Consider the following 67,057-nt stretch of genomic DNA (forward strand, 5'->3'; position numbering starts at 1 on the left):
GGCACCGCCGCCTCCCAGCCGTCGCCAGGCAACCAGGCAGAGGGGCCCCGCCGGGCGAGTGGGGAGAGGGGCTGGGCCGGGACAGCGGGGTCCTGGGAAAGGAAGGGCCGGGGTCCTGGATTCCTCGGTCTTAGGACGTTTGCAGCAGTAACAAGGGAACAGCCCTCTGTTCCCCCCTTTGAGGAGGGGTTTTGAGGCTGGGGGAGTCAAGGCAGGGGTCCCAACTGTCCCCCAGTTATCGGCGTGCCCTCTTCCTGATCCGCAGGCCAGGGGAGCCCCGGACCCCGCCTCCCCCAGGGCGCGGAAACTGGCGAGGCCCCAGGGGTCCCCATTTATAGCTCGGTTTCCACTGAGCGCAGTCCCTCCAGGACCTGAGCTGAGCAAGTTTCTTCCACTCTTTCCTTTCCCTCCTCCTCACCCTCATGCCTGCCCCTCAACCCAGGCAGGGCGCAGGTGTCCAACCTAGCCGGGACCCCCTCCTCGAACCCAGGTGTTCCGGCTCCCAGACCCCAACTGAGCTGGGGGTGCCCACCCGCCGGGGGACCCCGCCCTGCATCCCCCATTCATCCGCGTCCAGCCGCGGGAGTTTCTCAATGGGAAGTGGGCGGAGCTCCCGGGAGGCGGACCAGGGCGGGGCGAGCTGGATCAGGCCCTCTTGGGGTCTCCCAGAGACCCAGGGCGCGGAACTGGCAGGCATTTCAGAGCGTCAGAGGCTGCGGATGAGCTCACTTGGAGGACTCCAGGCCAGAGACAGGGGTTCTCTAGGCTGGGGCGAAGAGTCGAGCGCGAAGGGGGCTCCGGGCCAGGGTGACAGGAGGAGTGCTTCCGAGGAAGAAGTTGACGGGGAGGCCCGTGCGACGGCAAATCTCGTGAACCTTGGGGGACACACGCTCAGGATGCGGGTCCCCGCCCTCCTCGTTCTGCTCTTCTGCTTCAGAGGGAGCGCAGGTACCGCACGCGGGGAGCGGATGAATATGGGGTGCGTGTGGGGGGATTGCTTGCGGGCTGCCCTTTCACGAGGGAGAAGAGAGTTGGGGGCTGGGACCCCTGGGTCCTGAATGAAGGGGCTCTTGAAGGTGCTAAGCTCAGCCCTGCTGCCCCCAACTTTCCTAGGCCCGTCGCCCCATTTCCTGCAACAGCCAGAGGACCTGGTGGTGCTGCTGGGGGAGGAAGCCCGGCTGCGGTGTGCTCTGGGTGCCTACTGGGGGCTAGTTCAGTGGACTAAGAGTGGGCTGGCCCTAGGGGGCCAAAGGGACCTGCCAGGTAAGACTGTTCTCTCCACGCTGGGATGGGCCGGCTAGGGGTAGAGTTGCTGGGCTCGGCTGTACCTACAGTTTCTATTTTGACATTTTAAGTTTGGGAAATTGATGGGCTTGGGTAAACATTTAGGAGTCCTGATTTTTGAGCTGCTTCTTTGGGGGTGACCCATAGAGTTTTGGAATTATTATGTTATTGCGAAATAGTAAATAGGCCAGGTGCGGTGGCTCACGCCTGTAATCCCAACGTTTTGGAGGCTGAGGCCAGAGGATAGCTTGAAACTAGGAGTTTGAGACCAGCCTGGGCAACATAACAAGACCTTATCTCTAGAAAAAAAAAATATATTTTAAACAAATTAGCCAGGCGTGGTGATGTGCATCTGTAGTCCCAGTTACTCAGTAGGCTGAGGTGGTATGATTGCTTGAGCCCAGGAGTTCAAGGCTGCAGTGAGCCATGATCAAGCCACTGCACTCCAGGCAATGGTGAGACCCTGTCTCAAAAAAAAAAAAAAAGGAAAAGAAAGAAAGAGAACATAAATGCAAAAAAGTACAGTAAACATAAACGGAAGGTTTACCAAATAATATAGACACTCACACAGCCAATACCCAAGTCCACTGCTAGCTCCCCAGAAGCCCCCGTATTCCTTTTCCTATCATAGCCCCCCTCCCCCTCACTCCAGAAGTAGTATCTAACCTAACTTTTATGGCAATCATTTTCTTGCTTTCCTTTCTGAATTTATTACCCCCAAGTTTGCAGCGACTCTGGGTTGGGAGGGAGTGAGAGTCTCTATGGGCCCAGTACACACTCTTTAATAGTGTCTTACCACCAAATGTGTGGACCAGTCAGAACCACGGTGTGCTGCCTCCTCCCTGACTCCAGGGTGGTCCCGGTACTGGATATCAGGGAATGCAGCCAATGGCCAGCATGACCTCCACATTAGGCCTGTGGAGCTAGAGGATGAAGCATCGTATGAATGTCAGGCTACACAAGCAGGCCTCCGCTCGAGACCAGCCCAACTGCACGTGCTGGGTAAGGACCTTGCCCACTTGTCCCCTGGGAGCCCAAGGGGGCAGCCAGTACTAGCTGTGAGTAGCAGAGTCCAGGGAGCCCAGGGGAGTGGTCAATTGGAGCTGAGAGGATCAGGATCCATCTCTGACCCCAAATCCACCTTGCAGTCCCCCCAGAAGCCCCCCAGGTGCTGGGCGGCCCCTCTGTGTCTCTCATTGCTGGAGTTCCTGTGAACCTGACATGTCGGAGCCGTGGGGATGCCCGCCCTACCCCTGAATTGCTGTGGTTCCGAGATGGGGTCCGGTTGGATGGAACCACCTTCCATCAGGTCAGGTCCAAATTCCTGTGCTAGCATTTGCCCATTCAGGGAAACTTGGGGTACACTCTGACCACAGGCTCATCCCAAGGAGAAGAAGACATGGGAGGGCAGGGGTTCAAGGGTTTGGACTCTTGAAATATGATGCAGGGTAAAGATTCTAGGGCCAGACTACCTGGGTTCAAATCATGTCTCAGCCACTTGCTAGTTGATTGATCTTAAGTAAGTTAGTTAACCTCTCTGTGCCTCAGTTGCCTTATCTATACAATTGGAATAATCATAGCATGCATGTCATAGGGTATTGTGAGGATTAAATAAATAAATATTTATAAATGCCCAGAAGAGTGCCCAACACATAGTGAACCCTATATAAGTAAGACAAGCTTGTCCAACCTGTGGCCTGTGGGCTGCATGCAGCCCAGAATGGCTTTGAATGTGGCCCACCACAAATTCATATACTTTCTTAAAACATTATGAGACCTTTTTGGAACTGTTTTAGCTCATCAGCTATCATTAGTGTTAGTATGTGTGGCCTAAGACAATTCTTCTTCCAATATGGCCCAGGGAAGCCAAAAGATTGGGCACCCCTGATGTAAGGGGTAGATGGCATTATTATTCTTATCCATCCCTCCAGATCCTGCTGAAGGAAGGGACCCCTGGATCAGTGGAGAGCACCTTAACGCTGACCCCTTCCAGCCATGACGATGGAGCCACCTTGGTCTGCAGGGCCCGGAGTCAGGCCCTGCCTGCGGGAAGGGACACAACTATCACACTGAGCCTGCAGTGTGAGTGCAGCTGGCCCTGGGAAAGAGGGGTGTGGGGCCCTGACTCCTGGGTATGAGGAAGGAGGGGACTGTGGCCCCTGGGGAATGAGGAAACTGGGACCTGGATTCCTGGATCTAAGAGAGCAGAAGAGGGCCGGGTATGGTAGCTCATGCCTGTACTCCCAGAACTTTGGGAAGCCGAGGCGGGTGGATCATCTGAGTTCAGGAGTTCAAGACCAGTCTGGCTAACATGTCGAAATCCGTCTCTACTAAAAATACAAAAATTTGCCGGGCATGGTAGCACATGTTTGTAATCCCAGCCACCTGGGAGGCTGAGGCAGAAGAATCACTTGTAATTGGGAGGCAGAGGTTGCAGTGAGCTGAGATGGTGCCACTCGGCAACAGAGTGAGACTTTAAGCAGGAGAGGACAGATGGCTGGGGTCCCTGGGGAAAGAGGAAGCTGCGCCTTGACTCTCACATCTGGGAGAGTAGGAGAGGATAGAAGTAACTGGGGGAATTGGGAACCGAACGCCCAGACTCCTGACTCAAAGGGAGAAGGGGATTAGGGGCCCAGACTCCTGGGGTGGAGGAACCAGGGACTGGACCCCTAGGCCAGTGACAGAGGTGTTCCTGGTCCTTGCCCACCTGACCATTGTCCCACCCTCACAGACCCCCCAGAGGTGACTCTGTCTGCTTCACCACACACTGTGCAGGAGGGAGAGAAGGTCACTTTCCTGTGCCAGGCCACAGCCCAGCCTCCTGTCACAGGCTACAGGTGAGGACGAAGACCACCTCTCCCTAGCCCCAAGAGTGAGCTTGGGAAGGGCTGGGACCTGAGTAGGTGTGCCGGAGAGCAGGGACAACGCTAAGAGCGCCACCATTTCCTCAGGTGGGCAAAAGGGGGCTCCCCGGTGCTCGGGGCCCGCGGGCCAAGGTTGGAGGTCGTGGCAGACGCCTCGTTCCTGACTGAGCCTGTGTCCTGCGAGGTCAGCAACGCCGTGGGTAGCGCCAACCGCAGCACTGCGCTGGATGTGCTGTGTGAGCTGGGGCGGGGCTGTGGGTGTGGTCAAAGGTGGGCGAGGCTTTCAGGGTTGCTGAGGGGCGGGGCTTGGAGGGGGCGGGGCCGGGAGAGTAGGCGTGGGGTATTAGGAGGAGGAGAGAGTGGACTTGGGGCATATTCTTGCGCCCTAGAGGGTGTGGTGTTTCTATGGGGCTGATCCCGCGTCAGGGACTGCATTCCTCCCCGGCCTTGTGACCCCTCATCTCCTTCGTCCAGTCGGCCGATTCTGCAGGCAAAGCCGGAGCCCGTGTCCGTGGACGTGGGGGAAGACGCCTCCTTCAGCTGTGCCTGGCGCGGGAACCCGCTTCCACGCGTAACCTGGACCCGCCGCGGTGGCGCGCAGGTGCAGCCCTAAATCTGAGGCGGTGGCTGGCGGGGGACCAGGCTTCCTTGCAAATCCGGCTTCTGACGCCCCTTCCCTGTCCCAGGTGCTGGGCTCTGGAGCCACACTGCGCCTTCCGTCGGTGGGGCCGGAGGACGCAGGCGACTATGTGTGCAGGGCTGAGCCTGGGCTCTCGGGCCAAGGGGGCGGCACTGCGGAGGCTCGGCTGACTGTGAACGGTGAGAAGGCGGGGCTTCATAGGGGACCTAGCCCGTTCTAGGATAGGGAGTGGACAGAGGGGGCAAGGGCTAATGCAGTGGGAGTGGCCTGGAAGGAGCTTGACACCCAGCGGGTCCTGGAGACCGACCTATTGAAGGCGAGGCTTTTAGGGGAATCGGAGTTTAGAGGCAGCATGGCCTGATTGATTAAGGTTAGCGGAGAGTGCGCTGGCCAGACCTGGCTTTGTTACAGCCTTTGGGGAGAGCAAGGCCTCTCCTCTGAGTGACCCACCGTCTCCATCCCAGCTCCCCCAGTAGTGACCGCCCTGCACTCTGAGCCTGCCTTCCTGAGGGGCCCTGCTCGCCTCCAGTGTCTGGTTTTCGCCTCTCCCGCCCCAGATGCCGTGGTAAGGAAATGTCACTCTTCCCGTGACCCATCCAGCCGTGATCCCTGACCTCCCACCTGGCCCCCCGAAACTACTGTGACCATCTCTGACTTCCCAGACATCCCTCCTGCTTCTTCCTCCCCTCCTCAGTCTCCTCGGTGTCCTCCCTCTTTTATGCCCCCAGGTCTGGTCTTGGGATGAGGGCTTTCTGGAGGCGGGATCGCGGGGCCGGTTCCTGGTGGAGACATTCCCTGCCCCGGAGAGCCGCGGGGGACAGGGTCCGGGCATGATCTCTGTGCTACACATTTCGGGGACTCAGGAATCTGACTTTAGCAGGAGCTTTAACTGCAGTGCCCGGAACCGGCTGGGTGAGGGAGGTGCCCGGGCCAGCCTGGGCCGTAGAGGTGAGACCCCCGCCCGAAAACCCCAAATCTGGAGAGTCTAAACCCCACAAACTCAGGGATCCCCCAGCCGATGGTTGCAAAACCTCAGACCCTCAAATGCAGAGACCTCCAAACCTTGGGAGTCTCAAAACTGTGGCTCATTGATTCCCAAGACCCCCCCAACCACAAATGCCTTCACATTCTGAATCCTAACCGAGAGACTCCTCACACCTAGGGACCCCAAAAAGAGAAACTCCAACGATTGCAAAGCAAATTGCAAAGTAAAAGACCCCTCAAACTCCAAGACTTCCTAAAGCCAGGGAGTTTAAACTCACTCTCAAACTTGGGGAACCCCAAATTCAAGGCCCTTTGGATCTCCAAATGTGCCACCTTTTGAACCCAGGGATCCCAAACTCAATCCCTGAGCCCTTGCTTCCTGGTTCCCCCTCAGCCTTCTCAGGATGTCCCCTCTGCTCCCTGCAGACCTGCTGCCCACTGTGCGGATAGTGGCCGGAGTGGCCGCTGCCACCACGACTCTCCTTATGGTCATCACTGGGGTGGCCCTCTGCTGCTGGCGCCACGGCAAGGGTTAGTGCCTGAGCCCCGCCCCAGCTCCTCAGGCCCCAGCCCCACACACACCCTGCCTGCCCAGTGACCTGACCTGGCCTTGGGCCTTGGCTCCAGTCCCATTTCCAGCTCTGCTCAGGGCTTAGCTCGCCTTCAGGTTCTGGTTCCCTCCTTAAGCCCTAACCAGACCTTCCCAGGGTCACATTCCTAGGTGGGAAGGATTCTTATTGGTTTCCAACATCCCCACCCGATCCACCTCATTAGTTCCCAGTCCTCTCTCTTCCCGCTTATTGGTCTGCACACATTGTGACCCCGCCCATCGCTTAACTCCACCCGTCGCTGTTTGTCAGCCTCAGCGTCTTTCTCCGAGCAAAAGAACCTGATGCGAATCCCCGGCAGCAGCGACGGCTGCAGTTCGCGAGGCCCTGAAGAAGAGGAGATAGGCAGCCGCGAGGACCGGGTAGGATGCCAGGGTCTCCAGACGCGACTGTGCCTTCAGACCCAAATAATAGCCCAGTCCCAAGAGGGCCCCCAAATTCAAACAGGACTCTAAGGCTGGGCATGGTACCTGACGTTGGTAATACCACTTTGGGAGGTGGAGACACAAGGATCACTTAAGGCCAGGAATTTGAAGCCAGCCTGGGCAGCATAGCAGGACCCCATCTCTACAAAAATACAAAATAAAATAAAAAATGAACCAGGTATGGTGGCATACACCTCTAGTCCCAGCTACTCAGGACACTGAGGTGGGAGGATCCCTTGAGCACAGGAGGTAGAGGCTGCAGTGAGCTATGACTGCACCACACACTCCAGCCTGGGCTACGGAGCAAGACCCTGTCTCCATTTTTTTTTTTTTTTTAAGTAGGAGGGTTCTAGTCTTTTTTCTTTTTTTTTTTTTCTTTTTTTTTTTTTAACAGAATCTCACTCTGTCACCCAGACTGGAGTACAGTGGCACAATCTCGACTCACTGCAACCTCTGCCTCCCTGATTCAAGTGATTCTCCTGCCTCAGCCTCCTGAGTAGCTGGGATTACAGGCACCTGCCACCATACCTGACTGATTTTGTATTTTTAGTAGAGACTGGGTTTCACCATGTTGGCCAGGCTGGTCTCGAACTCCTTACCTCAGGTGATCCACCCGCCTCGACCTCCCAAAGTGCTGGGATTACAGACATGAGCCTCCACGCCCGGCCTGAGGGCTCTAGTCTTAACAGTGACCCCGCACCCAAATGTCACCCAAGTCCATGCCCTTGACCCGATTATTCCCTAGGCCCACTATATCCCCACAGCCCTTTTTTTTTTTTTTTTTGAAACAGAGTCTTGCTCTGTCACCCAGGCTGGAGTGCAGTGGTGCAAACTCAAGCTCCACTGCAAGCTCTGCCTCCCGGTTTTACGCCATTCTCCTACTTCAGCCTCCGGAGTATCTGGGACTACAGGCACCCACCATCACGCCTAGCTAAATTTTTTTTTTTGCATTTTTTAGTAGAGACAGGGTTTCACCATGTTAGCCAGGATAGTCTCGGTCTCCTGACCTCGTGATCCACCCGCCTTGGCCTCCCAAAGTGCTAGGATTACAGGTGTGAGCCACTGCACCTGGCCTTTTATTTATTTATTTAGAGACAAAGTCTTGCTCTGTCGTCCAAACTGGAATACAGTGGTATGATCCTGACTCACTGCACCCTCCACCTCCCAGTTCAAGTGGTGCTCGTTCCTTAGCCTCTTGAGTAGCTGGAATTACAGGCATCTGCCACCATGCCTGGCTATTTTTTGCATTTTTAGCAGAGACAGGGTTCCAGCATGTTAGCCAAGTTGGTCTCAAACTTCTGGCCTCAAGTGATCCTCCCGCTGCTGGCTTCTCACAGCCCTTTTATTGTCCTGAGTGCAGTCCTCAGCGTTTAGGTGCTCTTACTCTCTCCTGCCTGGCCCCCACTGGCTGGCTGAAGGTCCTTGGGGTCTGGCATTGGGGCGGGGAGATCCTCTGACTATTCCTTCTCACTAAGTTCCCTACCCCAGGGCCCCATTGTGCACACTGACCACAGTGATCTGGTTCTGGAGGAGGAAGGGACTCTGGAGACCAAGGTGAGTGTTGGGAGGGGTGGGGCTCCCTTCACTCTTGGGAGAGGCAGGGCTCCCTTCACTGTGTTTCCATCTCTCTCCACGCCCGTCCCCTCCTTTTTCCTTCTGTTGTCCTCAGAACTGGGACTCAGCTCCTCACCCTACTCCTCCTGCCCCCTGGACCATCTCACCTAGCTCCCAGCCTCAGTTTGCCTATCTGCAGACTCTGCCCACACATCTGTCCCAGCCCCAGCCTCCATCTGGAGCCCCAGATGGGGCTCACTGTGCCTGTGCTCTCCTCATCATGGTCAAGCCCCCTTTCAGCCACCAGGTCCTACACTGGCCCCATATCTCCCCAAACCTGTCCTTCCTCTGGGGTCCTACCTCAGGACAGCCACATTGACTCCAGGCCATCCCCAGGGCCAGAGCACTTCTCTCTCTCCTCTGTACCTAGCACATGCCATTCTCTCTTTCTCTCTCTTTTTTTTTTTTTTTTTTTTTGAGACGGAGTCTCACTCTGTTGCCTGGGCTGGAGTGCAGTGGTGCAATCTCGGCTCACTGCAACCTCTGCCTCCTGGGTTCAAGCCATTCTCCTGCCACAGGCTCCCAAATAGCTGGCTAATTTTTCTTGTATTTTTAGTAGAGATGGGGTTTCACTATGTTGGCCAGGCTGGTCTTGAACTCTTGACCTCAAGTGATCTGCCCACCTTGGCCAAAGTGCTGGGATTACAGGCATGAGCCACTGTACCCAGCCAACATGCCATTCTCTTGGCCTGAAACACTCCTACCTTCCTTCCCATGTCTACCTAATTCCCTCCTTTAGTCCTTCAGTCTCAGCTCAGACATTTCTTGTTCCAGGAAGCCCATGCTTCTATTGGGGGAATACCCCCCAGTATTTCAACATAGATTCTTTCTATTTTCTATAAGTGTCAACTGGCTGAGAAATAAAAAGAGACCGTATAAAGAGAGGAATTTTACAGATGGGCCACCAGGGATGACATCACATATTGGTAGGACTGTGATGTCCACCTGAGTCTCAGACCAGCAAGTTTTTATTAAGAGTTTCAAAAGGGGAGGGGATGTGAGAACAGGGAGTAGGTACAAAGATCACTTGCTTCAAAAGGCAAAAAGCAGAACTACTATTAATGGTCTAACAAAGATTACATGCCTCTGAGGGAACAGGACAAAGGGCAAAAGCAGAACCACTGATAAGGGTCTATGTTCAGCGGTGCACATATTGTCTTGATAAACATCTTAAATAGCCGGGCGCGGTGGCTCAAGCCTGTAATCCCAGCACTTTGGGAGGCCGAGACGGGCGGATCACGAGGTCAGGAGATCGAGACCATCCTGGCTAACACGGTGAAACCCCGTCTCTACTAAAAATACAAAAACTAGCTGGGCGAGGTGGCGGGCGCCTGTAGTCCCAGCTACTCGGGAGGCTGAGGCAGGAGAATGGCGGGAACCCGGGAGGCGGAGCTTGCAGTGAGCTGAGATCCGGCCACTGCACTCCAGTCCGGGAGACAGAGCGAGACTCCGCCTCAAAAAAAAAAAAAAAAAAAAAAAAAAAAAAAGTTAAAAAAACATCTTAAATAACAGAGAACATTGTTCAAGAGCAGAGAACTGGTCTGACCACAAATTTACCAGGGCAGAGATTTTCCCCACCTTAGTAAGCCTGAGGGTACTGCAAGAGACCAGGGCGTATTTCAGTCCTTATCTCAATTGCATAAGACAGACATTCCCAGAGCAGCCATTTATAGACCTCCCCCCAGGAATACATTCCTTTCCCAGGGTATTAATATTAATATTCCTTGCTACGAAAAGAATTTAGCAATATCTCTCCTACTTGCACGTCCGTTTATAGGCTCTCTGCAAAAAGAAAAATGAGGCTGTTTTTGCCCAACCCCACAGGCAGTCAGACCTTATGGTTGTCTTCCCTTGTTCCCTAAAAATCGCTGTTATTCTGTTCTTTTTCAAGGTGCACTGATTTCATATTGTTCAAATACACATGTTTTACAATCAATTTGTATAGTTAACACAATTATCACAGTGGTCCTGAGGTGACATACATCCTCAGTTTATGAAGATAACAGGATTAAGAGATTAAAGACAGACATAAAAAATTATAAAAGTATATTTGAGAACTGATAAATGTCCATATTAAAGTGAAATCTTCACAATTTATGTTCCTCTGCTGTGGCTCCAGCTGGTCCCTCTGTTCAGGGTCCCTGACTTCCCGCAACATGCTTCCATCATGACAGCCTGATCATTCTGCCTGTGTTCCACCCATCACAACCATGACCACTCTGATCTGGGCTTCCTTATCCCACTCACTATGCTGAGGGCTCTGCCATCACAGCCCCTGTCACTGCCTATGACTTTCCCAGGCACAGCCCTGACCCCTCTGGGTACTGTCTCATGATTTGTCATTTTTCCCTTGTTGTGGGATTCTGTGAGGACAGGGTTCAGTTCTATCTTAGTGACATGCCTTGAGCAGCAACACAGGGCGTGACACTGAATCAAAGCCTAGAGGCTGTTGGGCAGGTGAGTGCCTCTCTCCTGTTCCCTCTGTATCTTCCACACTGACACCCCTCAGCAGGACTATATCCCTCTGTCTCCACCTTTATCTGCCTATGTCCTATCCCTTTGCCTCTTGTCACTGTTCTTCTGTCTCACTTTCTCTCTCTCCCAGTCCATGTGTGTCTCTGTTTCTCTGCCCATTCCTGTCTCCTTTTGTTTCTCTCAAGGTCTGGTCTATTTCAGTGTGTCTCTCCATCAGTGACCCTCATCCCCCCTGCATGCTCACAGACCTTACTGAGTCCCATTTGTCCCCTCAGGACCCAACCAACGGTTACTACAAGGTCCGAGGAGTCAGTGTGAGCCTGAGCCTTGGCGAAGCCCCTGGAGGAGGCCTCTTCCTGCCACCACCCTCCCCCATTGGGCCCCCAGGGACCCCCACCTTCTATGACTTCAACCCACACCTGGGCATGGTACCCCCCTGCAGACTTTACAGAACCCGGGCAGGCTACCTCACCACACCCCACCCTCGAGCTTTCACCAGCTACATTAAACCCACATCCTTTGGGCCCCCAGATCTGGCCCCCAGGACTCCTCCTTTCCCATATGCTGTCTTCCCCACACCTAGCCACCCACGTCTCCAGACTCATGTGTGACATCTCTCCAATGGAAGAGTCCTGGGATCTCCAACTTTCCATAATGGATTGTCCTGATTTCTGAGGAGCCAGGACAAGTTGGCGACCTTACTCCTCCAAAATTGAACACTAGGGGAGGGAAAGATCATTACATTTGTCAGGAGTATTTGTATACAGTCAGCTCAGTCAAAGGGGATGCCCCAAGTGGGAGCAACATGGCCACCCAATAGGCCCACCTATGCCCCGGTGTAAAAGAGATTCAAGATGGCAGGTAGGCCCTTTGAGGAGAGATGGGGACAGGGCAGCAGGTGCTGGGAGTTTGGGACTGGGATGGAAGTTGTTTCTAGCCACTGAAAGAAGATATTTCAAGATGACCATCTGCACTGAGAAGAAAGGTAGCACAGGATAGATGAAGATGAAGAGCATACCAGGCCCCACCGTGGCTCTCCCTGAGGGGAACTTTGCTCCGCCAATGGAAATGCAGCCAAGATGGCCGTGTACTCCCTAGGAAGATAGCCACCATCTTGATTTCACTTTCCCTAAAGACTCAGAAAGACTTGGACCCAAGGAGTGGGGATATGGTGAGAATTAGCACTGTCGGGGCAAAGGGGAATCTTGGGATAAAAATATTTATGTTTAATAATAATAAAAAAAGTCAAAGAGGCAAGTGTGTCTTAGGGAGTCTACTGGCATTATTACCCTCCATCAAGGAAGGGGTCGATTAGACCTGTCCCAAGGTCCCTCCTCTACCCTAGCCTATGAGGTGGCTGTAGAAGTAAAACTGTGAGCCACCTCTCAGCCTCTTGCTACCTGCAAAGCACTCTAGACTCTTTATTTTTTTTTTCTTGAGACAAGGTCTGGCTCTATGGCCCAGGCTGGAGTGCAGTGGCACCATCTCAGCCCACTGCTACATCTGCATCCTGGGCTCAAGCCATCCTTCCACCTCAGCCTCCCAAGTATCTGGGACTACAGGTGCACACCACCACACCCAGCTAATTTTTGTATTTGTTTGTAGAGACAGGATTTCATCCTGTTAGCCAGGCTGGTCTCAAACTCCTGACCTCAAATGATCCGCCTACCTAGGCTTCCCAAAGTGCTGATATTACAGGCGTGAGCCACTGTGCCCAGTCATGGACTCTTTTTATTTATTTATTTTGAGATAGAGTCTCGCTCTGTCGCCCAGGCTGGAGTGCAGTGGCCAGATCTCGGCTCACTGCAAGCTCCACCTCCAGGGTTCACGCCATTCTCCTGCCTCAGCCTCCCGAGTAGCTGGGACTACAGGCGCCCACCACCTTGCCCGGCTAGTTTTTTGTATTTTTTAGTAGAGACGGGGTTTCACCGGGTTAGCCAGGATGGTCTCGATCTCCTGACCTCGTGATCCGCCCGACTCGGCCTCCCAAAGTGCTGGGATTACAGGCTTGAGCCACCGCGCCTGGCCGGACTCTCTTTTAATATACATCTTCATACACACACGTGCACACACACACACACGAGTTGCAAACAGAAAAGACACACACATTGGCATGTATGCACAGACACACGCATAGATGTCCACACAGTTGCACACATGTGACAGGGCTGCCCCAGGGGTCCTGGGAAAGACAGAATTCTACACTCTCATTAGAGGAGACGAACGAGTGAGCCCTGAAGTGGGACAGAGAAGGGGAGACTATGGACATGAAAATGGCAATCCCCTGGTCCTTACAGCAAGGGTGGAGATCCAGACCCCAATCCTGGGGCGCTGCATCCACAGTGGGCATGGTGCTGGTGCCTGCTTGGGTGATCCTTAAAGAAAGGTCCTGGGGGCTTTGGTTCATGGATCCTTGAGCTAGGAGTTAAAGATCCAGGCCCCTGGGACCCTTGGGAAACAGAGCAGGAAGACTGAACTCCTGGGTCTGAGGGAGAATGGGCTGGGGGCTTGGTCTCTGGTCCTGAGAGAGAAGGTGCCCAGACTTCTGGATCTGAAAGAGGAGGGGACTGGGTCTCAACTGCTGCCACCTTGACGGGACATTTTGGAGGCCTGTATTCCTGAGCCCTCAACAGAGGAATTTACCAGGCGACGGGGATCTCTGATGCTTGCATCCTTGGAGGACAAAACTGTGAGTGTCTAGATCTAAAGAGGGTGAGAGTCCTGTGAGAGGACTCAAAATCCACAACGGGCTGAGCCCAGCCGGACTCCTGGCTGGGCCGTTCATGGGGCGGGACGTCTGGAATCTCCAGGGGCGGGGGCCTGGCGCAGGCTCCAGCCCGGGGTTCCCGAGCTGCTCTACTCTGCGCGGAGCCGCCACGCTATTGTCCTGGCCAGGAAGGCGGGGCCGGCGCGGGGCGTGGCTGGCGGCGCCGGCGCAGCCCGGGGGCGGCGGGAGGAGGAGGTGGCGGCGGTGGCGCTGGGAGCTCCTGTCACCGCTGGGGCCGGGCCGGGCGGGAGTGCAGGGGACGTGAGGGCGCAAGGGCCGGGACATGGGGCCAGCCAGCCCCGCTGCTCGCGGTCTAAGTCGCCGCCCGGGCCAGCCGCTGCTGCCGCTGCTGCTGCCACTATTGCTGCTGCTTCTGCGCGCGCAGCCCGCCATCGGGAGCCTGGCCGGTGGGAGCCCCGGCGCGGCCGAGGTGAGGCCGGGCCGGGTCCTGGGGGATGGGGGAAGGGGCGGGACCGGGTCTCTGGACGCCGGCGTGGACATTTGCAGGGCAGAAAGCGCGGTCTTTCCAGCCAGGTGGTCAGCCCCCAGGCGCCCCCAACCGCATTTATGAACCCAGGGTTTCAGGCCCCAGCTCCCCCATCCTCCGACGTCCCAGCCCCCTCCCACCCCGAGCATAGGAACTGGTCTATTCAGGGCCCCTGGTCCCAGAAATCCAGCCCCCTCTCCAGACCCAGGTGACTAGGTCCCAACCCCCTCCCTCCTGGACATAGGACCCACCAAGCAGCGAGGCACTTAGATCCAATAATCCAGACCCCTTGTATTCTCTGGACCCATATGGAGGCCCTTGCAGCCTCCCAGGACCCAGGAGTCCGGTCCTTCAGTCACCACCCACCCCAACCAGATGTAGCTCTCCAGTCCTCAAAGACCTGGTGTCCAGGACTGTAGGCCCCTGAAGCCAGGCCTTGTCAGCTTTGCACCCTGCAACCGAAGCCTGAGCAAGGGATGGAGGGAGGAGGGGCCAGAACGCCTGGGTTCTGGCCTCCTCCGCGATTCAGGTTTAACCCCTTCGGGCTCCAGAGAGGCTGCGCTGGGGTCGGGGCGGAGTCTGTCTCCGCGGCAACAAGGCAGAAAGAATCCCGGGGGACCCGGGTCGCCATAGCAACGGGAGAGCTAGGGCGCCCCCGCCCTACGGGAGCTGTTTCCCAGGGAACGGTGCCTCCATGGAGGCGGTGTGCACACCGGTGCTTGGGGGAGGGGGCTGGTGCTGGGGGTCTCGGTCCTAGGGAGCAAAGAACCGGGGGACCCTCACGCCCCCCGGGCTCTCATTGTCCCCTCCACTTCCATCCAGGCCCCGGGGTCGGCCCAGGTGGCTGGACTATGTGGACGCCTAACCCTTCACCGGGATCTGCGCACCGGCCGCTGGGAACCAGACCCACAGCGCTCTCGACGCTGTCTCCGGGACCCGCAGCGCGTGCTGGAGTACTGCAGACAGGTGGGCGGAGCCGAGCGGGAGGGGCGGGGCCAGCGGGAAAGCGGGCCCCAAACGAGGCGGGGCCGCCCGTAGAAAGCTACACTTGAAAAAGGCGTGGTCCAAGGTGCCTCGGGATCTAAGACGTGGAGGCTGGGGGGCGTGGCCAATAAAGAGGCGCAACTATGCTAGGGCAGGGGACCTGTTTTGAGATACTAAGTCAGGAAAGGGGAGAACCGCGAGATAGCCAGAGAAGAAGTGGAATTTAGGAATCTGGTGGTCTTTGTAAAGAGCAGAGGTGTAGTGGGGAGTGGCGAAAGGATAGGCGGGGCTAAGACAGAAAGAGACCTTAAGGACCAGCAAGATGGGGAAAGGGGTGGAGCCCAATGAAAGCGCGGAAAGCTGGGGGGCGTGGCCACGAAAAGACAAGCCTGTAAAGGGAAGGGAGAGTTTTGGAGAGGCGAAATAGAGGAAAAGGCGGGGCTAAAAGGAGGGTGAGACCTTTGGGGAGACGAATCTGACTGCGGAGAGGGGTGACCAGAGAGGTGGGCTTAGAGGGACCTTCAGAAAGAAACAGCACAGGAAAATGATAGCCTTGAAAACGGACCTGGCCGGGCGCAGTGGCTCACGCCTGTCATCGCAGCACTTGGGGAGGCAGAGGCGGACGGATCACCTGAGGTCAGAAGTTCGAGACCAGCCTGGCCAAAATGGCGAAACCCTGTCTCTACTAAAAATACAAAAATTAGCCGGGCATGGTGGTGTGTGCCTGTAATCCCAACTACTCGGGAGGCTGAGACAGGAGAATCGCTTGAACCTGGGAGGAGGAGGTTGCAGTGAGCAGAGATTGTACCATTGCACTCCAGCCTGGGCGACAAGAGCAAATCTCCGAAAGAGAGAAAGACAGAGAGAGAGAGAGAAAGGAGGGAGGGAAGAAAGGGGACCTGATTACTGGAGAGGGGTGGCTGGCAGAGGCGGGGCTGTGGGCTGATTGCCCCCATCTGATCCCCCCAGATGTACCCGGAGCTGCAGATCGCACGTGTAGAGCAGGCTACGCAGGCCATCCCCATGGAGCGCTGGTGCGGGGGTACCCGGAGCGGCAGCTGCACCCACCCCCACCACCTGGTTGTGCCCTTCCGCTGCCTGCGTGAGTCCCAGGCGGGGAGAGGGGAACTGAGGTGGGAATTTCCGAGGGGCAAAATTCTGAGCCCCTCTCTTGGGCCCACATTAAGGGGCTGGGTGCTTGTGTCCTAAGTGGGGCAGAGAAGCCTCTGAGGATAAAATATCTGGATTCTGAGGAGGATGGGGTTGGTGCTGTAGCAGAGTCTCACCCTGGTGTCCCGCGCTTCCCCAGCTGGTGAATTTGTGAGCGAGGCCCTGCTGGTGCCTGAAGGCTGCCGGTTCTTGCACCAGGAGCGTATGGACCAATGCGAGAGTTCAACCCGGAGGCATCAGGAGGCACAGGAGGTCAGGACCTTGGCCCACCTGTCCCCAGCCCCCAGAACCCAGGAACCAGGACGCCTAACACCCTCCTCCACCAGAACCGAGGAGTCTGGGCCACCAGCATCCTCTTCCCACTTGGGATCTAAGAATTTCATCCCCCAACCCCTTCCTCCAGAACCAGGAATCCAGGCTCCCAGCCTCATCAACCCCCAACCCAGGCAGCCCAGCTCCCTATCTACCTCTCCTACCCCACAGTCCTGGCATCTGGGTCCACTCTTCCTACAGGCCTGCAGCTCCCAGGGCCTCATCCTGCACGGCTCGGGCATGCTTTTACCCTGTGGCTCGGATCGGTTCCGTGGTGTGGAGTATGTGTGCTGTCCCCCTCCAGGGACCCCTGACCCATCTGGGACAGCAGTTGGGTGAGTGGGAGGGAATCCCCCATGCCCGTCCCAAGGTTCCTGAGGCAGGGGATGGAAGCCTGGGAGCCTGGGCCTGGGTTCTTATTGCCTGGGTCCTCTCCTGCTCCCTCAGTGACCCCTCCACCCGGTCCTGGCCCCCGGGGAGCAGAGTAGAGGGGGCTGAGGATGAGGAAGAGGAGGAATCCTTCCCACAGCCAGTAGATGATTACTTCGTGGAGCCTCCACAGGCTGAAGAGGAAGAGGAGGAGGAAAGGGTCCCACCCCCAAGCTCCCATACGCTTGCAGTGGTCAGCAAAGGTGAGGCAATCTCTGAACCTCTGGGGCCTCTCCACCATAGAGGGAGAAAGATCTGGGGGAGTGTTGCCGGGGGCTGTTTTTGGGAGGGGCCTATGGGGGAAAGGCCCAACTGAGGAGAAAAGATGAGAGTATCTTTGGATAAAACAGAGGTAGAAGCGCTAACCTGCCAAGGGAGGGGGTGGTTTGGGGGTACCTGGGGTACTTGGGAGTAGAGGGGCCATTGGGTAGGTCCTGAGGATCATTTCAGGAAAGCTTGGAAGATGGTGTAATGGATTCCTAAGCTTTGCAAGAAAAGGCTAGGCCCAGTCCAGAACTACATCTCCCATAATGCCAGGCAGCAGCAGTGGGTAAACTGGGTGCATGATGGTCTCCGGTGCACTCTAGGAAATGTGGTTCTCTAAGTAGAAAAGGCGACCTGGAGGTGGGCTGCAGACTGACCTCCTGATCCCTGGTCTTGCAGTCACTCCCACCCCGAGGCCCACAGATGGTGTGGATATTTACTTTGGCATGCCTGGGGAAATCAGTGAGCACGAGGGGTTCCTGAGGGCCAAGATGGACCTGGAGGAGCGTAGGATGCGCCAGATTAATGAGGTGATGATACCGGGGGCCCCAGAACCCCCTACAGTACAGAGCTCCCTAAATACCAGGAAACTCCTCCAGGACACATTGATACTACCTCCAAAGGCTCCCTAAGCCCCTTTGACCCTGAGCTCTCAACACCATCCCCTAAGATGACCAGAGATCCATGGCCCATCTAGAATCCTACTGAGACGCCTCCAGATTATATGGAAACTCTGGTTTCACTTTATTGGTTTTTGTTGTTGTTGTTGTTGTGACGGAGTTTTGCTCTTAACACCCAGGCTGGAGTGCAATGGTGGGATCTCAGACCACTGCAACCTCTGCCTCCTGGGCTCCAGTGATTCCTCTGCCTCAGTCTTCTGAGTAGCTGGAATTACAGGCACCTGCCACCACGCCCAGCTAATTTTTGTATTTTTAGTAAAGACAGGGTTTCACCATGTTGGCCAGGCTGGTCTTGAACTCCTGGCGGGAGGAGATCCACCCGCCTCGACCTCCCAAAGTGCTGGGATTACAGGCATGAGCCACCACGCTCGGCCTCTCTTTCAGTTTAAACTCCTTCTGGATCTGGAGCCCAAGAGCCAGTGAGACTTAAGGGATCTGGGGCCTCTAAAATCTTTTTTCTTTTTTTTTTTTTTTTCGAGACAGAGTTTCGCTCTGTCGCCTAGGCTAGAGTGCAGTGGCGCGATCTCCACTCACTGCAAGCACCGCCTCCTGAGTTCACGCCATTCTCCTGCCTCAGCCTCTACTCCCAAGTACTCCCGAGTCCCCAGCTGGGACTACTGGTACCCACACCGCGCCCAGCTAATTTTTTGTATTTTTAGTAGAAATGAGGTTTCACCGTGTTAGCCAGGATGGTCTCGATCTCTTGACCTTGTGATCCACCCACCTTGGCCCTGCAATGTGCTGGGATTACAGGCATGAGCCACCACGCCCGGCCATGGGGCCTCTAAAATCTTAAAGAGGGGTTGGGGGACTTGCCAGGTGGATCAGGGTGGATTCTGGGATCCTGAAGCTCCCCTCCCTACGCAGGTGATGCGTGAATGGGCCATGGCCGACAACCAGTCCAAGAACCTGCCTAAAGCCGACAGACAGGCCCTGAATGAGGTAGGACAGCCCCAGTGGGTCCTACTCATGCCTGTCCACCACCTGGAGCATACTCAGTTTCACCTGGCTCTGGCTGTGTCCTGCCCATCCAGTTCCACCCCTTTCCACCTACCTATTTTAGCCTTTCCTGTCCCCATGCCTACATGCAGCTCTGCCTCTATTTTAGCCTTTCCTGTCCCCATGCCTACATGCAGCTCTGCCTCTATTTTAGCCTTTCCTGTCACCATGCCTACATGCAGCTCTGCCCCTCTTAGCCGCCATCTGAACTGACACTGCTCTGCTCCTCAGATTGGCCATATTTGGCCCCATCTACACTTGACTTGCCTCTCAGGGCTGGCTCTGGAGTCCTGTCCCAAACCGGGGCCCCTGCAGATGCAGCCAGGGCCTTCTTGGTCTCTCTTTGATGCATTAATGTCTCTATGAGGCCCCGCCCCCTGATTCTGGCTCTGCCCGGCCAATCTCACCTCTTTCAACCTGACCTACCCCATGGAGACCCCACTCATGTTAGCCCTCATTCCAGCTCTTGGTCCCACCCCTGTCGTGTCATTTATGCACAGCCTGTCTCTAGTTTGACCCTGCCCAGGCCAGGAGCCCTGCAAGGCTTTGTCCCTTTCACCTTAACATTGGCCAGTTCTGCTCCCAGATTGTTTCCACTCAATCTTACAGTTGACATCCTCACATTGGCTCCCAGTGGGCCTAGTCCCACCTCCACTCTGCCTGGCCCTATAGCCCACCCCTTCTAGTCCATAAACTTTGGTTCTGCCCAGGCCTGGACCCCTGAAACACCCCCTAACCCCATGTAGCCCTGCCTTTCCAGTCTCTCTTTGACCAGGCTTTGACCCATCTTCTCCTCTCCTGACCCTGTGCCCACCTGCTCCCCAGCACTTCCAGTCCATTCTGCAGACTCTGGAGGAGCAGGTGTCTGGTGAGCGACAGCGCCTGGTGGAGACCCATGCCACCCGTGTCATCGCCCTTATCAACGACCAGCGCCGGGCCGCCTTGGAGGGCTTCCTTGCGGCCCTGCAGGGGGATCCGCCTCAGGTGCGGAGACCATGGGGGCAGAGAGCAGAGAGCAGAGGGTGACAAGGATCAGGGTGGGCTTGGGCAGCCTGTGTCCCTTCCACAGGCGGAGCGTGTCCTGATGGCCCTGCAGCACTACCTGCGTGCGGAGCAGAAGGAGCAGAGGCACACACTGCGCCACTACCAGCACGTGGCTGCCATGGATCCCGAGAAGGCACAGCAGATGCGTTTCCAGGTGCTCACATCCTTCTAGCTCCCAAATGCACTGCTATTCCTCAGACGCCAGCACCTCAGGCACTTCTCTTGTCCCTTAAACCCTTTTTCTGTCTCTTGAACCCCTTCCTATCCCTTGAACACCGCTTCTCTGCCCCTTCCCAGTCTCTCAACTCTGCTTCCTGACCCTGAAACATGGACCCTCACATGCTATGCCTTTGACGCCTGTTTCTTGTCCCTTGGATTCTTACTCCCCCTGCCCTTGATCCTATGTTTTTTTTTTTGTTTTTGAGATGGAGTCTCGCTCTGTCGCCCAAGCTGGAGTGCAGTGGCCGGATCTCAGCTCACTGCAAGCTCCGCCTCCCGGGTTTACGCCATTCTCCTGCCTCAGCCTCCCGAGTAGCTGGGACTACAGGCGCCTGCCACCTCGCCCGGCTAGTTTTTTGTATTTTTTAGTAGAGATGGGATTTCACCGTGTTAGCCAGGATGGTCTCGATCTCCTGACCTCGTGATCCGCCCGTCTTGGCCTCCCAAAGTGCTGGGATTACAGGCTTGAGCCACCGCGCCTGGCCGATCCTATGTTCTGTCCCTTGGATTTTCACTGCCTTTCCCAGAACCCTCTTTTTTTTTTTTTTTTTTTGTTGAGACAGGGTCTCACTCTGTCACCCAGGCTGGAGTGCAGTGTGCGATCTTGGCTCATTGCAACCTCTGCCTCCTGGGTTCAAGCAATTCTCCTGCCTCAGCCTCCCGAGTAGCTGGGATTACCAGCACATGCCACCATGCCTGACTAATTTTTGTATTGCATTGGTGCAAAAGTTATTACAGTTTTTGCTATTGAAAGTAATGGCAAAAACCGCAGTAACTTCTTTTTTTTTTTTTTTTTTTGAGACAGTCTCGCTCTGTCACCCAGGCTGGAGTGCAATGGCGTGATCTCTGCTCACTACAGCCTCCGCCTCCTGGATTCTAGCAATTCTGCCTCAGCCTCTTGAGTAGCTGGGATTACAGGAGCCTGCCACCATGCCAGGCTATTTTGTTTGTTTGTTTGTTTTTGACAAGAGTCTCACTCTGTTGCCCAGGCTGGAGTGCAGTGACATGATCTGGACTCACTGCAACCTCCACCTGCTGGGTTCAAGCTATTCTCCTACCTCAGCCTCCCGAGTAGCTGGGACTACAGGCAGGTGTCACCATATCTGGCTGATTATTGTATTTTTAGTAGAGATGGGGTTTCACCATATTGGTCAGGCTGGTCTCGAACTCGACCTCAGGTGATCCACCCTTGGCCTCCTAAAGTATTAGGATTACAGGTGTGAGCCACCACACCTGACCCCAGCTAATTTTTATATTTTTAGTAGACACTGGGTTTCAGCATGTTGGCTAGGCTGATCTCGAACCCCTGAGCTCAGGTGATCTGCACGCCTTGGCCTCCCAAAATGCTGGGATTACAGGCACGAGCCACCGTGCCTGGCCAGAAACCCCAATAACTTGCACCAATCTAGTATTTTTAGTAGAGGCAGGGTTTTGCCGTGTTGCCCAGGCTGGTCTCGAACTCTTGACCTCAAGTGATTCGCCCACCTCGGCCTCCCAAAGTCCTGGGATTACAGGCATAAGCCATTGTGCCCAGTCGAGAATCCCCTTGTTCCTTGAACCCTCTTCCTGTCCCTCAACCTCCTTTCTCCATAACTCCACTTGTTTTCCCTGGAACCCCTGTTCTGTGCACTCAAATTTGAATTCCCCTTTCCTGGATGTTTTCTTTCTGTCTATGAAACTCCGTTCTGTGCTCTTGAACTCCAAATCTTGCCTTGAACCATGTCATCTGTATGACCTTCCAGTCCTCAATCCCTGTCTCTGGAATCCCCTCAAACCCCACTTTCTGTTCCTTGGACGTCATTCTTCAGTTTCCTTCTCCTATGGCCCAGTTCCTGACCCTTGTGCCACACGTCCTGTCCATTGCATGTGCCGCTTTTCCTCGGCCGCTAGTGAATTCCTTCTTCATACTGCCTCAGTTTCCTCGTCTCCAGCCTGCATTGCCCAGCTCATCCTTCATGTCCACTCCCCACAGGTGCAGACCCACCTTCAGGTGATTGAGGAGAGGGTGAATCAGAGCCTGGGCCTGCTTGACCAGAACCCCCACCTGGCTCAGGAGCTGCGGCCCCAAATCCGTGAGTGCCTATTACCCCGGCCCCCATTCCAGAACTCCGAGGGCAGATCTTGACTCCTAAATATTAATCCCCCCAATTTCATTTATTTCTCTGTAACAAACCAGCCCAGAACTTAGCAGTGAAAATCAACAACCATTTTTCTTTGTTCATGATTCTGCCATCCAGTCTGGGCTCAGCAGAGTGGTTCTTCTAGTGGTCTTGCCAGTGGTCAAGCATGCAGTTGTATTTAGCTAGCAGATCATCTGGGTGCTGGGAGTCTAGCACAAACTGACCTTTCTCCCTCTCCAAGGAGGCTCAGGGCCTCTCTTCTCCATGGAGCTTCTCCATGTGGTCTCACCAGAGGGTAGCTGGATTCCCTACTTGGTCGTTCATGCTCTCCAAGACATCAAAGTGGAAGTTGCTAGGTCTTAAGGCTTAGGTGCACATTCTATTTGTTAAAACAAGTTACAAATCCAGTCCAGATTCAAGGGAAGGAACCTACCGGAAAGTGTGCATACCAGAAAGTGTGACCTACCACAGCCCCCAGATCTATTGTGGCTTCCTCCTGGATATCTCACACATAACCCTGATTCTCCTGGTATTTAAGAAAGCTATCATCTTGAGCTGGGCACAGTGGCTCACGCTTATAATCCCAGCACGTTAGGAGGCTGAGGCGGGCGGATCACTTGAGGTCAGGAGTTCGAGACCAGCCTGGCCAACATGGTGAAACCCCATCTTTACTAAAAATTAAAAAATTAGCCAGGCGTGGTGGCACTTGCCTCTAGTCCCAGCTACTCAGGAGGCAGGAGAATCACTTGAACCCAGGAGGTAGAGGTTGCAGTGATCTGAGATCGCGTTATTGCACTCTAACCTGAGCAACAAGAGTGAGACTCTGTCTCAAAAAAAAAAAAAAAAAAAAAAGGCCATAATCTTGAAACTTCAGCTTCCATCCTTCCTTCCAGCAGTGCCTCCCTCCAGCTTCCCACTTTCTCAGATCACACTTCTGGCTATCCCACACTTGGGGCTGACTCTGCTGTCTGCATGATTCCCCAGTTGCTCTACTCTCAGGGTACCCTTCACTCACCCCAATGCTCACTACCTCAGCTACCTTTCTGCATCTCCCCCTCAGAGGAACTCCTCCACTCTGAACACCTGGGTCCCAGTGAATTGGAAGCCCCTGCCCCTGGGGGCAGCAGTGAGGACAAGGGTGGGCTGCAACCTCCAGATTCCAAGGACGGTGAGTGAGCCCACATATAGATGACCCCAGACATTGGGGAACATGCCCCAGCTTAATTTGTAATCCCCTAGAGTCTGAGGGTGTCTTCACCACCACAGTGACTGGGAGAGGATGGGGAGGAACGTCTAAGGTTGCGGAGGCCTCTGTAGGATCCCCCATCCTCATTCTTGGTCCCTGGGAGGATGTTTCTCCACCTTTCTTTGCTGATACCCTCCTCTCTTCACTGTTCCACTGCCTTGCTTCCTCTGGCTTCCAGCAGACACCCCCATGACCCTTCCAAAAGGTGAGTGTCTCGTAGTTAACCCCAGCCTCCAAATTCCACTAATCCCTGAACCCAGAAGGAAACAGCGTCCATCCATTGGGAACCTCAGACTCCCCGGGGTAGAGTCCGATATACTTTCCAAGCCCCTCCTCTGAACCCTAAAAAATGAAATAGGGCCACGCCCTGGTGGCTCACACCTATAATCTTAGCACTTTGAAAGGCTGAGGCAGGAGGATCCCTTGAGGCCAGGAGTTTGAGACCAGCCTGGGCAACATAATGAGACCCTGTACATACAAATAATTTTAAAATTACCTGGGTGTGGTAGGGCGTGTCAGTAGTCCCAACTGCTCGGGAGGCTGACATAGAAGGATCACTGGAGCCCAGGAAGTTGAGGCTGCAGTGAGCTGAGATCATGCCACTGCACTCCAGCCTGGGTGACAGAGTGCGACTCTGTCTAAAAAAAAAAAAAAAAGAATGAGATCAGACTTGGGGGTAGGGTCCACAGAACAAGACGCTGCATCCCCTGAGAAAGAGAAGATGTCCCCGCTGGAACAGTATGAGCAAAAGGTAAGTTAGTCAGACCTGTGGGCTCCCAAAGGAGAACAAGAGTGGGGCCTATACTGCTGGGTATGAGGGAGGAGATGCTGGGGGCTTAGATTCCTTGTCCTGAGGGAAGAGGGAGCTGAGGACATGGAATTGAGATCCTAGAAAATGAGAGGGTTGAGGGACGCTCTCTTGGGCCCCTGGGGAGGAGGAGGCTGGTGCCAGGCTTCTGGGTCCCTGACACCTCCTGCTCCACCAGGTGAATGCGTCTGTTCCGAGGGGTTTCCCTTTCCACTCATCGGAGATTCAGAGGGATGAGCTGGTAAGAGGAGGAACAGCCGGGTACCTAGGGGAAGAGGCCAGAGGTCAGCGGCCAGGCTGTGATTCCCAAAGCCACACAGGTCCCTCAAAGATGCCCTCTGCCCCATCTCTTCTCCCTGCAGGCACCAGCTGGGACAGGGGTGTCCCGTGAGGCTGTGTCGGGTCTGCTGATCATGGGAGCGGGCGGAGGCTCCCTCATCGTCCTCTCCATGCTGCTCCTGCGCAGGAAGAAGCCCTACGGGGCTATCAGCCATGGCGTAGTGGAGGTGAGACCCACGAGGGCGGCCTGTGGGAAGAGTTCTGAGCCCAGGTGTGGGCAGGCTGAGAGGCCTGCGGGCAGTCCCGCCCCCGCACCCCACTGTCCTGTCTTTCCCCTGCCCATTGCAGGTGGACCCCATGCTGACCCTGGAGGAGCAGCAGCTCCGCGAACTGCAGCGGCACGGCTATGAGAACCCCACCTACCGCTTCCTGGAGGAACGACCCTGACCCGGCCCCCTTCACCCCTTCAGCCGAACCCAGACCTCACCTCTTCCTGGAGCCCCAGAACCCCAACTCCCAGCCTAGGGCAGCCGGGAGTCTTGAAGTGATCATTTCACACCCTTTTGTGAGAGGGCTGGAAATTCTTATTTCTCCTTTCCAATTCCAAATTCCATCCCTAAGAATTCCCAGATAGTCCCAGCAGCCTCCCCATGTGGCACCTCCTCACCTTAATTTATTTTTTAAGTTAATTTATGGATCCTTAAGGTCACCGACACCTTGGTCCGAGTGTCTATTCCCTGGAATTCACCCTCTCATTTTTCCCTACTAACATCCCAATAAAGTCCTCTTCCCTACCAGGCCAGCCTGAGTCTCTGTGGGAGAATTAGTCTGTAACCACAGCTGGACGCGGTGTCATCCCCGCCCAGGCCGCCTTGGCCTCTTTAAACGGGATGACGACGCTTTAAATCTGGGCGGGGCCTGCGGGAAGGGCTGGGAGCGCGGGAGGCTGGGCTCAGAGTCCCGGGATCAGCGCCGGTCCCGGAGCTCTCCGCGGTGCTGAACTGGCCGCGACTTCTAACTCTCAGTCTGCTGGGTACCCAAGGAGGCTGGGCTCCAGCGAGTTTCCCCTGCCATCTGCTTAGCCTCACACACAATCACACGCAGCGCCCACCCCAATCTTCGAGAGTCCTGTAAGATATTATGAATCGTGAACCACCCTTCCCATTCCCCAAAGTCTTCATTCCTTCTTGGGCAGTCTATAGAAACCCTCTGGAGTGTGGAGATTCCAGTCACGTGTCCCAGAAAGGGATCTATATCTGCACGTGCCTACTGAACTTCGTTTTATTTTCTCCCCCTACTGCCCATATAAATGCAGAAGAATTTCTTTTTCTTTCCTTTCCCCACCTCCCTTTTTTTAAGAGTCAGGGTCTCACACTGTCACTTAGGGTGGAGTGCAGTGGTGCAATCATAGCTCACTGCAGCTTCCAACTCTTGGGCTCAAGTGACCCTCCTGCCTCAGCCTCCCGAATAGCTGGAACTATAAGCACGCACCACCACCCCTGGATAATTAAAAAAAAAAAATTTAGGCTGGGCGTGGTGGCTCACGCCTGTAATCTCAGCACTTTGGGAGGCTGAGGCAGGCAGATCACCTGAGGTCAGGAGTTCGAGACCAGCCTGACCAACATGGTGAAACCCTGTCTCTACTAAAAATACAAAATTAGCCTGGCTTGGTGGTGCATGTCTGTAATCCCAGCTACTTGGGGGGCTGAGGCAGGAGAACCGCTTGAACCCAGGAGGTGGAGGTTGCAGTGAGCCAAAATCACGCCACTGCACTCCAGCCTGAGCAAGAAGAGGGAGCTCCATCTCAAACAAAAAAAAGAGAGATGGGATCTTGCTATGTTGCCCAGGCTGCTCTCCAAGTCCTGGCCTCAAGTGATCCTCCCACCTTAGCCTCCTGAGTAGCTGGAATTACAGGCATGCAGCACCGTGCCCAGTATTGGAATTTATACCCTCACATATCCCATTATGCTGGCTGGGGTTAGCCCTCTACATATGCTGTTATCTGTCCCAAGAGAGTTGTTAGGAGAATTAAAAGGGTTAATGTTTGTGGAGATGTTACAACTGCACCTGCCACTTAGCAAGTATTTGTTAAATAAATTCTAAAGTATTAAGGTAGCAAACACTCATATGGTGTTCACACTGTGCCAGACACTACTTCGAGGGCTTTACATGCACTGGCACACTTAACCATTACTTCTGTGAATGGAAAATAAGTCTTGGGGGTCCCAAATCACTAAGTTAAAGGGAAAAGTCAAGCTGGGAACTGCTTAGGGCAAACCTGCCTCCCTTTCTATTCAAAGTCATCCCTGACAGAGGCATATTCTGATCACCTTCTTTGGAAAAGCTAACCAGAAACTCAAAAGGATGCAACCGTTTGTCTCTCACCTACCTGTGACTTGTAAGCCTCCTCCCTGCTTTATGTTGTCTTGCCTTTCCAGACAGAATCAAAGTACATCTTAACATATGTTGATCGATGTCTCATGTCTCCCTGAAATGTATAAAACCAAGTTGTACCCCGAACACCTTGGGCATATGTTGTCAGGACCTCCTAAGGCTGTGTCACAGGTGCACATCCTCAACCTTGGCAAAATAAACTTTATGAATTCATTGAGACCTGTCTCAGATATTCGGAGTTCACATTTTCATCCAATGGAGTCGGTATTATGACTATTCTTATCTACAGATTAGGAAATGAGACTGAGAGTCGTTACATCACTTGCTCTATGTCATCATCTAGGAAGAGTCAGAGCTAAGAATTCAACCCAAGAAGCCTGGCTCCAGCATCCACTCTCCTGGCCAGTTTGCTAACCTCCTGTTTAATACTCCAAGATTGTCCCATATGGTGTTCCGATTGTGCGCTTCAAAATTCCACGTGGCTGGGCACAGTGGCACACTGTTGTAGTCCCAGCTACCTAGGAGGCTGAGGCAAGAGGATTGCTTGAGCCCAGGGCTTCTGGATTGTAGTGCACTATGCCAATTGGGTGTCCACACTAAGTTCAGCATCAATATGATGACTTCCTGGGAATGGGAACCGGCCCAGGAAACATAGGTCAAGACTCTTATGCTGATCAGTGGTGGGATAGTACCTGTGAATAGCCACTGCACTTCAGCCTGGGCAACATAGAGAGGCCCTGTCTATAAATAAATAAATAAATAAATAAAATCCAAGTGATACCATTCACCTCCCATTGTAGATTTGCTTTTTTACCACAGCTTCCCAGCAGATGGCAGTAAAGTGTCATGTTCTAATGTCAGTATCTCGCATGATTTTTCTGACAGATGGTTTGGGGAGGGAGCATCTATTTCTAATTCTCCCAAAGGGCCTGTGAGTTAGCTGTGGTTCTTCATAATATATAACTGTAAATATAGCTCGTGTATATTAAATATACACCTGGTAGATGTTAAGAGAAGACGCTTCATGGTGCAAGTTGGACGCAATGCCAGTTTCTGTAGAGAAGTCAGTTTGCACAATCATTCTGATACTGGTTGTATCTTTGGTTATACTCGGATGAGCCCAGCGGAAATCTATCACTAACACCACAGGCACCACAGGGGTTGAAAGCTGCCTTTGTGTTTTCCCAACCAAGAGTGATCAACAGGCTAACAATTAGTAAGGAGCTCCAAGCAGGTGAAACAGGAAAAGTAAGGCAGTTTTGCTCAATATGGCCAGTGTGTAAAGTTTAATGGTAATACTTAGAGTATTTAATTTTAAAATGTTGTTATTCAAATTACAGCAGGAAAAATAATTTTGCTGTTACTTATCTGATGTTTTGCACCCCTAAACCATTCTTTTCCCACTGAAGATGATCTTGATAATTCTTCTTTTTTTAATTTTTAATTTTTTTTTTTTTTTAGACAGAGTCTTGTCAGGCTGGAGTGCAGTGGTGCAATCTTGGCTCACAGCAGCCTCCACCTCCCAGGTTCAAATGGTTCTCTTGCCTCAGCCTCCCAAGTAACTGAGATTACAGGCACCTGCCACCATGCCTGGCTAATTTTGGTATTTTTAGTAGAGACGAGGTTTCACTATGTTGGCCATGCTGATCTTGAACTCTTGACCTCAGATGATCCACCTGCCTTGGCCTCTCAAAGTGTTGAGATTACAGGCGTGAACCACCGGGCCCGGCCAATTTTTCTTATAATAATTCAGTTTCTACCATGTGCAGTGGCTCATGCCTGTAATCTCAGCAATTTGGGAGACTGAGGTGGAAGGATCACTTGAGTCCAGGAGTTCAAGACCAGCCTGGGCAACATAGTGAGACACAGTCTCTAAAAAAAAAAAGAAGAAGAAGAAAAAAAAAAGAAAAAAAAAATTAGCCAGGCATGGTGGTCAGTGCCTGTAGCTCCAGCTACTCAGGAGGCTGAAGTGGGAGAATTGCTTGAGCCTAAGAGGTAGAGGCTGCAGAAAGTCAAGGGTGAGAGATTGAAACCCGGTCTCACAATAATAATAATAAGTATATATGGCCAGATGCAGTTGCTCATGCCTGTAATCCCAGCACTTTGGGAGGCCGAGGTGGGAGGATTTCTTGAGCCCAGGAGATCGAGACCAGCCTGGGCAACATAGTGAGACCTTGTATCTACAAAAATAAAAATGAAAAAAATTAGCCGGGTGTAGTGGCACACACCTATGGTCCCAGCTTCTCAGGAGGCTGAGGCAGGAGGATCACTTGAGTCCAGGCAGGAGGCGGAGGCTGCAGTGAGCTGACATTGCACCACTGTACTCCAGCCTGAGCAGCACAGTGAGACCCTGTTCTTATTTAAAAATATATATATATATATACACAAAGTTTCTGAGGGACATTTTATCATGTTAGTGGGGTGGGTGTGTGCACATGTGTGTGTTGATATGCATCTTAGTTTGGGTTATAGAATACCGTGGGCTGGGTGGCTTAAAGAATACACATTTATTTCTCACAAGTGCTAGAGGCTGAGAAGTCCAAGATCAAGGTGCCAGCAGCTCCAAAGTCTGATGAGGGCTCTCTTCCTGGTTTGCAGATGGTTTTCTTTCTTCTTCTTCTTCTTCTTTTTTTTTTTTTTTTTGACAAGGTCTTGTTCTGTCACCTGGCTGGAGTGCAGTGGTGCAATCATAGCTCACTGCAGCCTTGATCTCCCAGGCTCAGGCAATTCTCCTGCCTTACTTTCTCAAGTAGCTGGGACCACAGGTGTGCACCACTACACCTGGCTATTTTTTTTTTTTTTTTTAATAGAGACAGGGTTTTACCATGCTGCACACGCTGATCTCAAACTCCTGAGCTCAAGCAATCCTCCCATCCCGGCATCCCAAAATGCTGGGATTACAGGCATGAGCCAGTATGCCCTGCCCACGATGGCCATCCTCTTACTGCATCTTCATATGGCAGAGTAGACAGCAGAGAAGCAAGCTGTCTCCTGTCTCTTCTTCTTTTTGTTTTTGTTTTTGTTGTTGTTGTTGTTGTTGTTGTTTGAGATGGAGTTTCAGTCTTGTTGCCCAGGCTGCAGTGCAATAGCGTGATCTCGGGTCACCGCAACCTCCACCTCCCAGGTTCAAGCGATTCTCCTGCCTCAGCCTCCCGAGTAGCTGGGATTACAGGCATGCGCCACCATGCCCAGCTAAGATGTATTTTTAGTAGAGACAGGGTTTCTCCATGTTGGTCAAGCTGGTCTCCAACTCTGGACCTCAGGTGATCCACCTGCCTCGGCCTCCCAAAGTGCTGGGATTACAGGCGTGAGCCATCATGCCCAGACTCTCCCGTCTCTTCTAACAAGGACATTAGTTCCATTCATGAGGGTTCCACCCTCATGACCTAACTACCTCCCAAAGGCCCATCTCCAAATACTACCCCATTGGGGCTTATGGTTTCAACAAATGAATTTTAGAGGGACACAACCATGCACTCCATAACAATACAAATTGAGATATACATCTTATATGTTAACAAAACCTCAGATGCCATCAGTGATAAAAAACAGCATTATTTTAGGTACCACAAAAGGGAAAAAAAGGCAAAGTATAAGCTATGTCACACAATTGACTATAAGATTATCCCAATTAAGTCCTGAATTTTTTATTTTATTATTATTATTTATTTACTCACTTTAGAGACAGTGTCTTGCTGTCTCCCACGCTGGAGTGCAGTGCTGCAATCATGGTTCACTGCAGCATAAAACTCCTGAGCTCAAGTGAGCCTCCTGCCTCAGCCTCCAAAGTAGCTGGGACTACAGGTGTGCACCACCACACACAGCTAATTTGTTTGTTTTTGTTTGTTTGTTTGTTTTGGTAGAGTGTGTCTCACTAGGTTGCTGGTCTCAAATTCCTAGACTCAAGTGATCCTCCCACCTCTGCCTCCAAAAGTGCTGGAATTACAGGCATGAGCCACCACGTCCATCTCAATTAAGTTCTTCTTAGAATCAATGAAATACTGCATATTTGTAGGAAATTTTCCTGGACCCACTGCCAATGTGTGAATACATATGAGGGCACATACATGCTGGTATAAGACAGCTGATATGGGAAACCTAACATCAGGAGCTCCTGATGACTCCTTCTCTCCCTCCCTCCCTCCTTTCCTCGCTTCCTCCCTTCCTTGTTTCTTTCTTTCCGACGGAGTCTTGCTCTGTTGCCCAGGCTGGAGTTCGGTGGTGTGATCTCACCTTACTGCAACCTCCATCTCCAAGTTCAGGCAATTCTCCTGCCTCCGCCTCCCAAGTAGCTGGGACTACAGGCACCCACCACCATGCCCAGTTAATTTTTGTATTTTTAGTAGAGACAGGGTTTCACCATGTTGACCAGGATGGTCTCCAACCCCTGACCTCAGGTGATCCCCCCATCTCGGCCTCCCAGAGTGCTGGGATTACAGGAGTGAGGCACCTTGCCCAGCCCCCAGATAACTCTGTCTCCCAATATTCAGACCCTTGTATAATGCCTCCCACACTGATCTGGGATCAATGACATGTCAACAAGCATGATACAAGCAGGAGCTTGTCTCCTTGAATCTCTCCCTCTTGGAGAGCTGAGCCACTATCTGAAGTGAAGAGATCCACCTGCCCTCCTGGACTGCATGGAGAGACTCTTGGCCACTCCTGGAAGCTCCAATATCTCCGCTGAGCTATCAGGCATGTGAGTGAAGGCGTTGTGGATTTCCAGGCCAGTTGGGCCTCAGGTTGACTGCATCCACATAAGGAACAAAAGGGAGAGAGCAAAACAGCCAGCTGAACCCTGCCTAGATTTCAGTCAGAAACAATTAAGAGGGGCTGGGTGCAGTGGTTCACACCTGTAATCCCAGCACTTCGGGAGGCCGAGGCGGGCGGATCACTTGAGGTCAGGAGTTCGAGACCAGCCTGGCCAACATGCTGGAACCCCATCTCTACTAAACAAATACAAAAATTAGCCAGATGTGGTGGCGGGTGCCTGTAATCCCAGCTACTCGGCAGGCAGAGAGGCAGGAGAATCACTTGAACCCAGGAGGCAGAGGTTGCAGCGACAGGAGATCGTGCCACTGCACTCCAGCCTGGCAAGAGAGAGACTCCATCTCTGATCTCAAAAAAGAGGAAAAAAGGAAAAAACAATTAAAACGGTGTTGGTTTAAGTCTTAAGTTTTAGGGTGGAGACACTGGCCGGAGCCCTGGGAGTGTGCTAATATGTACATTCGGTTTGTGGTTCATGAAAGGTTCCTAGCTGCAGGGGCCATGATGGGTTCGAGGGCTTTCTGGGATGGGGGTTCTTTTGGCGATTATATCGCAGAGGCCAGAGCAGCGGCTGTGGAGCGGGTATGAGAATGGGGTTTGGGGTTTTTTTGTTTTTGTTTGTTTTGTTTTTGAGACGGAGTTTTGCTCTTGTTGCCCAGGTTGGAGTGCAGTGGCACAATCTTGGCTCACTGAAACCTCTGCTTCCTGGGTTCAAGAGATTCTCCTGCCTCAGCCTCCTGAGTAGTTGGGGTTACAGGCGCCCATCACCACACCTGGCTAATCTTTTGTACTTTTAGTAGAGACAGGGTTTCATCATGTTGGCCAGGCTGGTCTCGAACTCCTGACCTCAGGTGGTCCACCTACCTCGGCCTCCCAAAGTGCAGGGATTACAGGCATGAGCCACCGTGCCCAGTCTTGGGTTTTTCTGTTTGTTTCTTGTTTTTGAGACAGAGTCCTGCTCTGTCGCCCAGATTGGAGTGCAGTGGCGTAATCTCAGCTCACTGCAACCTCTGCCTCCCAGGTTCAAGCAATTCTCATGCCTCAGCCTCCCGAGTAGCTGGGATTACAGGCACATGCCAACACGCCTGGCTAGTTTTTGTATTTTTAGTAGAGATGGGTTTTTGCCATGTTGGCCAGGATGGTCTCAAACTCTTGACCTCAGGTGATCTGCCCGCCTTGGCCTCCCAAAGTGCTGCGATTATAAGTGTGAGCCACTGCACCTGGCTAAGAATGGGGTTTTGTGGAGGTCTTAATTTGGGTTTCTCCAAAAGCAGCTGTGGAGGGAAGGATTGGAGGGAAAGTTGGAAGGGATGGAGAACATTGGTAGGGGAGGCAGGAAGAGACACAGAGAAGAGAGAACAGACGATAAAGGGTATTTTATCAAACCCAAACCACTGTAGGGAACTGGGGATTCATCCACTGGGGAACTCTGGAGCCCGCATAGGCCATGCATTTCCAAGTTAGCCCGACAGGTGGGGGACCATCTCCTATCAGTAACTGGCTGAGGGCTGCTGGAGTAGGAAGTGGGCACAAACCCCCTGGCTTTCAACACTTGACACACCCATACCCAGGGCAGAGCCGCACCAGTGGTCTGAGATTGCCCGAAGGCAAATATTTTGGGGCTGACACCTAGGCTGGTCTCAAACTCCTGGCCTCAAGTGATCCTCACACCTTGGCCTCCCAAAGGCCAGTCCTGCTTGTGTCACCAGGATGAGGGTGATGGGATATGGACTTGGCACCCATGGTGGCTGCCACATCCTCCCTCCTCAGGCACATTCATCCCAATATGACCCCTCGGCGGGGATCAGAGCCACTCCCCTGTACCAGTGCCCCCAGAGATCAGACAACAATGGTTCTAGTCCAAATTGAGTTTATTTTTATTTCATTTTAATTTTTTTTTGAGACAGAATTTTGCTTTGTCACCCAGGCTGGAGTGCAGTGGTACAATCTTGGCTCACTGCAACCTCCACCTCCTGGGTTCAAGCAATTCTCCTGCCTCAGCCTCCCAAGTAGCTGGGACTACAGGTGCGTGCCACCATGTCCAGCTAATTTTTTTTGTATTTTTAGTGGAGACAGGGTTTCACCATGTTGGCCAGGCTGGTCTCAAACTCTTGACCTCAACTGATCCACCCGCCTCGGCCTCCCAGAGTGTTAGGATTATAGGCATGAACCACCAAACCTGACCCAAATTGAGTTTAATAAAGAGCTTGAGAGATGCTCAGATTAGGGAGGGAGTGACCAGGAATGCTGGGGTCTGGAACAGGGCCCAGCTGAGTTCTGAATCAGAGAGCAGTGGGACCTAAGGGTCCCTGATCTCAGAGGGTCCCTCCTGTCTCAGGGTGAGGACCCAAAGGGTGTGGGTCCTGGGGAGGGCGAGGAGGCCATCGTAGGAGCTGTACTGAGATGGTATTGAGATGCCCCAAGCACCACGTAGGGGGATTACATTTGGGTTTCTGGGAACGAAGAGCTGAGTTACGGGAGAGAACCTGAAGGATCTCAACGGGGAAAGGACTAGGCGTGCAGGGTGTTTCACAGAAACAAACAAGGGGCCTCGATTTCACAGAAATCATCAAGAGGGCTCCTTGTGGGTAGAAGAGGGGTATCACAGCACCCCAAATATTGGGGCCTGTTCACCCCTCTGCAGCCATTCTGGGGTTTTAATGTAAGACCCCAATGGCAGGATATTCCACATACATTATCATGGATTTGCAACATTAGCATACGCTGGCTGTCCCGCAGGACGGTGGGGACTGGAAAATCAGTCCAGGGTCTGGGTTTGAGTCCTAAGAGGACAGGCCTGGTGGCGCCACACGGCTCCTCTTCAACAGCTGCCGGAGCTGTAGACAAGGCAAAAGAGGGAGAGAAGTCTGTCAGGTTGGAAGCAGAGGTGGGGAAGGCACGCCATGCAGAGGGAGGGGTTAGAGAAGAGAGGTTGAGTGGGGCCCATTGGATTTGCAGGTCAGAGGTCCAGAGTCAAGACTTTGGAAGAGCCAGGTGCAGTGGCTCACATCTGTAATCCCAGCACTTTGTGGGGCTAATGTGGGCAAATCACCTGAGGTCAGGAGTTCAAGACCAGCCCGGCCACCATGGGGAAACCCCACCTCTACCAAAGACAAAAATTAGCTGGGCATGGTGGCGTGTGTGCCTTTAGTCCCAACTTGGGAGGCTGAGGCAAGAGAATCACATGAACCTGGGAGGCGGAGCTTGCAGTGAGCTAAAATTGCACCACTGCACTCCAGCCTGGGTGACAAAGCAAGACTCTGTCACCAAGAAAAAAAAAAAAAGATTAGGGAAGGAGGCTGGGAGTGATGGTTCATGCCTGTGATCCCAACACTTTGGGAGGCCAAGGCGGGAGGATCAATTGAGGCCAGGAGTTTGAGACCAGCCTGGACAACCTGTGAGATCCCATCTCTTAAAAAAAAAACAAAATTAGCTGGGTGTGGTGTTACCTGCCTGTAGTACCAGCAACTAGAGAGGCTGAGGTGGGAGGATCCCTTGAGCCCAGGAGCTCGAGGCTGCAGTGAGCTGTGATCATGCCACTGCACTCCAGCCTAGGCAACAGAGCAAGACACTGCCTCAAAATAAATAAATAAATAAAAATAAAAATAAAGATGTGGGAAGAAGGTCAAGGCCTGGGTTCATACACTGAGAAAGGGTCAGGAAGCAGAACTTCAGTGAAGGGAAAGGGGCTACTGGCTGGGGGTTCCCACCTGGGGGTGAGCAACGAGAGGGAATTGAAGGGAACAGGTAAGAGGTCAAAAGTCACATCTGAGGTCAGGACCCAAGGTTAAGGGGAAGAGGGTAGGAGGTCACACTTGGGGATCAAAGGTCACACCTTGAGGTCAAGCAAGATTCAGGATTGGGAGTACAGGTCACACTGTGAGGTCAGGATTGGGACAGAGATTAGATAAGTCACCATTCTGGGGTAAGGGATGAAACACTGAGGTCAGAGGTACATTATAGAGTCAGAGTTGCCTGAGGGCTGAAGTCACCTTCCGAGATTAGAAGCCATTCTCTGAAAGTGAGCATTGGGTGGGGCAGGGAGGTCATTCCGCGCCCGAGAGCTCAGAGGCCACTCTACAGGCAGGCTCAGGGCTTACTCACCCCCTCAGGGCCCGGCCCGGGCCGCAGCAGGTGAACAGGCTGCTCATTCTCCAGGTTGCGCAGTGTGGGGTCCGCCCCAGCTGCCAACAGGTGCCGCACGATGGCCTCCTGGGCCGGCCCAGGGGGCAGAGCAGCCGCCATGTGGAGGGCTGTGTTCCCGTGGGCCTGGAAAAGTAAGGGGAGGGCTGATGGGGATCTGGGCTCAGCTGGCCCAGGCCTCTAAACTGCACTTCAGTTTCTACCTTGTCCACGTCCTGTACTTGTCCTTTCACATCCCAGACCTCCCCCAGCCACAGCCTCGCTGCACGCATCCCTGTGTCCATGGCCTACACGTTCCGGGGCAATCTATGTCTGCTTCCTACACATTCCCCTGCAAATCCCACACATTGTCCCCTCCACGTCCACAGCCCCCAGCACCCCTAACATCCCATTGCCCCCTCTACTGTAACCCACACAACCTGGACTTTCCAGCCCCAGCTCCCACCTTCATATTGACAAAGGTCCGCAGGTCTCCCCGGGGCAGCTCCAGCAGCAGCTGAACCAGAGTGGGGTTGGCAGCCTGCACGGCCAAGTGCAGAACTGTCTTGTTGCTCTTGATCTCCTAGGTGGAGGGGAATGGCAGAGGTCAGGGCCAGCCTCACACCCACGCACCTTCCCACTGAATCCAGGAGCCTTTAGAGACCCTGATCCTTGGCAGAGTGTGGTGGTTCACACCTGTAATCCTAGCACTTTGGGAGGCTGAAGAAGGAGGACCACTTGAGGCCAGGAACTGGAGACCAGCCTGGACAGCACAGCAAGACCTCATCTCTACAACAAATAGAAAAATTAGCCAGGCGTGCTGGTGCACACCTGTAGCCCCAGCTGCTTGGGAGCCTGAGGCAGGAGGGTCATTTCAGCCTAGGAGTTCAAGGCTGCAGTGGGCCATGACCATGCCACTACACTCCAACATGGGTGATAGAGTGACACTCTATCTCAAAATAAATAAATAAATAAATAAATAAATAGGATGCTGGCCCTCCTCTTCAAGCCCCACCAAGAGTGCCTTATTTAGTTGTATGTCTTGTGCACTGCACAAAACCACTTCTCAGGGTGTACCATTCACACCATACACCTCCCAGAACTGTACATTTCTTATGACAATTTTCACACCAGTGTCTGGGAGAGATTCCTTTTCCAGTTCTTCAAAGCAACTGCCTTGGCTACCCGCCCTCCATTCAACACATTAAACTGCATCCCGACCCACACAGACTGTACTTTATCTACAAGCACAGGAGTTGGCAGCATTAATCAGTGGACTAGCTAATATTGCAATACTGCACCACAATATTGAGCTGTTCCCGTCATATTTGGGGGAAAATAAAAGACATTTTCTAAAATGAAACCTTTTTACGTGTCTTTAAGGAGTTTGCAAATGATAATGAATGTTAAACATTTTATGTGCTGATTTTAACAGGGCAAAACCACCTAGTTTGCTCATCCAAAAAATGAAGACAAAACCAAGCTCTAGATTAAAAGTGATTTGAAAAGATGTAACATCACAGTATGTTTGCTTACTTGGATCTTGATTTTTTTTAATGAAAAAAATTATCATTTTATAGCCAAAAGGAAATTTGACTATAGCCGGGATATTTGGTATTGCAAGAAAATCTTTAATTTTTTAAAGACAGAGTAATGATACTGAGGTTTAAAAAGTTCTTTTTCTTTTTGAAGGGCACAGGGGCTTGTGCCTGTAATCCCAGCACTTTGGGAGGCCGAGGCAGGTGGATCACTTGAGGTCAAGAGTTTGAGACCAGCCTGGCCAACATGGTGAAACCGTCTCTATTAAAAATACAGAAATTAGCCAGGCGTGGTGGCACGTGCCTATAATCCCACCTACTTGGGAGGCTGAGGCATAGGAATAGCTTGAACGTGGGAGGCAGAGGTTGCAGTGAGCCAATATCACACCATTGCACTCCAGTCTGGGCAACAGAGCGAGACTGTCTCAGAAAACAGAAGTTATTTTTTTTGTTTGTTTTTTGAGACGGGGTCTCGCTCTGTTGCCCAGGCTGGAGTGCAGTGGTGTGACCATGACTCATTGCAGCCTCAACTTACTGGGCTCAAGTGATCCTCCCACCTTAGGCTCCCCAAGCACTGGGATTACAGGGAAAGAGTTCTTATCTCTTATTATTATTATTACTGTTGTTGTTGTTGTTGAGAGACAAGGTCTTGCTCTGTCGCCCAGGCTGGAGTGCAGTGGCAAAACCATGGCTCACTGCAGCCTTGACCTCCCCAGGTTCAGGTGATCCTCCCAACTTAGCCTCCTGAGTACCTGGGACCACAGGCATGCGCCATCAAGCCCAGCTAATTTTTGTATTTTTTTGTAGAGATGTGGTCTCCCTATGTTGCCGAGGCTGGTCTCGAACTCCTGAGCTCAAGCAACCCACTCACCTGGGCCTCCCAAAGTGCTTGGATTACAGGCATGAGCCACCGCACCCAGCCATCTGTATTATTTTTTTAAAATTTATTTGTTATTATTACTAAAAATACAAAACTTAGAGGGGTGTGATAGCACACGCCTGTAGTCCCAGCTACTCGGGAGGCTGAGGCAGGAGAATCACTTGAACCCAGAAGGTTGCAGTGAGCCGAGACTGCACCACTGCACTCCAGCCTGGGTGACAGTGAGACGCCATCTCAAAAAAAAAAAAAAAAATTTATTTGTCCTGTTTTCAGAGAAATACTCCCTGATTTCTGAGTTATCCCAGAACCCTACCACACAGTTAATTCTTCCTCTTCATCATTTCTCACTCAACTTAAATGCAATTTCCTCAGAACGACCTTCATCGTGAGCCCCGCATCCAATATAAAGCCAGTCTTTTCATTGTCTAGGAGCTCCTATATTTCCGAGGCAGCTCTTATCCTGATTTGTAATTATGTTCAGTTCTTTGTTTACTTATCATCTCCTCTCTTTTCGATTAAATTGTAATGTCTGAAAGTACAACAGAGTGGTCTTTTCCTATTAAAACATTATAGGTAGCTGGGCACGGCAGCTCACACCTGTAATCCCAGCACTTGGAAGGCCAAGGCTGGGGGGTCACCTGGGCCCAGGAGTTCGAGACCAGCCTGGGCAACATAGCAAGACCCCATCTCTACAAAAAATAGAAAACAATTAGTCGGGTGAGGTGGCTCATGCCTGTAGTCCCAGCTACTTGGGAGGCTGAGGTGGGTGGAATGCTTGAGGCCAGGAGGTCGAGGCTTCAGTGATTCGTGATAGCACCATGGCACTCCAGCCTGGGTGACAAAGCCAGACCCTGTCTCTAAAAAAAAAACAAACAAAAAGCAACTTTATGCCCCATCACTAGCACACTGGTAGCCACATCATATGTGTCCAAAATTCTGAGTGAAGAAAGGAATGAACTACCAAAGTATCAATTCCACCTTCTCTGTATTGCCCAAATGATCACTTAGCTCTACTTTGCAACCAGTAAGAGCCTAGATTGCCATCATTCATTTCCAGACCCCGCTAATAATGCCTTATCTTGTCTCTACTCAGCCATGCCCGTCCTTCCTACAGTCCATCCCCACCATCTAGCTAACTCTGCTAAACGCCGCTATTCTTTAAAGATATACAAATATTTATTGAAAAAAATATGTGTTTGAATTTGCTTAAAAATCACATGAAAGTGAGAGGCCAGGCGTGGTGGCTCATGCCTGTAATCCCAGCACTTTGGGAAGCCAAGGCGGGTGGATCATGAGGTCAGGAGATCGAGACCATCCTGGCTAACCCAGTGAAACCCCATCTCTACTAAAAATGCAAAAAATTAGCTCGGCATGGTGGCAGGTGCCTGTAGTCCCAGCTACTCGGGAGGCTGAGGCAGGAGAATGGTGTGAACCCGGGAGGTGGAGCTTGCAGTAAGCTGAGATCACGCCACTGCACTCCAGCCTGGGTGACAGAGCGAGATCCGTCAAAAAAAAAAAAAAAAAAAAAATCACATGACAGTGAGAGAGTGGATGGGGGCAAGAATGGCCATGAGTCGCTGGTTACTGATGTTGGACACAAGGAGTTCATTCTACTATTTTCTATATTTTATTGGTGTTCAATATTCTTTAACTAAAAAAACATTTTTTGGCTGGGCGTGGTGGCTCATGCCTGTAATGCCAGCACTTTGGGAGGCCAAGGTGGGCGGATCACCTGAGGTCAGGAGTTCGAGACCAGCCTGGCCAACATAGTGAAACCCCGTCTCCACTAAAAATACAAAAAAATCGGCTGGGCGTGGTGGTGCATGACTGTAGTCCCAGCTACTCAGGAGGCTGAGGCAGAAGCATCGCTTGAACCCGGGTGGCAGAGGTTGCAGTGAGCCGAGATCGCACCACTGCACTCCAGCTTGGGTGACAGAGTGAGATTCCACCTCAATAAATAAATAAACATTTTTTGTGGATGTTTAATTATCTCAGCCAGCCTGTGAAGGAGCTACTGTCACAAGAAAGGAATAGAACATAATTAAAAGCTAGGTTCTAAAGTCAGACTACCTGGGTTCTAATCCCCTCTCTGACACTCACAAGCTGTAAGATTTTTTGGGCTGGGTGCAGTGGCTCACAACTGTAATCCCAGCACTTTCAGAGGCAGAGGTGGAAGGATTGCTTGAGCTCAGGAGTTTGAGACCTGCCTGGCCAACATAGTTAGACCTTACCTCTACAAAAAAGTAGCCAGGGGTGGTGGTGCATGCTTGTGATCACAGTTATTTGGGAGGCTGGATCACTTAAGTGCACAAGGTCAAGGCTGCAATAAGCTGTGATCATGCCACTGCACTCCAGCCTGAGTGACAGAGTGAGACCCTGTCTCAAAAAGATTTTTGAGGCCAGGTGCAGTGGCTCACCCTTGTAATCCCAGCACTTTGGGAGGCCGAGGCAGGAAGATCACCTGAGGTCGGGAGTTCGAGAACAGCCTGGCCAACATGGAGAAACCCTGTCTCTACTAAAAATACAAAATTAGCTGGGCATGGTGGTGGGAACCTGTAATCCCAGCTACTCGGGAGGCTGAGACAGGAGAATCGCTTGAACCCAGGAGGCAGAGGTTGCAGTGAGCCGAGATTGCACCATTGCACTCCAGCCTGGATGACAAGAGCAAAACTCCGTCTCAAAAAGAAAAAAAAAGATTTTTGATTTCCCGTGCCTCAGTTTCCTTATCAATAAAATAGAGAAAATAGAAAGAGTACACATGTCAAAGGGTGTTTGTGAGGCTTCAATAAGCTAATGTGAAACTCAGTGCTTGATGAATGAATAGTAAGTGCTTGATAACATACCCTAAGGTCAGTAATATTATTCCAAGTTAACAACTAGGGGCCGGGCAAGGTGGCTCACGCCTGTAATCCCAGCACTTTGGGAGACCAAGATGGGAGGATCATTTGAGGTCAGGAGTTTGAGACCAGCCTGGCCAACACGATGAAAGCCCACCTCTACTAAAATACAAAAAAAAAAAAAAAAAATTGCCGGGCATGGTGGCATGTGCCTATAGTCCCAGCTACTCAGGAGGCTAAGGCAGGAGAATCACTTGAACCTGCGAGGCAGAGGTTGCTGTGAGACGAGACTGCACCACTGCACTCTAGCCTGGACGACAGAGTGAGACCCTGTCTCAAAAAACAAACAAAACAAACAAACAATAACAACAACAACAACAAAAACCCTGCTGGGTGCGGTGGCTCACGCCTGTAATCCCAGCACTTTGGGAGGCCGAGGCAGGTGGATCACCTGAGGTCAGGAGTTCAAGACCAGCAGGACCAACATGGAGAAACCCCGTCTCTACTAAAAATACAAAAAGTTAGCCAGGCATGGTGGCTCATGCCTGTAATCCCAGCTACTCGGGAGGCTGAGGCAGGAGAATCACTTGAACCCGGGAAGCGGAGGTTGCAGTGAGCTGAGATCACATCATTGCACTCCAGCCAGGGCAACAACAGCAAAACTCCATCTCAAAACAAACAAACAAACAAACAAACACACAAACACCCCCAAGGCACAGAGAAGTGAAGTAACATGTTCAAGGGCATGCAGCAAGGAAGAGGCAAAGTCAGCATTTGTCTGGAGCTCCCGGACATCAAAGCGGCCCCATTCCACACCATCTCCCGGGGACCGACTGCCCACATCCCAGCTCACCTGGCTGGTGTGATTAGCACCCATTTGCAGCAACATGTGGACACAATCCAGTCTGTCTCGGGCCTGTGTGCTCAGCACCCGGGGGCAGAGGTCAGAAGGGCGCATAGCAACGTTAAGGGCCAGGATGGCCGTGTGGAGCGGGGTGAGGCCTGCATAATGGAGATAGTGAGGGACCTGCATCTGCTGCGCCCACCTCGCCCAGTCATACCAACCACACCAGCCCCGCCTACACCCAACTTACCCTCGAAGTCTCTGGCTTCCAGGTCAACCTGGACCCCGGAGTTAAGCACAGCCTGGGAGGAAGAGAAGACAGAGTGCTGTGTAAGGTTATCCCCTGGCCTCCTGACCCTGGAAGCCAAAATCTGGGCAACCAGTCTACCCCCCAGACGAACCCCTGCCTGCCAGTTGGCCGTACCAAGAGAACTCCTGGGAGCCCGTAGGTAGCGGCCACGTGCAAGACTGAACGTCCCTGATGGTCAGTGGCGTTGGGCTCTGCTCCCAGGTTCAGCAGATCCTCCACAATCAGGGGCTGGTTGGCAGCAGCCGCCACCAGGAGAGGGGTCTGCAAGTCACGGGAGAGGTCAGGCTGGGCTCCTGGTTCCCTCCTGTTGGAAAACCAGGTTCCCAGCCCCGTCTCCCCTCAGCCCCAGGAGCTAACCCCTGATTCCCCTCTCCTCTAGGATCCAGGGGTCCAGGCCCCAGGCTCCCTCCCCTGAACCCAGGAGAGTTCAGGCCCCAGGCCTCACCTTGCCCTTATGCTCACGAATGTCAAGATGCCGGTACACCTGGAGCACCTCAGCCGCAGCATATGCCGCCCAGCGCAGCCCCCGAGCCGCAAACAGGTGAAGGAGCCTGAGGACAGGCGGGGGACAGGCGTGAGAACAGCCCCTGCCAAGCCAAGAGTCTGCAGACAACCCCATCCCCTATACTCACGTGTCCCCCTCCTCATCCTGGGCCAGCAGCTGTTGTGGCCCCAAAGCCAGTATGTGAGCGCGGGCCGCCTCCAGCGATGGTCCAGGGACCACAGCGGGGAACTGTGGGGGTCCCGAAGGGAGTGTAGAAACTCTCCAGGGTCCTGCCTGTGGTAGGGAAGATTCTGCATAGAACCGGGTGTCCGGGGGGTCCTGAAGGGTGCAGGTGGTGGGAAGAGCCAGTCAGCTGAGAACTTTCCCATCCCAAGCCACCACACACAAACCTGCGTGCAGAGCCCCTGGGTATCCCATCTATGCCAAGTGACCTTGGACCTTTAGGCCTCAGTTTTGCCCATCTGGAAAAGGGGACTTTTTTTTTTTTTTTAGAGACAGAGTCTTGCTTTGTCACCCAGGCTGGAGTGCATCCGTGCAATCTCCACTCACTGCAAGCTCTACCTCCTGGGTTCAAGCAATTCCCCTGCCTCAGCCTCCCGAGTAGCTAGGATTATAGGCATGCGCCACCACACCCAGCTAATTTTTGTATTTTTGGTTTCACCATGTTGGCCAGGCTGGTCTCAAACGCCTGACCTCAAGTGATCCGCCTGCCTTAGCTTCCCAAAGTGCTGGGATTACAGGCGTGAGCCACCACACCCGGCCTGGAAAAGGGGATTGTAACTGAGCTCCAGACATCTCAGAAAACTGCAGGAGTGCAAATGCAAAGTTTTAGGGGCCCTTCAGCATCTTGTACCCACTCTGTATCTCACCTCCATGCCCTGGGGAAATGGGCACGGCTGCCCTGGGTCCGAGGGTGGGTAGAAGTCAGGAGGCAGGAAACTTTCGGCAGCAGAAGCAGGGCAAGAGTAGGGGCTGTCTGTGTAGGCAGCATGCGTGTTGGGGTCCCAGTCTGGAAAGCCCATGGGGAGACTCAGGCTGCTAAGTCCAGAACCCACAGTCTCCGAGTGTGCTGGGAAGGGAGGGTGGCCTGCGTGTAAGAGGAGGGGCAGGGGCAGGTCTGGTTACCAGAGTTGGGGACTTCACATCCAGGGGTAGGGGGCCTGGTGTCTCCCAAGGCACTGAGAATTAGTACTTCTGGGACACCAGGTGCCTGGGATCTGGATTCTTAGGACACTGAGGAATCGAGGGCCTGGACTCCTGGGGCACTAAAAAGGCTGGAGCCTGGGCCCTGGGGTTCCGTAGGACTATGTGCATAGACTACTGGACTCAGAGAACCTAGGAAATCAGACTGCTACTGAGTTCCAGCAAGAATGAGGGCCTACCAGCCTGGGCAACATAGCCAGACCTCGTTTCTACAAAAATTTAAAAAATTAGCCGAGCAAGGTGGCATTGCCTGTGGTCCCAGCTACTTGGGAGGCTGAGGCGGAAGGATCACTCGAGCCCAGAAGGTTGAGGCTGGTAGCGCCACTGCACTCCATCCAGTGCCAGGGCAACAGAGTGAGATCCTGTCTCAAAAAAAAAAAAAAAAAAAAAAAAAAGAAAAAAAAAAAAAAGGGAAGAATGAGGGCCTGACTCCTAGGTGTCCTAAAGTTCTGAGAGTTGGGATGTCTGAGTCCCTTAGGGAAGGGGGATGGGGAGGCTGGGAGCCCAGGGAACTTACCAGTCACAGCCTCATTCACAGATGGGGTCAGGGGCTGCTCTGGGGGAGGGAGAAATTGTCCCTGCAGAGACAAAAGCAAAAAGGAACCCAGGTGACTATCTGGCAGATTCCTCCGGGTCTGTTTCGGATCTATAGGACATTTCGGTCAGGACCACCCGTCTCACCAGCCCCGAGTGCCCCCGGCAAGCCGCTGAGTCCCTACGGGACAGCACGGGGCCTCCTGAGAGCGATGGCTCTCTGGCCTCACCTGCACCCCGCCAGGGTCCGGCTGCTGCTGCTGGCGGCGCCTCTGCTCTTCCAGAAGCTTCTTCACGGTTTGCGTAGGGCAGTGACTGCGCTCACCCCTGCTCACTGTGCAGGAGAGGAGGGGGGAGAAGTTATCAACGGTCTTTAAGTCACCTAAATGCGGCGGGGGTGGCGCGGAGGCAGTGGGTTTGAGTAACCTCCTCGCCCTCCCGCGCGGAAAAACTGGCACATAGATGCCGCCTGACTCCTCCAAAGCCATTAGAAGATTTGGGGTGGGGCATCCGCCTCCGCCGTTTCCTTCCTTTTGCTCCGCACTTTCCCTCTGACCCAACTTTCCACCAGCGTCGCGGAAAGTGAGGAAGGGGGAGGAGGGCACCCCTCTGCAGCAACCACCCAACTTCCGTAAAAAAATTCCACCCCCAGATATCCCAGTTTTGAAGTCAGCGGGTTGGTGGGGGGCGGGCGCCAGGCATCACTCCCTAGACGCACATCCAGGTTCCCATTTTTTTGCCCTAGAACCTGACTCGGAAATCAGGAGTCCCGAGCTCCCCTCCTCGAGAAGTCAAAGGCATCACCCCGGGCCGGGAGCGGTGGCTCACGCCTGTAATCCCAACACTTTGGGAGGCCAAGGCGGTTGGATCACCTGAGGTCAGAAGTTCGAGACCATCGTGACCAACATGGTGAAACCCCGTCTCTACTAAAAATATAAAAATTAGCCGGGCGTGGTGGCGGGCGCCTGTAATTGCAGCTACTTGGGAGGCTGAGGCAGGGGAATCACTTGAACCCGGGAGGCGGAGGTTGAGGTTGCAGTGAGCAGAGATCGCCCCACTGCACTCCAGCCTGGGCGACAGAGAGAGACTCCATTAAAAAAAAAAAGTCCCATCCATACAGTCTCGTTTTCAGGCCCCAGGAGTCTGGACCCTCAGTTCCTTCCTCTCGAGGACCTGGGAGCCCCGGTTGCCAAACTCCTCACGACCCAGAAAGACAACCCTCACCTTTCCGAGCCTGGGTTCCGGCGGAGGAAGGGTTAAGCGGGGATTGCTGGGGGCGGGGGCGGGGGCGGGGGCGGGAGGAGGCGGCTCGGAAATAGCCCGGACGCGGCGCAATGACGCCACGGCGCTCACGCAAGGGAATCTTCCATCCTCCCCTTCCCCCGAGGCTTGTGCCGCAGGTGTCCTGCTCCGAGGCGGGGTGCGCGGCCGAGCGTGGCGCTCGTGGAATCCCCGCGCAAGGGGAATTCCTGCTCAGCCCCGCAAGGGTGGCGATCCGGAAATCCCAGGGCGGGGCAGAGGCAGGGTCACCGCCAGCGTAGACCCCAGAGGCCAGGCTCCAGACCCTTCCCCACCGAGACCTGCGCCGATTTTAAGCAACCACGCCCCCCAGCACTCAGCCCAGTCCCTCCTTCTAGGGTTAGGAGTCTCGGCTGCCAGCAACCCCTAGCACCTCCAAGGACCCAGGGGTCCAGCCTCCCAGCCCTTTCACCCTCGGGGCACCGCGATCCTAGATCCCCAGACCCCTGCACCCCCAGGACCCAGAAGTCCGGGATCCCAGCCGCCCCTCCGTCACGATCCACGATCCCCTCCTCCTCCAAACACCTAGGACCCTCACTCTCGGGACATAGGACTGACGCTCCAGCTCCGTCCCTCAGGGCCTCGGGAGTCTTTCGATCCTCAGTCCCTCACTCTGTTAGGGGGCCGAGCGCGCCCTACCCGCACCCATTACCTCGGGGATTCCTTGGCGTGGATTGCGGGCCCCCAGGGCCGCGGCCTCGGCGCTGCGCCAGCCTCGCTGTTTCCCCCGCGGAGCCGCCGCCGGGTCCCCGATCTTAGGTCCGGTACCCGCGAGTTTTTAAACTAGGGGTTCTGGCACCGCCCAGTCCTGGGCAGGGCCCGCCCACAAGCCTGGGAGTCCCCGGGTCGCGCTCCAGCGAACGCAGTCCCTGAATGGGCAGGGTGGACTTGGGAGGCGGACTACTAGGTCCCTGGGGAAAGAGGGAGCTGGGGTCCAGATCTTTGGTCTGAAGGAGCCTAGGGTACTGGGCTCCAAGAGGAGGGGGATACTGGGGGGCCTGGATTTCTTTTCTTTCTTTTTTTCTTTTCTTTTCTTTTCTTTTTTTTTTTTTTGTTATTGTTTTTGAGAAGGAGCCTCTCTCTGTCGCCCAGGCTGGAGTGCAACCTCCGCCTCCCGAATTCTAGTGATTCTCTTGCCTCAGCCTCCCGAGTAGCTGGGACTACAGGCGCCGCACACCACGCCCGGCTAATTTTTGTATTTTTAGGAGAGACGGGGTTTCACCATGTTGGCCAGGCTGGTCTCGAACTCCTGACCTCAGGTGACCTACTTGCCTTGACCTCCCAAAGTGCTGGGATTACAGGCTTGAGCCATGGTGCCTGGCTGGGGCCTGGAATTCTGAGTCTGTCCAAGGGGGTGCTGGAGGCTTTGTCTCCTAGGTCCTGCCCATGGAGGTAGGAGTAGGAGTAGGAATGGAGATGGGGTGGGGGCAGGGAGAGTATTACTGGGTCCAGAGGGAGGGGAGGACTGGGGGTCTAGACTCCCAGAGAAAGGGCCTGTGGGTAAGGGTATAGGTTGTGGCTCAATTTCTTCCTCTCCCCTACATCACCCTGTGCAGAGGTCTGGTTTCATTTACTTATCCATCATTTAAAATAATTCATTGCAGGCCGGGCGCGGTGGCTCAAGCCTGTAATCCCAGCACTTTGGGAGGCCGAGACGGGTGGATCGCGAGGTCAGGAGATCGAGACCATCCTGGCTAACACGGCGAAACCCCGTCTCTACTAAAAAATAGAAAAAACTAGCCGGGCGAGTTGGCGGGCGCCTGTAGTCCCAGCTACTCGGGAGGCTGAGGCAGGAGAATGGCGTAAACCCGGGAGGCGGAGCTTGCAGTGAGCTGAGATCCGGCCACTGCACTCCAGCCTGGGCGACTGCGAGACTCCGTCTCAAAAAAAAAAATAATAATAATTCATTGCAGCAGAGGAGGCATTTTGCTGGGTACTGTGAACTAAGTAGACAGGAATTCCCAGCCCTGGAGCTGACATTCCAGTGTGAGGCCACTGTCAGTTTCACTTGGTGACCTTTCACAGCACTGACCACGTTGGCCCTATTTCTCCCCTGCTTGCTTGCTTGCTTTTCTTTTCTTTTTCTTTTTCTTTTTCTTTCTTTTTTTGGAGACAGGGTCTCACTCTGTCGCCTAGGCTGGAGTGCAGTGGCAAAGTGGCGAGATCTCAGCTCAGTGCAACCTCCACCTGCTTCAGTCTCCCAAGTAGCTGGGATTACAGGAGCCCGACACCACGCCCGGGTAATTTTTGTATTTTTGTAGAGATGGGGTTTCACCATGTTGGCTTGAACTCCTGACCTCAGGTGATCCTCCTGCCTTGGCCTGCCAAAGTGCTAGGATTACAGGCATGAGCCACCACAGTGGCCTCCCCCCTGCTTTCAAGATGCCAAGCTCTCCGGGGTCCCCTCCCTTACTCCCTCTTTCTCCATTTCCCTGGCAAAGTTCCTCCTCTTCCCCCATTCAGTATGTGTTGGGATGGGGGCAGAATCCTGTCTGCACTCACTTCCTTGGTGATCTCACCCAGTCTTGTGGCTTTAAGTACCATCCATAAACCATCAACCCCCAAATTTACATCTCCAGACCAGCCTTATCCCCTGAACTCCTAAATGCAGTGAGGTCATTTCCACAGGGAGATTATCAGGCATTTCCTGTGCCCAAACCTCGTCACTTTCCCCGCAAACCCGCTTCCCCACCTTTCATCTCTGCCAGCAGACACTCCCATCTTCTCAGCTTTTCACACCAGAAGGCTTGGCTGTCTAGGATCCCTTTCAAACACACCCACATCCATTTCATCAGCAAATTTTGTTGGCCGTACCTCCAAAATATTTCCAGATCTCCCTAGCCTGCACCCCTGGCCACCTGTCATTCCCACTTGGCCAGGCCAACAGCCTCCCTGGTCTCTCTGACCCTCCCTCTGAGTTAGTTCACCAAAGGCAATAACGGAGACACCCCCTCAACAGACACAGGAAGCAGATGGCCTTGACACCAGCAGGGTGACATCCGCTATTGCTACTTCTCTGCTCCCCCACAGTTCCTCGGGACTTCTCTGGACCACAGTCCTCTACCAGACCCCTGCCAGACCCCAGCCCACCATGATCCATCCGGGTCACATCCTCTTCCTGCTTTTGCTCCCAGGTGAAGCCAGTGGTTACAGGGGATGGTAGGCAGAGTGTTTGTGAGATGGGTGCTTGGGTGACGTCTGTAGGGACGGGTGCTGAAAGTGGGGTTCTTTTCCCTGCACCCCTTCCCTTCTGGGAGATCCATTTGGCTTCAGGGCCTGGGTCCTTGGGGGCGGGAGGAGGTGAGGCAGGGAGTTCTGGAGGGGCTGCCTGTTAGCATCCCCTTCTCATGGCTGGGTCTCTGCTGCCACTTCCAATTTCTTGTCACTCTCCATGTCTCTGGGAGTCCCCTTCCCATGTGGCCCTATTCCATCTCTCCAACATGGAGATTACTTCTCAGGACACTACCTTTCCTTCCGTACACCGTATTTTTTGGTTTGTTTGTTTTGAGATGGGGTCTTGCTCTGTTGTCCAAGCTGGAGTACAGTGGCGCAATCACGGCTCACTGCAGCCTTGACTTCCTGGGCTCAGGTGATCCTCCCACCTCAGCCTCCCGAGTAACTGGGATTACAGGCGCAAACCAACACCTTCAGCTAATTTTTATATTTCTTGTAGAGACGGGGTCTCACTATGTTGTCCAGGCTGGTCTCGAACTCCTGGACTCAAGTGATCTTCCTGCCTCCGCCTCCCAAAGTGCTGGGATGACAGGCATAAGCCACCGCGACAGACTGAGCATTCTGTTTTGTGAACCTTCTCTCCATTCTCATCTACTTTCTTTCTCTTTCCACAGTGGCTGCAGCTCAGACGACCCCAGGTGAGAGATCACTCCCTGCCTTTTACCCGGGCACTTCAGGTATCACTCCTATCCCAGAAGCTTGGCCAGAGGCTCCCAGAACACCCCAGTGGCTCTCCAGGTCACCATTCCACCTCCCATCCCCAAATCAGACAATCCGTGTCCTTCTCCAAGTCCCAGAATCAGCGACCCCCAGCCTCTGTTCAGGAATCCCCCGTGTGCCCGCCGCACAGCCCCGCCCGAGGGTCCTGGGACACCCAGCCTCTCCGCATCTCTATCTCCTGTTTCATTCCCCAAGCGCAACCCTAGGGAACCTGGGACCCACCCCTCACAGGGGACTTCCTGTCTCCCTGTGGCCAAAGCACAGCCCCAGGACGCAGAGCCTGATTGTCTCCCTGTTCCGGCCCCCGCTCTCCAGGCTCCTGTTCCGGATGTGGGTCCCTCTCTCTGCCGCTCCTGGCAGGCCTCGTGGCGGCGGATGCGGTGGCGTCGCTGCTCATCGTGGGGGCGGTGTTCCTGTGCGCACGCCCACGCCGCAGCCCTGCCCAAGGTGAGGGCAGGGATGGGCGCGGCCTGGAGGGTGCATGGTGTCCCTAGGGAGGGGGTCCCAGGGAGGGGACCCTTGGGGAAGCCCTGGAGGAGGTGCTGGGGAAACCCTGGGGGAGGTGTCTGGGGGAACCCCTGAGGAAACCCCTGAAGCAGGGGGTCCCCAGGGAAGTGGAGATGTGGGTGGTCAAGCTTCATGCTTTCTTTCCCCTACCCCCAGAAGATGGCAAAGTCTACATCAACATGCCGGGCAGGGGCTGACCCTCCTGCAACTTGGACCTTTGACTTCTGACCCTCTCATCCTGGATGATGTGTGGTGCCACAGGAACCCCCGCCCCAACTTTTGGATTGTAATAAAACAGTTGAAACACCTGTAGTGGTATTCTTCCTCAAAGAACCCCAGCGTTCCCAAAGCCTCCCTCCCATGAACTGTTTCTGGATCCAAGGGCCCCTCGGGACCCCCACATGTCCCCCGTCCCATCAGCCCAAGGATCTGGCATAATGTTTTTGTGCTTCATGTTTATTTGAGGGCAGTATTGGGGAGAGGTCTGGTCTCTCAGGGACGGTACTCTGTGGGTCTGTATCACGGTAGGAGTTGGAATGAGGTGCGGGTGGGCTTCAGGAATGGCTGGATCCAGGTATCAGGCTGCTGACTGTCATGATTCGGGCTCATTTGTAATATGGCCTCTGTGTGTTGAGGTCGCTGTAGACATCCGACCTCTGACCCTGGAGCTCCTAAAGGGATGAGGGCCATCAGTGGAAGGGACCCACCAAATAAAATCCAGCCTTCAGCCTTCTCCCAGTGGCCTACAAGGCCCCTGGCAGCTCCTTCAGCTTTATAGCCATGGAAGAGATCTGGGTTTTATTCAAGTGCGTTCAATGTTCCCCCCTTCTCCTCTGCCTCATCAGTGCGCCCTGGCCTCAGGGCCCCTGCATGTGCTGTTCCCTCCACCTGAAACTCTGTTCTCCTAGATCTCTCCCTTCAAGTCTCAGCTCACATCACCTCCTCAGAGAGGCATTTCTCAATTTCCCCTCTGTAGTTTCTTCCCCCCACACTCCAGTCACTGTCACAAAAGCCTGTTTATTTCCTTTACTGTGCCTCCCAAAATTATTGTATTTGTTCATTTGCTTCAAGTTTGTCTTAACTATGATATAAACTCTGTCACTGTGTCCCCAGCATCGAGCACTTACAGATGCTGGACACATCCACAGAGGGAATGAATACATGAATACAAAGGGTAACGCTTTGCCCTAAAATTTCACTGCCACCAGTAACTGGAAAGGCCCCTCGGTCTTCTGGATATCACAGAGCCAAACCTGAGATTCTTAGACTTCACAAAGTAACTTTATCCACAAGTGAGGTGAAGAGGCAAAGCTGGTTGCAGACAATACATCAGACTCCACACAGCAGGGTTCACACTTGGGGTGGGGAGAGGACCTATGTGGCCCCCAGGGGCAAGCCTCAGACAGAAACCCTAAAATTATATATAATGACTAGTCTGGACGTGCATTTTCAGGGGAGGGGTCTTAGAGGATCTCATGACCCCCTAAAGGGTTAAAAAGGAACATTGACAGAGAGGAGGACAGATGACTAAATTCTCTTGTATACACCATAGTTTTTAAAAAGAGCTTCAGCCAGGCATGGTGACTCATGCCTATAATCCCAGCATTTTGGGAGACCGAGGTAACAGGATCTCTTAAGCCCAGGAGTTTGAGACCAGCCTGGGCAACACAGTGAGAACCTATCTCTACTTTAAAAAAAAAAAAAATTAAGTTTGGGTGTGGTGGCTCATGCCTGTAATCCCAGCACTTGGGGAGGCCAAGGTGGGCGGATCACAAGGTCAGGAGATTGAGACCAGCCTGGCCAACATAGTGAAACCCCATCTCTACTAAAAATACAAAAGTTAGCTGGGTGTGGTGGCATGTGCCTGTAGTTCCAGCTACTTGAGAGGCTGAGGCAGGAGAATTGCTTGAACCTGGGAGGTAGAGGTTGCAGCGAGCTGAGACAACGCCATTGTACTCCAGCCTGGATTACAGAGTGACACTCCATCTCAAGAAAAAAAAAAAAAATTAAAGAAAAGAAAGAACGAAGAGCTTCAAGAATACTCAACCAGCACGTTTGCTTGTGCCTGTAATCCCAAGATTTTTGGAGGCTGAGGTGGGAGGATCACTTGAGACCAGGAGTTTGAGACCAGCCTGAGCAACATAGTGAAACCTCTGTCTTTTTTTTCTTTTTTTCTTTTTGAGACGGAGTCTCACTGTCTCGCAGGCTGGAGTGCAGTGGCATAATCTCAGCTCACTGCAACCTCCAACCCCCAGGTTCAAGCGATTCTTTTGCCTCAGCCTCCCGAGAAGCTGGAATTACAGGTGCCTGACACCATGCCTGGCTAATTTTTGTATTTTTAGTAGAGATGGGGTTTCACCATCTTGGCCAGGTTGGTCTTGAACTCCTGACCTCGTGATCCACCTGCCTCAGCCTCCCAAAGTGCTGGGATTACAGGTGTGCACCACCATGCCTGGCCAAAAAAACTTTTTTTTTAATTATAAAAAACACTTACACTGCTCTCAGATTATATACACACTTCTGTATTTTTTTGTGTGGATTTTTCTGAGGATTCTAGATTTTCTTAGTTTCTCAAAGGGATGCAGGGTCCTCAAACCCCAAAAAGAAATTGTAGGACTCCTCCCTTTAGAGTTACCAAGGTAGGGCTGAATGATATTCTCTGCCCTACTGAGAGCATCTCCCAGAAATCAGTCATCCTGGGGCTGGGTTTCTTCCAGAAAATTCCTGGCCTGACTTCTGGCAAGGTCTGTGCTTGCATGTACAAAGGTAAAGACACCTTTTTTTTTTTTTTTCTCCAGACAGAGTTTCCCCCTCGTTGCCCAGGCTGGAGTGCAATTGCGTGATCTTGGCTCACTGCAACCTCCGCCTCCCGGGTCAAAGGATTCTCCTGCCTCAGCCTTCCAAGTATCTGGGATTACAGGCATGTGTCACCACGCCCAGCGAATTTTGTATTTTTAGTAGAGACAGGGTTTCACTATGTTGGTCTCAAACTCCTGACCTCAAGTGATCCACCCGCCTCAGCCTCCCAAAGTGCTGGGATTACAGGCTTGAGTCACTGTGCCCAGCCCCTCTTCACACATTTTAAGTTGACCATAAGCTTGTCAGTTTTGGACTGATGTCCCATGTGCCCTCAAGGTTTGGGGGTGCTTCAGGGAGAGTGGCTTTGAAGTCCCTCTGATGGCATGAAGGAGTATTGGGCAGGTATCCCCAGACAGGAGTGAGATATGAGGAGGACAGTCTGGTTTCCTCACCTGATAAGGCGACTCCGTCTCAGTGATACGCTGTTTCCGGGTCGCTGCTGGAGGTGAGGGGTGTTGTGAGGTGCAGAGACAGGCAGAGTGGTGAGTTGAGGGTGTTTTGTCATTTCCAAATCAGCACCTCATTACCATCCCTTTGGATGTTTGAGATCTGGGAGCTTACCCAGCTGCCCACCCCTATCTAGGCAAGTCCTCAGGATGTCCCCTGCTAGCCCCACTCACCCTCCGCAGCCCCTCGCCCCCGAGGGACCAGCCGGCCCAGGAAGTACACAGCCAGGGCAATGAGCACTGTCAGCACCAGGTCCCCCAGCACGATCCCTGCCAGCACACCCGGGCTCACCGTAGAGCAATTGCAATCTGCAGCACAGGGGTCAGGGGAGGTCAGTGTGCGCTGGGAACTGTGGGGAGGGGGTCAGAGCAGGGAGGTTTGGCAAGGGTGAGGGAGGGACAGAGACAGGGAGGTCTTTGGGAGGAAGGGAGAGGGACCGCTGGGTCTAGGCCTACCGCTCTGGGCCTGGGCCTGGACAGGACGGAGACCTAAGGAGGAAAAAGAAGGTAAACTGAGGCACAGAGTTATGATGGGGGTCGAGGAGGCAAGTTTAGAAGCTGGGGAGGGTGGATCCTGACAGCCAGGAGGTTAGCAAGGGGGAGAGTGTGTCTGGCGAGACTCAGGGGGCTGGCGTCTGGGCCACGGGACTATGTGTATTACTTCTGCACAATGTGTCCTGTGGCAACACCCTTAGATGTCTCTTCCCCGCTGCTTGTAGCGGATGACGAAACTTGGGAGCTCCGGCTCTGGGAGAAACCCCCAGGCTTTGGGAGGCTGGGGACCTGCTCCCATCCCAGCACCCACTTTTTGTTCTCTCATTTCACCCCGCTCCCTGCCCTGCCCCAAGCTGAGCCCAGGGACCCGGGAGGCAGGTGCGGAAGCCCCTAACTCACCACCTACAGCCAGCAGGAGAGGCAGGAGCAGGAGCCTGCTGCAGGGTTCAAGGCCCCCCATGAAGCCGGATGCTGCTGGACACCACAGTGTAAGGGCCGGTGGGATGTGGCGCAGCGTCCAAGTAAGTGAAGGAGGAAGTCTGAGGCGGGTGGTGGCAGGAGGGAGGAGGGGACAGGGGAGGAGAGACAGAAACAAAACCCAAGAAAGAATCAGGCCCAGACACCCAGGGGCCATGCCACAGCCCCCCAACAACTGGACGTGAAGGGCAAGGGGTACATGAAGTACAAACTTCATTTCCATCCCCATCAGGGGTCAGACATCGTCTTAACAGGAGGGTCAGTGTCATGACCTTCCTCTGGCTGATTGAAACCAGCTCTGCCTCTACCTGGCTGGGCAACCTCAAGCAAGTCACTCAATCTTTTTTTTTTTTTTTTTTGAGATGTAGTTTTCCTCTCTTTGCCTAGGCTGGAGTGCAATGGCACGGTCTCGGCTCACTGCAAGCTCTGCCTCCCGGGTTCAAGTGATTCTCCTGCCTCAGCCTCCCAAGTAGCTGTTATTATAGGCGTCTGCCACCACACCCAGCACATATATATATATTAGTAGAGACAGGGTTTCACCATGTTGGCCAGCTGGTCTCAAACTCCTGACCTCAGGTGATCCACCCACCTCGGCATCCCAAAGTGCTAGGATTGCAAATGTGAGCCACCGCACCCAGCCCCAACCTTCCTGAGCCTCAGTATCTTCATCTGTAAAATTGGGAGTAAAACGGGACCTACTTTTTAGAGTTGTGGGGATTAAATGAATTAAACTTCCTAGAACAGGGTCTGACACTTGTCAGTTTTTTTAAAGCATCAGCTATGATGACTATTATTTAATCATCAGAACCTTGTGCTGTTTAAAGGATACTAAAAGAGCCATCAGCATATGGGCACTAATGACATGCAGGCACTCTGTCCCAAGCATTAAATCATTCAGTTCCCGCAGTGCCCTTCTGGGGCACATGCTCTTATCATCCCCATTGTTCAGAGAGGTAGAGACACTTGCCTAAGGCTGCACAGCAAATCAAGGTGAAAATGGAACCCAAGACCCAAAAGCAGGTTTTTGACTAGGGGAGAGTCAGGGAGGGGGTGGCGGGGAAGATGAAAGATGAGAAAGGAGAAAACAGCGGCAAAGCTGAGAAAGGAGGTGAGAGTAAGGCAGTGGCACAGACACAGAGGCGTGGCTGGCGGCTTGGGGAGAGGCAGGTGGCTGGCTCTCCTGCTGAATGAGGAAGTGGCTTGGAGCAAGGCCCGAGGGAGGCCACCCCAAGGAGACGGGGACTTCTAGCCCCCAGCTGGAGCGTGGGGCTGGGGAAGGAGGAACCTGAGGTTAGGGTGCTGGGAGATGAGACAGCTGCAGGAAGCCTCCCTCCCCCATCCACACGTCACACCCACCGCTCCTTGGGCCTGGGCCCAGGAGAAAAAAGGGGAAACTGGATTCTAGTCACAGGGCAGATGCCCAGTGGCCCGTGGGGGAGGGGAGGGGAGGATATTTGGAGCCTGGATGAGGGTCAGGTCCCAGCTCAGGCCACAGTCACCACTGTTCAGGCCTGTCCGAATCCTGTCCCTGAAAAACCCAAGCCTCTCCCATTGTGTCCAGAGCGAGCATGGAGGGAACAGACCCTGTAGGTCCTCCCGGGCACACCAGGCCACCCAAGGTGTTGGAGCAGAGTGGGCGAGGGGGCAGTCGGAGACCAGAGCAGGGCTCTGAGCCAAGAGGGCCCTGACCTGACTCAGGGGTTCCCAGGTTCCCTCCGGCTGCAGGTGAGGAGCAGACTGTGAAGGCAGGGACTGGAGCAGGGAGGCCAGGCTGCTGGGATATTTGTGAGGATATTGTGAGGTCTATTAGAATAACGCCTGGTTGAGTTCAAGACCAGCCTGGCCAAAATGGTGAAACCCCGTCTCTACTAAAAATACAAAAATTAGGCTGGTCACGGCTCACGCCTGTAATCCCAGCACTTTGGGAGGCTAAGGCAGAAAGATCACGAGGTCAGGAGATCGAGACCATCCTGGCTAACACGGTGAAACCCCGTCTCTACAGAAAATACAAAAAATTAGCTGGGTGTAGTGGCGGGCACCTGTAGTCCCAGCTACTCAGGAGGCTGAGGCAAGACAATAGCTTACATCTGGGATGCGGAGGTTACAGTGAGCTGAGATTTCGCCACTGCACTCCAGCCTGGGCGACAGAGCAAGACTCTGTCTCAAAATAATAATGATGATAATAATAATAATACTAATAATCAAGGGCCAGGCACGGTGAACTACAACTGTAATCCAATACTTTGGGAGACCGAGGTGGGCGGATCCCATGAGGTCGGCAGTTCAAGACCAGCCTGACCAATATGGAGAAACCCTGTCCCTACTAAAAAATACAAAATTAGCCTGGCGTGGTGGCGCATGTCTATAATTCCAGCTACTCAGGAGGCTGAGGCAGGAGAATCACTTGAACAATAGCTTGAACCTGGGAGGCAGAGGTTGCAGTGAGCAGAGATCCTGCCATTGCACTCCAGCCTGGGCAACAAGAGGGAAACTCAATCGCAAAATAAATAAATAAATAAACAATAATAAACTTTCACTCCTGCTCTAAAACTTACCTTGGTTTCTCACTCTACCTTATGCCCCTTGGTCAAATTCATTTTTGAAGGCCAGGCACGGTGGCTCACGCCTGTAATTCCAGCACTTTGGGAGGCCGAGGTAGGTGGATCACGAGGTCAGGAGATGGAGACCATCCTGGCTAATACGGTGAAACCCCATCTCTACTAAAAATACAAAAAATTAGCCGGGTGTGGTGGTAGGCGCCTGTAATCCCAGCTACCTGGGAGGCTGAGGCAGGAAAATGGCATGAACCCAGGAGGCAGAGCTTGCAGTGAGCCGAGATCACGCCACTGCACTCCAGCCTGGTTGACAGAGTCAGACTCCGTCTCAAAAAAAAAGAGGCAAGGATTGAGGTTGCTACAGACCCCTATGGATTCACTGCTGCGAACATACTTCGGTAATGTGAGACTTGGATATGTTCCACTGTTAAAAGTCTCGAGTTCTGGCCTCACTTTGATAAAAATCCTCCCTCGGCCAGGTGCAGTGGCTCACGCCTGTAATCCTAGCACTTTGGGAGGCCGACGCAGGCGGATCACCTGAGGTCAGGAGTTTGAGACCAGCCTGGCCAACAATGGTGAAACCCTGTCTCTACTAAAAATACAAAAATTAGCTGGACGTGGTGGCAGGCGCCTGTAATCCCAGCTACTCGGGAGGCTGAGGCAGGAGAATCGCTTGAATCCAGGAGGCAGAGGTTGCAGTGAGCCAAGATCGCGCCATTGCACTCCAGTCTGGATGACAAGAGTGAGACTTGTCTCAAAAAAAAAAAAAAAATCCTCCCTCAATCCTTCAGCATCAGCCTCCTAGTCTCATCCCCACCACTTCAGCCAGGCCTGGGCTTCCCCAGAAGATATTCCCCAAGCACCATCCAGTTACACAGATGTGGCCATAGGGGCTGGAATCAGGGTCCTAGAGCCCCACCTTTAGTTGCTGAGATGTCAGAAAGTCCAAGGGGTCCCCAAGGAGTGGACTCGGTGGTAGCAGACATCTGTGGGCTATGTGGGCTCTTTACTAACCAGAAGTGGAGTATTTCAACATTTTAGCAACCAATACAACTGTGCTGATGCAGACCACAGGTGGCAGGTCTGGGCTGGCCTCTGGGCTACAGGACGGATAAAAGTCTCTCTTTGGCCGAACATAGTTGTTCACACCTGTAATCCCAGCACTTTGGGAGACTGAGGCAAGTGGATCACTTGAGGTCAGGAGGTTGAGAGCAGCCTGGCCAACATGGTGAAACTCCGTCCTTACCAAAAAATACAAAAATCAGCCAGCCACGGTGGTACACGTCTGTAAGTCCAGCTACTCAGGAAGCTGAGGCAGGAGAATCGCTTGAACCTGGGAGGCAGAGGTTGCAGTGAGCTGAGCTCGCACTACTGCGCTCAAGCCTGGGCAACAGAACAAGACTCCGTCTCAAAATAAAACAAAACGAAATAAAAAACCCTCCTTCTTTGGATGAAGAAAGAAGCTGAGATTCAGGGCACCAAGCGACGAGGCGCTGCCCCGAGACAGTGCCAGACTCCTAGAAGCTGAGCTGAGGGCCTCCACACAAGAGCAAGAGATGAGTGTCTCAGCCTCTCCGGGCAGCAGGCCAAGAGCTGGGGAAGCCAACGCTGACTCTCCCAGAAACCAGGCAGTGTGTCGGCCTGTGACCAGCTCACTTCTGTGGAAGCTACAGTCCCTCCTCACTCTCCAGCTTCCACACTTCCACCTCCACAGCCTGTCCTCCTCAAAGCAGCTGGACGCTTTGTAAAACATCAGATTAATAGAGACCAAGGCAGAAGGATCACTTGAGGCTAGGAGTTCAAAACCAGCCTGGCAACATAACCTAACAAGACCCTGTCTCTAATTCTACTTTTTTTTTTTTTTTTTTTTGAGATGGAGTTTCACTCTCGTTGCCAGGCTGGAGTGCAGTGGCGCGATCTCCGCTCACCGCAACCTCCACCTCTCGGGTTCAAGCAATTCTCCTGCCTCAGCCTCTCAAGTAGCTGGGATTACAGGCGTGCACCTCCATGCCTGGCTAATTTTGTATTTTTAGGAGAGACAGGGTTTCTCCATGTTGGTCAGGCTGGTCTCGAACTCGCAACCTCAGATGATCCGCCTGCTTCGGCATCCCAAAGTGCTGCGATTACAGGCGTGAGCCACTGTTCACAGCTCTAATTCTATTTTTAAAAATAGGCCAGGCATGGTGGCTTATGCCTGTCATGCCAACACTTTGGGACACCAAGGCAGGCATATTACTTGACCTCGGGATTTCAAGACCAGCCTGCGGGCCAGGCGTGACGGCTCAAGCCTGTAAATCCCAGCACTTTGGGAAGCCAAGGCAGGTGAATTGCTTGAGCCCAGAAGTTCGAGACCAGCCTGAGCAACAGGGCAAAATCCCATCTCTACAAAAAATACAAAAATTGTTCCAGCATGGTGGCACCCACCTGTAGTCCTAGCTACTCGGGAGGCTGAGGTGGAAGGATCACCTGAGCCTGGGGAGGCAGAAGCTACAGTGAGCTTTGATTGCACCACGGCAGTCCAACCCGGGCCAAAAGAGTGAGACCCTGTCTCAAAAGAGAAAAAAATTAATTAATTAATTAATTTAATTTAAAAAGCAGACAAATAGCCTAATTTTTTAAATGGCCAAAAGATTTGAACAGACACTTCACTAAAGACAAGACGTGAAGGCCGGGCGCAATGGTTCACTCCTGTAATCCCAGCACTTTGGGAGGCCGAGGTGGGCAGATCACCTGAGGTAAGGAGTTCGAGACCAGCCTGGTAAATATGGTGAAAGCATATCTCTATTAAAAACACAAAAATTATCTGGGTGCGGTGGCAGGTTCCTGCAATTCCATCTACTCTGGAGGCTGAAGCAGGAGAATCCCTTAAACCCAGGAGACAGAGGTTGCAGTGAGCCAAGATTGCACTGCTGTACTCCAGCCTGGGTGACAGAGCAAGACTCCACTAAAAAAAAGAAGAAAGGCCGGGCGCAGTGGCTCAAGCCTGTAATCCCAGCACTTTGGGAGGCTGAGACGGGCGGATCACGAGGTCAGGAGATCGAGACCATCCTGGCTAACACGGTGAAACCCCGTCTCTACTAAAAATACAAAAACGAGCCGGGCGAGGTGGCGGGCGCCTGTAGTCCCAGCTACTCGGGAGGCTGAGGCAGGAGAAAGGCGTAAACCCAGGAGGCAGAGCTTGCAGTGAGCTGAGATCTGGCCACTGCACTCCAGTCCGGGCGACAGAGCGAGACTCCGCCTCAAAAAAAAAAAAGAAGAAGAAGAAGAAGAAGAAGAGGCCAGCGCAGTGGTTCATGCCTGTAATCCCAGCACTTTGGGAGGCCAAGGCAGGCGGATCAACTGAGATCAGGAGTTCAAGACTAGTCTGGCCAACATAGTGGAACCCCATCTCTACTAAAAAATACAGAAATTAGCCAGGCACGGTGGCAGGCATCTGTAATCCCAGCTACTTGGGAGGCTGAGGCAGGAGAATCGCTTGAAACCGGGAAGGAGAGGTTGTAGTGAACCGAGATTGCGCCATTGTACTCCAGCCTGGACGACAAAAGTGAGACTCCATCTCAAAAATAAAAAAATAAAATAAAAAAGAAGAAGAAGAAGAAGAGATGTGAATGGCCAGGAAGCCTGTGAAAAAGTGCTCAACACTATTAGTCATTAGGGAAATACAAACGAAACCTCAATGAAATGTCACTGCACACCCACTCAAATGACTAAAATTAAAAAGACTGACCCTATCGAGTGTCAGCAGAAATGTGGAGCAGTTGGAAATCTCAGACACTGCCGGTGGAAATGCAAAATAGAGCAACTGCTTTGGAAAATAGTCGGTTGTTTCCTTTAAACATTTGCAGTAGCTCACACCTGTCATCCCAGTGCCTTAGGGGACTAAGGTGAGAGCATCACCTGAGGCCAGAAGTTCAAGATCAACCTGAGCAACATAGCAAGATACCATATTTACAAAAATTGTTTTTTTTTTTGAGACAAAGTCTCGTTCTGTCACCCAGGCTGGAGAGCAGTGGCACTATCTCAGCTCACTGCAACCTCCGCCTCCTGGGTTCAAGCAATTTTCATGTCTCAGCCTCCTGAGTAGCTGGAATTACAGGAGCCTATCACCACACCCAGCTAATTTTTTTGTATTTTTAGTAGAAGTGGGCTTTCACCATGTTGGTCAGGCTGGTCTCAAATTCCTGATCTCTGGTGATCCACCCTCGGCCCCCCAAAGTGCTGGATTATAGGCGTGAGCCACTGCACTGTCCTAATTTTTCTATTTTTCATACAGACAGGCTTTCACCATGTTGGTCAGGCTGGTTTCGAACTCCTGACCTCAAGTGATCCACCCATCTCAACCTCACAAAGTGTTGAGGTTACAGGCGTGAGCCACCATGCCCGGCCCAATTCTTTTTTTTTTTTTTTTTTTTTTTGAGATGGAGTCTCGCTCTGTTACCCAGGCTGGAGTGCAGTGGCTCGATCTCGGTTCACTGTAGCCTCCACGTCCCAGATTCAAGTGATTCTCCTGCCTAAGCCTCTAGAGTAGCTAGGATTACAGGCATAAGCCACCATTTTTGTATTTTTTTGTATTTTTTTGTATTTTTGTATTTTATACAAATACAAAAAAAGCTAATTTTTGTATTTTTTTTTAGTAGGGACAGGGTTTCACCATGTTGGCCAGGCTGGTCTCACAATCCTGGCCTCAAGCAATCCTCCCATCTTGGCCTCCTAAAGTTCTGAGATTACAGGCATGAGCCACCATGCCCTGCCCCCAAAATTGTTTTAAATTAGCTAGGCGTGGTGGAGCACACTTGTGGTCCCAGCTACTCAGGAGGCTGAAGCAGGAAGATTGCCTGAACCCAGGGATTGGAGGTTGCAGTGAGCTATCATGGCACCACTGCCCTCCAGCTCAGGTGACAGAAGGAGACCCTGTCTCAAGAGAAAGAAAAAAGAAAGGAGGAAAGAAGGGAGGGAGAGAGAGAGAGAGAGAAAGACAGAAGGAAAGAAAAGAAAAAAGAAAGAAAGAGAGACAAAAAGAAAGAAAAGAAAAAAAACAGAAAAAGAAAAGAAAAGAGGCTGGGCATGGTGGTTCACACCTGTGATCCCAGCACTTTGGGAGGCTGAGGCGGGTAAATCACGAGGTCAGGAGATCGAGATCATCCTGGCTAACACAGTGAAACCCTGTCTCTACTAAAAATACAAAAAAATTAGCCGGGCGTGGTGGTGGGCACTTGTAGTCCCAGCTACTTGGGAGGCTGAGGCAGGAGAATGGTGTGAACCCAGGAGGCAGAGCTTGCAGTGAGCCAAGATTGCGCCACTGCACTCCAGCCTGGATGGCAGACTGAGATTCTGTCTCAAGAAAAAAAAAGAAGGGGATGTGTGATGTGTTCAATGATATTAGGGAACCCACTGAATCTCTAGGATGGCCAAGAAATCAGTCCCAGAGCTACATAGATCAGATCCTACTCCTGCCATGGGGAGCAAACACCTCAGCTCCACTGCTAAAGCGACCTGGGACCTTCTGTGAAGACCTCATTTGCATCACACACTGGGGGAAGTTCGGCAGTTTCTAAGAAATTTAAACATATACGCACCATACAACCCAACACTCCCACTCGCAGGCATTTACCAAAGAGAAGTGAAAACGTGAGTGTGTACAAAAACCAGTACAATGTATGAAAAGTGGCTTTGTTCATAATTGCCCCAAATGGGAAACAACTGAATGTTCTTCAGTGGATGAATGGATAAACAAGCTATGGTGATCCACATGGTGGGCTACTACTCAGCAATAAAAAGGAATGAACTATTTTTACTTATCTTTTTATTGGAGACAGGGTCTTGCTCTGTTACCCAGGCTGGAGTGCGGTGGTGCAATCATGGCTCACTACAGCATCAACTTATTGGGCTCAAGTGATCCTCCCACTTCAGCCTCCCAAGTAGCTGGGACTATAGGTGCACACCACCATGCCCAGCTAATTTTTATATTTTTCGTAGCGATGATGTTTCGCTATGTTGCCCAGGCTAGTCTTGAATTCCTGGCCTCAAGCGATCCTCCCGCCTCATTCTCCCAAAGCCCTGGAATTACAGATGTGAGTCACTGCACTGGCCCCACCAATATTTTTTTCTTCCTTTCTGCTTCTATAGGTGTGAGCCACCATGTCTGGATTTTTTTTTTTTTTTTGAGATGGAGTTTTGCTCTCGTCGCCCAGGCTGGAGTGCAATGGTACAATCTTGGCTCACTGTAACCTCTGCCTCCTGGGTTCAAGCGATTCTCCTTCTTCAGCCTCCTGGGTAGCTGGGATTACAGGCATGCGCCACCACGCCTAGCTAATTTTTGTATTTTTAGTAGAGACGGGGTTTCATCATATTGGTCAGGCTGGTCTCTAATTCCTGACCTCAGGTGATTTGCCGGCCTCGGCCTCCCAAAGTGCTGGGATTACAGGCATGAGCCACCATGCCCGGCATTTTAATTTTAATTTTAATTTTTTTAGAGATGTGGTCTCCCTCGGCCACTGAGGCTGTAGTGTAGTAGCAGGAACGTAGTTCACTGCAGCCTCGACTTCCCAGGCTTAAACAATTCTCTCACCTCAGCCCTGCAAGTAGCAGAGACTACCGGCAGGCACCACCATGCCGGCTAATTTTTTAAATTTTTTGTAGAGATAGTGTTTCACCACCTTGCCCAGGCTGGTCTCAAACTCCTGAGCTTAGGCAATCCACCTGCCTTATCCTCCTAAAGTGCTGGGATTACAGGTGTGAGCCCCCTTGCCCGGCCACCCCTTCCTCTATTGAAACAGAATTTGTAATTGGGCATCAGATTCCCTAGCCAAGACTGTCTCTCATCCTCTTTGGAGCCTGGTGGGGCCATGTATCTGTTTTCTGGCCAATGGAACGTGGGAAGAAATGATGCGGGCAACTTCCAGATTGTGTCCCTAAAGTCAAAGAGTATGCTCTCTCCTTTTCTGCTCTTCCTGTTGGCTGGAATGTGGCCCTTATTCTGGCTGTGGGCACCCACTTTCACCACAACAGCTAACATTTTAAAGGTTTTTTCAGTAGAATTCAAGTAATGCTTGATGGTTTCATCAATTGTGGTTCATCCATAACATAAATGCAGTCATGGCCAGGCATGGTGGCTCATGCCTATAATCCTAGCACTTTGGGGGTCTGAATCGGGAACCCCAATTGTGGCCAGGAGATCAAGATCAGTCTGCGCAACATAGCGAGACCCTGTCTACGAAACAAAACAAGCAAACAAACACATTAGCCAACTGTGGTGCTGCATGCTGGTAGTTCCAGCTACGTGGGAGGCTGAGATGGGATCACTTGAGCCCAGGGGGTTGAGGCTATAGTGAGTCATGATTTGATTGGGCCATTGCACTCCAGCCTGGGCAACAAGGACAGAACAAGACTCTGTCTCAAGGGAAAAAAAAAAGAACTTGCCACAGTGGCTTATGCCTGTAATCCCAGCACTTTGGAGGGCCGAGGCAGGAGGATTGCTTGAGGTTAGGAGTTGTAGACCAGCCTGGGCAACACAGAGAGACACTCTCTCTACAAAAAAAATTTAAAATTAGCCGAGTGTAATGGCACACACCTGTGGTCTGAGCTACTCAGGGGGCTGAGGTGGGAAGATCACTTGAGCCCTGGAGGTCGAGGCTACAGTGAGCCCAGATCACGCCACTACACTCCAGTCTGGGTGACAGAGCGAGACTCTGTCTCCCAAAAAAAAGAATTAACATTCACCAAAAGATATCTTAGAATGATAATGTGGCTGTATATTTAGATCCATATTTTAAAAGGTCGTTATTACTTAGAGATATGTACTTCCTACAAATTTGGGAGGTAAAATAATAAGATGTCTGGAATGTGTTAAAAGCAATCCAATAAAGAAGAAATAGGTTCAGGTAGAGAGGGAATAAGATTAGCCATGAATTGACAATTATCAAAGCTGGCAATAAGTCTATGGGAATTCATTATATGGTTCTCTCTACTTCTGTGTGTGTTTGAGATTTTTTATTGAAAAAAAAGATAACCATTAGAAAATGGTTACAGGGTAGGAGAAGAAATTTGTAACACATAATACAATGAATCTGAACATATCCTGCAAATATAAGTAACTCCTTAAAAACAAACAGCAACCCCCAGAAGAAAAATTGGCAAACTCTCAAGTAGACACTTAATTAATTAATTTATTTATTTAATTTTTTTGAGACAGTCTCACTCTGTCACCCAAGCTGGAATGAAGTGGCGCAATCTTGGCTCATTACAACCTCTGCCTCCCAGGTTCAAGCGATTCTGCTGCCTCAGTGTCCTGAGTAGCTGGGATTACAGGCACGCGCTACCACACCTGGTAAATCTTTGTATTTTTAGTAGAGACAGGGTTTCGCCATGTTGACCACGCTGTTCTCAAACTCCTGAGCTCAGGCAATTGGCCTGTCTTGGCCTCCCGAAGTGCTAGGATTACAAGCATGAGCCACTGCGTCTGGCCAATTAATTTATTTATTTGAAGCAGGGTCTCACTCTGTCACCCAAGCTGGAGTAGAGTGACATAATCCTAGCTCACTGCAGCCTCGACCTCCCTGGCCTAAACCATCCTCCCACCTCAGCCTCCCGAGTAACTAAGACCATTAAGTATGAGCTACTGTGCCCTATTAATTTTTAATTTTTTTTGGAAACAGGGTTTTTTTTGTTTGTTTGTTTGTTTGTTTTTGAGACAGAGTCTCGCTGTCTCCCAGGCTGGAGTGCAGTGGCGCAATCTCGGCTCACTGCAAGCTCCGCCTCCCAGGTTTACGCCATTCTCCTGCCTCAGCCTCCTGAGTAGCTGGGACTACAGGCGCCCGCCACCAAGCCCAGCTAATTTTTTCTATTTTTCGTAGAGATGGGGTTTCACCGTGTTAGCCTGGATGGTCTCGATCTCCTGACCTCGTGGTCCGCCCGCCTTGGCTTCCCAAAGTGCTGGGATTACAGACGTGAGCCACCACGTCCGGCCTAGAAACAGGGTCTTGCCCAGGCTGGTCTCAAATTCCTGGGCTCAAGGCGTCCTCTGGCCTTGGCCTCCCAAATTTCGGGGATTGCAGGCATGAGCCACTTCCAGCAAGCATTTTAGAAAAGAGGAACTCTAAATGGCAATAAAGCTGGGAAAAGGTGCTCATCCTCAGAAGGAAAACGAACATTAAAACAATGCAGGGCCCAGTGCGATGGCTCACTTCTGTAATCCTAGCACTTTGGGAGGCTGAGGTGGAAGGATCACCTGAGGTCAGTAGTTCAAGACCAGCCTGACCAACATGGCAAAACCCCGTCTCTACTAAAAATACAAAAATAGCCAGGAATGGTGGCACATGCCTGTAATCCCATTTACCAGGCTGAGGCAGGAGAATCACCTGAACCTGCTAGGCAAAGGGTGCGGTGAGCCAAGATTGCACCACTGCACTCCAGCGTGGGTGACAAAAGTGAGACTCCATCTCAAAAAAACAAAACTGGTAGCGCAAAATCACTCCACACCTTTCCCTCTACCCCTAGAAATGTCAAAACTTTCAAAATCCGACACTATCAGATGTGGTGAAATGTGGAGCAACAGAAAATCTCATACACCTCTGAAGAAGGCAGAGGAGTTGAACCACTTTGAAAAACAGTTTGGCACTTTCTTTCCCAGGGACCCAGAACTTCTGCCCCTATCTGTATCTGAGAGAGATGGGTGCAGCAGATGCCAGGAGCCTTGTGTAAGGATTGTCACCCTATTTGTAAGGCCTTTCAAAGGAAACAACCCAAATGCTCATCGCAGGAGAAACAATACATACCTTGGGGCATATAACACAATGGACTACCCTGTAACCGTGGTAATACATACCCCAGA

The 67,057-nt window shown here is 52.5% G+C and overlaps 5 protein-coding genes across 17 annotated transcripts; 3 read left to right on the top strand and 2 right to left on the bottom strand.

Moving 5' to 3' along the window:
* Nucleotides 1–675: 675 nt before the first annotated feature.
* On the top strand, nt 676–12,161 carry KIRREL2 (kirre like nephrin family adhesion molecule 2). 2 transcript variants are annotated; one of them, XM_033225827.1, is made up of 16 exons: nt 676–948; nt 1,114–1,263; nt 2,137–2,286; nt 2,433–2,593; nt 3,216–3,366; nt 4,016–4,121; nt 4,236–4,382; nt 4,623–4,749; nt 4,835–4,967; nt 5,253–5,353; nt 5,517–5,736; nt 6,199–6,303; nt 6,633–6,742; nt 8,294–8,359; nt 11,170–11,208; nt 11,478–12,161. In XM_033225827.1, exons 1-16 carry the CDS (start codon nt 720–722, stop codon nt 11,547–11,549), a joined length of 2,067 nt encoding a protein of 688 aa, XP_033081718.1. In that variant the 5' UTR covers nt 676–719; the 3' UTR covers nt 11,550–12,161. The 2 variants fall into 2 exon arrangements, with proteins under 2 accessions (XP_033081718.1, XP_033081717.1); XM_033225826.1 differs by having other exon boundaries at nt 11,170–12,161.
* Nucleotides 12,162–13,752: 1,591 nt separating this feature from the next.
* On the top strand, nt 13,753–25,500 carry APLP1 (amyloid beta precursor like protein 1). Of its 2 annotated transcripts, none has more exons than XM_033225830.1 (17): nt 13,753–14,091; nt 14,971–15,114; nt 16,102–16,234; nt 16,442–16,554; nt 16,816–16,949; nt 17,062–17,246; nt 17,707–17,837; nt 18,855–18,929; nt 19,812–19,970; nt 20,056–20,184; nt 22,222–22,321; nt 23,430–23,537; nt 23,797–23,820; nt 24,296–24,366; nt 24,602–24,664; nt 24,786–24,929; nt 25,051–25,500. In XM_033225830.1, exons 1-17 carry the CDS (start codon nt 13,945–13,947, stop codon nt 25,147–25,149), a joined length of 1,959 nt encoding a protein of 652 aa, XP_033081721.1. In that variant the 5' UTR covers nt 13,753–13,944; the 3' UTR covers nt 25,150–25,500. The 2 variants fall into 2 exon arrangements, with proteins under 2 accessions (XP_033081721.1, XP_033081719.1); XM_033225828.1 differs by having other exon boundaries at nt 23,794–23,820; nt 25,051–25,499.
* An 8,542-nt stretch (nt 25,501–34,042) lies between these two features.
* NFKBID (NFKB inhibitor delta) lies at nt 34,043–48,763 on the bottom strand. Of its 7 annotated transcripts, none has more exons than XM_033225838.1 (12): nt 48,628–48,763; nt 44,867–44,970; nt 44,620–44,680; nt 43,769–43,986; nt 43,027–43,172; nt 42,840–42,945; nt 42,509–42,655; nt 42,335–42,386; nt 42,094–42,242; nt 36,452–36,568; nt 35,968–36,132; nt 34,043–34,700 (listed from the first exon to the last, which is right to left on the bottom strand). In XM_033225838.1, exons 1-12 carry the CDS (start codon nt 48,725–48,727, stop codon nt 34,647–34,649), a joined length of 1,419 nt encoding a protein of 472 aa, XP_033081729.1. In that variant the 5' UTR covers nt 48,728–48,763; the 3' UTR covers nt 34,043–34,646. The 7 variants fall into 7 exon arrangements, with proteins under 7 accessions (XP_033081729.1, XP_033081728.1, XP_033081726.1 ...); XM_033225837.1 differs by lacking the exon at nt 48,628–48,763 and adding an exon at nt 46,588–46,959; XM_033225835.1 differs by lacking the exon at nt 48,628–48,763 and adding an exon at nt 46,588–46,959 and having other exon boundaries at nt 43,027–43,217.
* A 158-nt stretch (nt 48,764–48,921) lies between these two features.
* Nucleotides 48,922–50,704, top strand: HCST (hematopoietic cell signal transducer). 3 transcript variants are annotated; one of them, XM_033225845.1, is made up of 4 exons: nt 48,922–49,039; nt 49,784–49,807; nt 50,205–50,336; nt 50,553–50,704. In XM_033225845.1, the coding sequence occupies exons 1-4, from the start codon at nt 49,027–49,029 to the stop codon at nt 50,591–50,593; spliced, it is 210 nt and encodes a 69-aa protein (XP_033081736.1). In that variant the 5' UTR covers nt 48,922–49,026; the 3' UTR covers nt 50,594–50,704. The 3 variants fall into 3 exon arrangements, with proteins under 3 accessions (XP_033081736.1, XP_033081733.1, XP_033081734.1); XM_033225842.1 differs by having other exon boundaries at nt 48,936–49,069; XM_033225843.1 differs by having other exon boundaries at nt 48,936–49,069; nt 50,556–50,704.
* A 130-nt stretch (nt 50,705–50,834) lies between these two features.
* Nucleotides 50,835–54,753, bottom strand: TYROBP (transmembrane immune signaling adaptor TYROBP). 3 transcript variants are annotated; one of them, XM_033225840.1, is made up of 5 exons: nt 54,596–54,752; nt 54,158–54,190; nt 53,876–54,010; nt 53,648–53,694; nt 50,835–51,067 (listed from the first exon to the last, which is right to left on the bottom strand). In XM_033225840.1, the coding sequence occupies exons 1-5, from the start codon at nt 54,654–54,656 to the stop codon at nt 51,002–51,004; spliced, it is 342 nt and encodes a 113-aa protein (XP_033081731.1). In that variant the 5' UTR covers nt 54,657–54,752; the 3' UTR covers nt 50,835–51,001. The 3 variants fall into 3 exon arrangements, with proteins under 3 accessions (XP_033081731.1, XP_033081730.1, XP_033081732.1); XM_033225841.1 differs by having other exon boundaries at nt 50,837–51,067; nt 53,648–53,691; nt 54,596–54,753; XM_033225839.1 differs by lacking the exon at nt 53,648–53,694 and having other exon boundaries at nt 54,596–54,753.
* Between the last annotated feature and the right edge of the window lie 12,304 nt (nt 54,754–67,057).

The sequence above is a fragment of the Trachypithecus francoisi genome, unplaced genomic scaffold, assembly GCF_009764315.1.
Source record: "Trachypithecus francoisi isolate TF-2019V2 unplaced genomic scaffold, Tfra_2.0 Lachesis_group12, whole genome shotgun sequence".
Taxonomy (NCBI): Eukaryota; Metazoa; Chordata; class Mammalia; order Primates; family Cercopithecidae; genus Trachypithecus; species Trachypithecus francoisi.

Excerpts from the sequence above, each read along its gene's own strand:
- KIRREL2 (XM_033225826.1), top strand. The coding sequence starts at position 720 with ATGAGCTCACTTGGAGGACTCCAGGCCAGAGACAGGGGTTCTCTAGGC. Across the intron at positions 4,968-5,252 it reads GGCTCGGCTGACTGTGAACG|CTCCCCCAGTAGTGACCGCC; the intron begins GTGAGAAGGCGG and ends TCTCCATCCCAG. Across the intron at positions 8,360-11,169 it reads AAGGGACTCTGGAGACCAAG|GACCCAACCAACGGTTACTA; the intron begins GTGAGTGTTGGG and ends TTGTCCCCTCAG.
- APLP1 (XM_033225828.1), top strand. The coding sequence starts at position 13,945 with ATGGGGCCAGCCAGCCCCGCTGCTCGCGGTCTAAGTCGCCGCCCGGGC. Across the intron at positions 22,322-23,429 it reads GGAGCTGCGGCCCCAAATCC|AGGAACTCCTCCACTCTGAA; the intron begins GTGAGTGCCTAT and ends TCTCCCCCTCAG. Across the intron at positions 23,821-24,295 it reads CCCCATGACCCTTCCAAAAG|GGTCCACAGAACAAGACGCT; the intron begins GTGAGTGTCTCG and ends ACTTGGGGGTAG.
- NFKBID (XM_033225831.1), bottom strand. The coding sequence starts at position 45,124 with ATGGCTTTGGAGGAGTCAGGCGGCATCTATGTGCCAGTTTTTCCGCGC. Across the intron at positions 42,946-43,026 it reads CAGGATGAGGAGGGGGACAC|GCTCCTTCACCTGTTTGCGG; the intron begins GTGAGTATAGGG and ends GCCTGTCCTCAG. Across the intron at positions 42,656-42,839 it reads TTCGTGAGCATAAGGGCAAG|ACCCCTCTCCTGGTGGCGGC; the intron begins GTGAGGCCTGGG and ends CGTGACTTGCAG.
- HCST (XM_033225842.1), top strand. The coding sequence starts at position 49,027 with ATGATCCATCCGGGTCACATCCTCTTCCTGCTTTTGCTCCCAG. Across the intron at positions 49,808-50,204 it reads TGCAGCTCAGACGACCCCAG|GCTCCTGTTCCGGATGTGGG; the intron begins GTGAGAGATCAC and ends CCCGCTCTCCAG. Across the intron at positions 50,337-50,552 it reads ACGCCGCAGCCCTGCCCAAG|AAGATGGCAAAGTCTACATC; the intron begins GTGAGGGCAGGG and ends CCCTACCCCCAG.
- TYROBP (XM_033225839.1), bottom strand. The coding sequence starts at position 54,656 with ATGGGGGGCCTTGAACCCTGCAGCAGGCTCCTGCTCCTGCCTCTCCTG. Across the intron at positions 54,191-54,595 it reads TCTCCTGCTGGCTGTAGGTG|GTCTCCGTCCTGTCCAGGCC; the intron begins GTGAGTTAGGGG and ends TTTCCTCCTTAG. Across the intron at positions 54,011-54,157 it reads CCAGGCCCAGGCCCAGAGCG|ATTGCAATTGCTCTACGGTG; the intron begins GTAGGCCTAGAC and ends CCTGTGCTGCAG.